The sequence below is a fragment of the Apodemus sylvaticus genome, chromosome 11 (assembly GCF_947179515.1).
Source record: "Apodemus sylvaticus chromosome 11, mApoSyl1.1, whole genome shotgun sequence".
In the NCBI taxonomy this organism is placed as follows: Eukaryota; Metazoa; Chordata; class Mammalia; order Rodentia; family Muridae; genus Apodemus; species Apodemus sylvaticus.
The window spans coordinates 36,990,496-37,047,720 of record NC_067482.1 but is presented as its reverse complement, the minus strand read 5'-3'; the positions used below and the strand labels follow the sequence as shown (position 1 = coordinate 37,047,720).

Here is a 57,225-nt window from a genome sequence, read left to right as displayed (position 1 = left end):
AATACCTTCTTTATCTATTATGCTTCCCAGAGTTCCTCCTTTTCTCTTGGGAAGCCTCGATGCTCTTAAAAAAACATTTTTGAATCCTTAGAGGATTCCCCTGTTCTTTGTCAAGAGGGAAAACAAGACATATTTCAGTTTTCTTTTTAAAATATGTTTAGAGCCAGTAAGCTGCCTCAGAGGGTAAGGCCGTAGAGCCTGACAACCTTCGAGTCCTACAAACCATGTGAAAAAGCCAGGGTGTGGCACAGGTCTGCCATACCACGACTACAAAGGTGAGCAGGGAGGCAGGAAGTGGTGACCGAGAACTGACTGGTGGAAGCCTGCAGGCCTCTCAAGTAAGCAGCAAGGCAGACACAAGAGACTCTGCCTCGGCAAGGTCTCAGGAGAGAGCTCCCGAAGCTGTGGCCCTCTGATCTCCACATGTGTGTGCACATACCTGCACACACACCCCTCTCCCTCTTTCCCTCCCTCCCTCCTTCCCTCCCTCCCTTCCCTTCTTTTCCCTCCTCTCTCTCCCTCTCTCTCCCTCTCCTATTCCTACATATTTCACACACACACAAATGAAGTTTAAATAAATAGCATCTTATACATGGCATATGCATTTCCCTTGAACTTTTAATTACTTAGGTATCCCAATATCTGTCTGTCCTATGTGACATGGTAAAGGTATGATCATACAAACCACACTGAAGCATGCTGGGGTGATATAAGTGCAAATCATTTTGTGATAGCACAAACCAATCAAATATAAGTTCCTCATGGGGGGATAGTTTATAATGGCTAACCACCCTGTAAAGAAAACTCCCAATGCCATGGTAAAGTCTGGGAACATTATATTCTAAACTGGAGTACGTGATGAGTACAGATGAGATGCCCACACACACCCCCCCCCCCAGAAATCACATCTATTAACTGGGCTGCCTTTACCAGTAATATCATAACTTTAAAGTATTTTATGGTTGGTTGTTAATATTTTGTGATTTCCCCTCTTTCCTCATCATAGAAGGAATTACATTCTAAAGACAGCTACTGTGTGAAAACATTAGTAGAAAGAAGAAATACATCACAGATTCTTTATTAGCTTTCTAGCTGACTCTCCATGATGGAATCATCACGTATCTTGGACGTATAATTTAACTTCAAGAAGCAAATGGCATCATAGAAAGGCCACCTAGATCCAGTTCAGTCCCTTTTGTCGACCCTGCCACAAGCGTACCACTGAATCCAGCACCCCAAAGCATAGGTAGTAGGTAATTTTTAATTTTTTAAAATTAATGTATTTGAAAGACTAAATAGTTTGTTCTCCTGTGGCTCATTTTTGTGTTTGTTTGTTTTTCTTTTTGGCGGGACTGATACTCATACTCTCTCATACTCAAGGCAAGAGCCATCCTTCCCACACACCCCACTTTTGGTGGGAACCCAGTTTTCTGTCAGGTTACTCTTGGCCTTGTGGTCCTTCTCCCTCCAGTGCCTGAAGCTGTATGTCCCACACACTTGGTGGGACTGTCACTGTGTCGATGGTTATTAGTATCCACTTAAAAATGAGCTTAAAATCTTGCTAGACTTCAGGGTGTGTTATCAAGTGTCCTGCAAGGTATGAATTTGTACCTTGGAAGAGTTAAAATACTTGGGAGAGAACAGGAGACAATAATCAATATGTTCCCACGGATGGATGAGAGAAGCGTCAATAGAAATACATATAGGCACTGGATTTCAAGAGCGTGCAACCAACTATCAACTTTTTACTTTGAATGGGATTTTGTGGATTATCCAAAGAACTAGGAATTATGCTGGGGGTGGGTGGTGGTGCAGACAATCACATGACCAGATCACTGATCCCATGGGGGGGCGGTATCTGTTGATAGAGAAGAAGCAAAACAAAGGACAAAAGAAACTTCCTTTAATTAATCCTCCCAACTAAGCAAAAACAAATAGAACCCTGTTGCAGGGACAGAAGCCAGGAGTGACAACTGAGCAAAACCACCTGCAAGAGGCTTTGAACCCAAGCTGCCCAGAGACCCCAAACACTCTTGTCTTGCACAGGGACTGACAAATCCTTCTGTGTCAGATCAGAGTGTAGACGTAGGGAGCTTCTCAGGCTTTATGGTCTCTGCTGCAACTCCACTCGGCTGCTGGAGCCCAGAGTGACCAAAAGCAATACAGTAGACCGGAACGGAGGCTCTGTCACAGTGACATTTCATTGATACTAAAATTAAATTTTCATATGAAATTTCATTTTTATGCCATGGGATATTATATTATTATTATTATTATCATTATCATTATTATTATTATTTTGATTCCCCTCCTCCAGCAATACAAATTTTCAAAAAACAATTCCTATGGGCTGGAGAGATGGCTCAGCAGTTAAGAGCACTGACTGCTCTTCTGAAGGTCCCAAGTTCAAATCCCAGCAACCACATGGTAGCTTACAACCATCCATAGTGAGATCTGATGCCCTCTTCTGGTCTGTCTAAAGACACCTACAGTGTACTTACATACAATAATAAACAAATCTTTAAAAAAAAAAAAACAATTCCTATTCTTAACATTTTATCCCTATAAATTTAGGTGATAGAAGTCAAGGCTTCAAAGTCATTGTCGGCCACATAGCAAGCTCAAGGACAGCCTGTGCCGAAGGAAGCCTCAAAACCAACAAGACTATCAAAATTAACCAGTTTGGTGACTGAAAAAGTTTTGGTGGGCCTCAGCTGTGCTTGCTGCACTCCAGAGGACCCAGGTTCAGTTCCCAGCACCAATACTGGGCATCTCACAACCCTGTGTAACTCAGCTCCAGAGAATCCAACATCTTCTGGCCTCCACTGGCTGTGCACGTGTGTATAGACCCACAAACACACATACACATGCATATATGCATTCTAAAAAATAAATCTCTCCTTAGACTTTTTTGTTTTGGTTTATTTGTTTGGTCAGTGCTGCATAAGAATGACCCCAATAATAGGTCACTGTGCGTGAGTGCTTGGTCACCAGGGAGTGACACTACTTGAGAAGGATTAGGGGGTATGGCCATGTTAGTATGGCCTTGTTGGAGGAGGTGTGTCACTGGAAGTAGATCTTGAGTTTTCAAAAGCCCAAGTCAGGCCCAGTGTCTTTCTCATCCTGCTGCCTGTGGCTCTGGATGTAGAGCTCTCAGCTCTTCCTCAGCGTCATGTCTGCCTGCGTGCTGCCATATTCCCTGCCCTGATAAGAATGGACCAAACCTCCAAAACCTTAGCAAGCCCCAATGAAATGCTTCCTTTTATTAGAGTTGCCTTGGTCATAGTGTCTCTTCACAGCAATAGACCAATGGCCAAGACTATAGATCTGGAACTGTCTCACTTAATAAGATACACATGAACCATGTCCAAGTGGAGCTGACGGTATAATGGTCAGACAGATATCTAATTACACACATAATAAATGGCCGTGAAAGAGAAGCAGAGGTCTAAATTCTGAATTGTAATCTAGGCCAGGAGGTCAGGAACAGCCTTTCTGAGGAACGTGTTGTTGACAGACTGAAACCTGAGACTGTAATGATATAGGAAGAAGCAGGGACAGGAAGGAAATAGATGAGAAGTCTAGCACCTGTGGTACCTTGGCGGTCGCAAGAGGCCTGTGCGCCTCAAAAATATGCCGTGAAGGGAAGAGGGGCAAGCAGAGAAGATGTGGCCCTGAGTAAAAGGAACAAATTCAGTGCCCAGCAGATCTTATTCAGAGCTGTAGAAAACCATCGAAAGCTTTAAATCAAAGGTCAGATTTGCAGTCTAGTTCTGGGAATCAGGGGATTGGGGTGGGGGGATCGGATAGGATCAAAATACATTGCACAAAATTTCCAGATATCACACACACACACACACACACGTTTGGATGGATGAAATCATGAGTTAGCATGTGACAAAAGTGATAGCTACAGTGGCCAAATTCTCCCACAGACATCTAGACCCTAGACTCTGCACTGTAGTTTCAAAGTCTAGGGTCTAGTAGAGCAAGGTGTTACCACTATTTTACCTATTCCAGGTATTGTTCTTTTATTGTTTATTTATTTATTTTGTACGCTCATGCACATGTGGGCCATAGTCAAAGGACAACTCGCACACATTAATGAAGTGGAAATTTAAGTGTTCTAAGTCAGTTGTGTTGGATGGTGTTTTGCTGGGTCAGACACATGAAGGAGTATTTTCCTGAGGTGAACACAGGTAAAATGCTAAGGCAGACTTGTGAAGGAATGTTCTATTAAAGCAGGAGAAAGGATGTTCTGCTAAAGCAAGCACATGAAAGGACACATGATGAAGGAATCTTTGCTAAGGACACGCTTATAGAGCTAGCTGTGCAAGGCTTCCTGGTCTCAGCTCTTCAGTTCACTGAGAGAGGCACAGCCGAGAACTTCTGGCGTCCCTTCTGGTCCGTCCTGCTTACTGGAGCCGAGGCTGAGGCCTTGCTGTCTCTGCGCGGTAGTGCCACTGCTGCTGATTCCTGTTTGCTATCCCGACTCTACCGAACTGTACTGCTGGTGTATCTGTAAGGTGTTTGTGAGAAGATCAGACTGCCACTCCTAACCTGTGAACTGAACTGCCGATTTCCAGACAACACAGACGGGAGTTGCTCCAAAGAACCTTTCTAAACAGGTCCACTTCCGCCCCCCCCCCCACCCCGTATCCTTTCTTTTCCACCACCTCTGGCGGGTGATGGGCTAAAAGGGAGGTTAAAGCATTTAAAAACCTTTATTTTAAAAAGGATAGAAAAAAATTGAAGATTCATATCAATTCTCTCCTTTAACCATGTGGATTCTGAGGATCAGGCCATCACCTTAGTGGTAGGTGCTTTTCCTGTCTGAGCATCTTCTGGGCCCTTCCAGTACCATAATGACTTACACATACAAAGTCACTGACATTTCACACAGCTCCACTGAGGGTCATAGGTAGGCACTGCTACCTGTTCTTTAAGGAAGTTAAATTCATATGCCCTGCATGTCAGTTTACAGGGTGATGGTCTGGGGGAGTGGATAATTGGAAAAGAAAGATAAGAGTGTGGTAGAGGGGCTGGAGAGATGGCTCAGTGGTTAAGAGCACTGACTTAACCACTCTGAAGGTCTTGAGTTCAAATCCCAGCAACCACATGGTGGCTCACAACCATCCCTAATGAAATCTGACTCCCTCTTCTGGAGTGTCTGAAGACAGCTACAGTGTACTTACATATAATAAATAAATAAATCTTAAAAAAAAAAAAGGTTAAAAAAAAAAAGAGTGTGGTAGAAAGGGGAGAACAGAGATGCACTCTATAGGGCCTGCAGTTTGGCTGGACCCTGGCAGGAAATCACATTGTTTTCTGGGAATGAAGCCCAGATACAGCCAGGCAGCTGCCTTGGGCATCTGTAGAAGCTCTTATGAGAGAACTCATCACAACATGAATATACCCAATGTAATATTTAGGACATATTTATCTTCTAAAGCACCCTCTGTTTATCTAGATTCAGACATCACTGGGCATCCTGCATTTTATCTGGCAACCTCAAAGAAGCAAACATTCCTTCCCATAAATCTCTAGGTGCCAGCTGGAGACACCTGGCCTCTAGAGAATCAGAACTCAGGGTGAGTAGAGTATACAAGTCTGAAAGGCCTGCTGGGAGGAGCTGGGGACCAAAGGCACAAAAAGGAGGATTTTGTTTCCCACCTTTTCCTTCAGACACACTCTCTCACCTTCAAGACTCACTTCCCAGACTCTGTCTCCTCACAGAAAACTAACAGGCTTAAGGCCTAGGGTGAGTGGGGTGGGTTTCACAGGAGAGCTGGGAGCTTGACCCATCAAGTTCACCCTTCCAAACAGATTAGTGTCTGACACACCTTTGACCTCTCTAGCTGTGACTTAGGCACTGATTTAACCAACTCAAATACTTAGGAAAGAGCTCGAGGTGTAACTCAGTTGGTAGGAGCTCACCTAGCATAGAGAAGATTCTGGCATGGCCTCCGGCACTAAGCTCATGTCTGTGAGCCCAGCACTGGGGACAGTCATTTTTGACTTCCCATGTAGGAGGCCAGCCTAGACCTATGACATCATCTCTCTTTTTTTTTTATTATCTCTTAACACAACTATTTGTATAACATTTCTACTATATCAGATATTAAAATAGTAATCTGGATATGTATGTTACATCATATGCCTATGCTACACTGTTCTAATTTATCCATTTATTTAGTTCTGGGGATTGAACACAGGGTCCCTTGTGTGCTTAGCACATTCAATATAACTGAGTTATAGCACTAATTCGTTCTGCTATTTATATAAGGGACGTGAACACTCTAAGATTGTGGGACCCTGGGCAAGGGTCCTAGAGCTCCCCCTGAGATGAGGGAGGACCATATTTTGTACACTCTCATCCAAGAAGTCCTTTCCCAAGTGGTGGTTTCTTGTGGCACTACGCCATGTCCCCTGGGCTTGGCTCACTCTATTGGCACGGACCTTTCACTCCCCTGTCTCCTCAGCACTCTCTCAGTGGCCAAGAATTTCTCTCCTCTAGAGCAAATTCCCAAGGTCAGCACTTTTGAGTCCTTTTCAGAAGCTTCTCATCAGTTGACATCTAGTTCAATGCTGACTGATGTTGTCTTCCAAACAAACACAACCTGAGAGTCTCCTAAAGAAGACCATAGATGCCAGCAGCTAAGACCAAAAAAAAAAAAAAAAAAAAAAAAAAAAATCGTTAAGCTTGGCAGTGGTAGCATTTTCTTTCGCCAGGATGAAAAAAATTGGAGATCATAGCCAGACTTGGCTGTGAATGCCAGGACTCAGGGGCAGAGACTGATAGAACTATGCAAGTTCAAGGCCAGCCTGGTCTACATAGTTCCAAGATTGCCAGGGCATCTTTTTGGTCGTATCCACCATACCCAGTTTTCCTAGTGACATCATCATATTTCTGTTGCACAACCTCTTTTTTGATTAGTGTATACAATAATTGATTTTCATTATAACATTTTCATGACTATATACATCAGCATACTCCTCTTTTAATACTTTTTATTATAATTTTTAGGTGTATTCATTTTATTATTGTATGTATTGTATATTGTATGTTTTGTACATGCAATAATATGAACAGTTCATATGAATATGAATATGTTTGGTTGTGTGAGCTGCCATGGGGATGCTGGGAATCCACTCGGAATCCTCTGCAAGAGAAACAAGTGCTCTTAATCACTGAGCCAATTCTTCAGACCTAGTTTCATTAGTTTTAGTTATGTATATATATGTATCTGTGTAGGTCTTTGTACTGTAGTCACCTCAACATATCAGAGGCCTTAGATCTCCTGGAGCTGAATTTATAAGTGGTTGTGAACCAGCAGATATGGGTGATAGGGACCTACCTTAGTTCCTCTTAGAAAGCAGGTAAGTTCTCTTAGCTGCAGGAACCATCTCTACAGCTTCCATTAGCATATTCTTTTTGCTTTTGTGTTCATTTTAGGTTTTATCAGGACAGGGCTTCTCTGTGTATCCCCGGCTGTCCTGAAAACTCACTCTATAGGCCAGGCTGACCTCGCACTCAGAGAGTGACTGCCTGCCTCTGCCTCTCAAGTGGTGGGATTAAAGGTGTGCACCATCACACCAGACAGTCCATCCGTTTAGTCTTAAGGGATACTCAGTTTCATCTTCTGAATTAAAGGGGACATTAATAATTCAAGAATAATACTGATAGACATCATTTTTTGGAATCTGGAATAAACCAAATAAATCAGGTTTATTTTTCTGCCTTTAAATCTAGCTAAAAATTAAAGCTGACTGCATTGTACAGTAAGGAAAAAAGGATTTGGTGAATACCACAGCTGCTTATAGAGGCATTGCTGTTCTTTAAAATAGTGATAATAACAAGGGCACAGAATGCTTGCCTAGCATGTGAGAAGTCTTGGGCTTAGTCCCCAGCACCAGAAAGTAATAAACAGAGCCAGGAAGACGGCTCGGTGAGTAAAAGCAATTGCCAAGTGTAGCCTGACGGCCTGAGTGTGGTTCCCAGAACCCATGTGGAAGGCCAGTCGCAGTGGCAGCCATCTCTGATCTCAGTGTTCCTACCTCAGGACAGGAGATAGGGACAGAACCATCAGTTCAACGCTCAGGAGCAAGAGACAAACATAAGAGATACCACGTCAGCAAGGCGGAAGAGGAGACAGATGCTGGGAGACTGTCTTCTGACCTCCAAGCAAGCCCCACAGCATGCCTACGCCCATAGTCACACAAGCTCACACACACTGAATAAATAAATAAACATGGCTCCCACAGCGAGAGTGAAGCCATCAGAGAAGCACAAGAAGCCGGGCTCTGCAGGCCCCAGCCCACGCCCTTTAATTTACCCTACGAATTTACCTCAAATACCTAAACTACATTCAGGATTATTCAACTCTCCAGGTAGTGCTTGCTTGCTGTATTGCCTTTAAGGCTAGCTCAAAACTAAAGCTTATTGCCTTTTTTGAAGGATAGGAGAGAGGCTTAGGTGAGCACACCACAGACTGAAGCACTCTGCAGAGAGCAGTCCTGCCGTCGGACCGCTGGAATAATCACAACACAACAGGACTGGTGAACAACTACCTGTGTGAAGTGAGCTGTGGGAAAGCAGAAAAAGAGAATTTCGCCAGGGATTCTGATGCAGAAACGCTTAAAAACATCTTTGCATACTTATGTCAAAATTCTTAGTAATAGGTTCATTTGCTGACTAGAGAAGCTTCCTCCTCCTCCTTCTCCTCCTGTTCTTGAAATATTCAAGTAAAAACTCTTCATATGTAGGACCAATGAGACTGAGACGTACCTATGTATGAAGTAACATGTCTGCCACCTAGGCCAACAGCCTGAGTTCAGTCCCTGAGACCCACAAGGTAGGAGAGCACTAACTCCTATGAGTTGTCCTCTGACTTCCACATGCATGCTATAGCATGCCTGCAAGTGTACATTCACGTGCGCACACACATGCATGCACAAACAAAAACAATAGAGTGATTAAATTTAATAAAACAAAACTTTTATGTTTTACCCCTTTTCTGCAAGTATAAATTTGAACCATGCATACATGTCCCATATATTAATTATGTCTATGAGAAACATATTAGTAACATAGTAGTAACTCCAGTGATATATTAACAAGACAGAGGCTCAAGTGCAAGTAACACAACCTCACAGAATTAATCTATTGTTTTACAGATGTTTACCACATTAAAAACTGTTTATTTGCTACATGTATTGGAGTCCCAATATAGGAAATATCAACCAACTGAAAAGGTAAAAATCCCCTATTGGTAAACTATCCCTTGACATGGAATAAGGAAAAAAATTCATAACAACTGAACAGTGTTCTAAATTATCCTTCACAGAGACTTCATTGCCTTTAAGGAATTATCTTTCAGTCTATGGATGAAGCAATTAAATGTTTATCTGTAAGTTTTTATGTTTGTTTTTGCTTTATCTGAAAAATTCTTCTCTTTGGGCCTCCCAGTCCAGGTCACATTTTCCATAGACAAACTTTACAACCATATGGAGATACCTAGTGGCTGTTGTGAAGTCCCACTCAACACAATTTGGCATTTTGGATCTATTTTTAGAAGTTCTGCTATGTGAACATTTTTAGCCTGTACAATGTCAGCCTGGTAATTTTCATGCGGGTAAGAAAACAATTTGTTCTAGTCTCCAGAATGGTACCAACATCAGAAGTGTCCTTCACATTAAAGAATCTGTGACTAAAGAGCTTCCAGTAAGAGCCATGAAAATCGTCACAAAGGCCAGTAAGTGCCACCTAAGTGGAAAGCAGTGACTCTTTGTGCCCAGCACAAAGGAGACAGAAGGCATTGCTGAGTTATTCTAAGGGGCTTCACGCTAATCTGCCCTTCCTGCCTCTTCCTATCCCAAAGAATGCATAGTCATGGTTGTTGTATTGTTGTTGTCTGATGCCAATTACAAGTCTGACCCTAGCCTATTTTTCTAGCACAATCTCCCACTATTTTCTGGTATTTTAATCAAATTGTTCCAAATGCTATTTCCCAGAGCTCTCCAATGTCCTTGCCTGCGTCAGGAAGTCTCGGCAGAGTAGGGTCCCAGAAGGTTAATGGAGAATTCAAGAAAGCAAGAGAGTCATATTTAACAGCAGTGGCATTGGGGACATAAAGAGGTCTGGCTGCAACCCTGGGAACAGCCCTGTGAAGCCTGACAATGCAGCCAAGGAAGGTAAGGACGGATCACAGAGCTCTTCCACTCACACTATCAGGAGTGTACGGGACAACTGTAACATAAGCAAGTTAATGCATAAGGCTTATGCTGGGTGTCTTTAAGGTTTATGAGAAGAAGGGAGATTGAAAGATCATCTAAGATTCATTGTAAAGCCACTACAGAAAAATCCAGCCACCACAGAGACAGAATCGCCCACCACCCTAAGTGTCTGAGAAAGTTAAGTGCGTTGCTGTATATCAGAAGACAAGAAAGTCTTGTCTTCTCATATAGGAAGGAAAAGGAAATGATTGGCAGGCAGATTTTTTTTTTTAAGTCACAGAATACTTCTGGTCACCTTCATCTAAATCTGAAGGAGTCCTTAGGATGTCTTGATTGAAGATATCAATCCATCATCACAGCAGCAGAAAGACTAACACCTGTGTTCTCCAGGTGTCTGTCTACTCACTTAAAAATGCCGTATTGGGCTATTGTCCAAGGTTCTTTCTTTGCAGATGGAAGTCACAGAGTGTGGTTAGCTTAAGCAAGAAGGGCCACTTCAAAGGAGACCACTGAAATGTCTCAATGGGAAGTGACACTTAGGAGCCTCTGAAGGGTTGAGGACAGGACAATGAGAGGTGCTGTCCAGGCAGTCTCTCTCAGTCTCTGCTAACCTGGATAATCCTGTTGCATTGACGTCTCCTCTTCTCTGCTGACCCACCCTCAACTAGATGGCAGTTCATGGATGGGTATCGTCAATGTATTCAGGCAAACAGATGAGGTCAAACTGTTCTATCTAAATATCAAGCTCTGGACTGGCAGTGTCACTCAGTGGTTGAGCACTTCTATGATCCTTGAGGCCCAAAACTCAATCCCCAGCACTGAAAAATAAATTTAACTATCTAATTAGTTAAAATGGAATAAACCAATCACAAATTCCTATGAAAGAGAATCTGATTGCTCCTACCTAAATTAGGACTCTAGCTCTCATTCATGAAAGATGGTACAAGGCCCCGATATAAAAACAGGGACACTAGATCCACATTTATAGAAGAGAGAGGAGTGGAGAAGATAGTTATTCTTAGAATCTAACTTGTGTGGCCTCGAAGATGTCCCCAAAGCCATCTGCCACCAGCAGGGACTTCTATTATTCCCACTTTACAGGAAGTCGATGGCAGCCTCAGAATCTGAAGTTCAGGTCTGTCTGTGTCATAACCGCCATGCTGTGGTATGTCTCCAGTCACTACCTAGCAAGCACCCTTATTATTTGATATAGCTTCATATAATGCCTACCTACAGGGAAGGACTAATTATACAGACTTCGCATGTGCTGATTCCTGTGATGATCTGGGCTCTCATTATAAACTGTCATTCTGGTCTATACACCATTATTACAAATTCCAGTTCTTCAGGACAGTCCTGAGAAGTGGATCTTCTGTCATTAGCATGATGACAAATACATTTCAGGCTTGTAAAGTTAAAGCCAAGACCCACAGAGATGGACACAGCAGTGGTAAATTCCACCTTTGGCGTAGTGCTCACTTCTGGGAAGCTTCCTAAGGAAAATTTTTGGCCTTTCTAAATATGACAGCACTCTCTGGCTGTGTCCATCCATTTCTACAAAGACTGGCTTGTTTCTTTAAGTCTTAAGATTCTGAATCGACAACATTGGGAATTTGACTTTCCCTTTATACTCTTAATCTGCATTTATTTTTCAATATCAATTGCTGCCAACAAACGTGCTGGTTTCTGTGAATGCAACCATAACTCCACCCAAAAGTTGTTCAGAATCTAAATTGGATTGGAAACACAGGCACATAGGTTTGGGAGGAGAGAATAAAAAGAGAAGAGAGTTGGGAAAGGATGCATGGGCTATTAGTTTTGTTTGTTTGCTTGTTTGTTTCCACAAAAGAAATAAAGAGAGGGTGTAAAAGAAATAGAGTCCTGAGTTGATTAAGATGGAGCTCATTAATATATTAATTACAAGAGCAATGTCTTCCGCACACAGCCACCTGGAGAAAAGGCAGCAGGTGGTGGCATAAATAACCCAAATCAAAGTAGACTAGATGGAAGATAACCAGAGTCAGCCACAACCAAAGAACTGTACACACAACACTGAGGTTTCTGCTGTGTCCATGGGCACACCTCCTCTCAGCCAATCCACAAACAAATAGACAAGTGCTGGTCATACTAAATTCAGTTTGGTTGCACGGATAGATCCTTTGGATTTCTCAGCATGCTTAATTAGACAGGACACTGTGCTTCTGTTTATCCTAAAAGCACACTCAGATCCTTCTCAAGCCCCATTTCTTCCCACCCCCAACCCCCTCACTGTGACCTTAAGTTTGACATCTTCGCAGAAGAACAGGGACTTCAAGTTTCTAAGTCAGACTGAAGGAGTAAAAGAGGTTATGGCATGAGGTCAGAGAGGTGGGCCAGCTCCTTAGAGCCTTGAAAAGGTAGGCAAAGACTTGTCTTGTATTCTTTTTTTTATTATTATTGATTAATTTTATGCATATGAGTACACCACCATTGCTCTCTTCAGAGACACCAGAAGAGAGCTCCAGACCCCATTACAGATGGTTGTAAGCCACCATGTGGTTACTGGGAATTGAACTCAGGACCTCTGGAAGAGCAGTCAAGGCTCTTAACCACTGAGCCATCTCTCCAGCCCCTGGTCTTGTATTCTTAACACAGTAGGAAACCATTGCAGAGATTTGCTATGGTGGATGAGATGCTACAACTTAGCAATTTAAAAAGCTCATTCTGGATTCTGAGTGAAGTATGGACGATATGAACCTGACAGACCTGTGAGAACAGTAATACAAATGCCTGGAGAAGACATTGGCGTCCTGGAGTTGATTTGTCACAAGGGAGGAGGCGACATTTTAATGGCTTCTGGATACCTTGTGATTACAAACCTAACAGGACATGCAGACAGGTTGAATCTGAGGGAAAGAGAGCAGTGCAGGATACTCTCGGGTCCATAGAGTAGAAGGTGAGGCCAAATCACTGAGAATACATAGAAGGAACGATGTGGAGGTCCCAAGCAGATGTGTCTAGACATGAGTCCAAAGCTTAGAGGAATGGTTCATGCCTGAGATATAATAACCTGGGATGCTTCGATGTATATATGCTATGGTATTGAAAGCTGTGGGGATTAGATGAGAGCATCATGGAGACAAATGTAGCTGGCTCAGATAAAGGAAAGGCTCCAGGCTAGGTAGCGCTCAGTTAGTAGGATTCCTTGTATCAGCAAAGCCCTGGGTTTGATCCTAAGTATCATATAAAATAGGTACAGTGACACACGATAGTGATTCCAGCTCTTGGGAGGAAGAGGCTGGAGGATCAGAACTCAAGGTCATTCTTAAAGCTATGTCAGGGCCAGCTAGGGTACCTGAGACCCTGTCAAAAAAAAGGAGGAGGAAAAGGAGAGGAAGAGGAAAAGGAAGGAGGAGGAGGAAGACAATGAGGAGGAGGAAGAGGAGGAGTGTGGGAACAAGGGAGGGAGGGAAGGAAAGAGGACCAGAGAGTCAGTTGAGGACCTAGACCTACTGTGTTCCACCATTTAAGGGTCTTAGAAAGATTGCTCATGACCTAAGTCATCCCCCCCAAACCCCCACACATGTAGCAGATGTGCAGCTTGGTTTTCATATGGTTCCCAAACAACTGGAGTGGGGCTATCTCAAAAGCTGCTGCCTGGCCATGTTCTCCTTAGCTGGGCCGCCTTGTCTAGCTTTAGTAGGAGAGGATGCACCTAACCCCTTGAGACTTGATGTCCCAGGGTGGTGGTGGGGGTAACCCATGGGGCCTCCACCCTCTCAGAGGAGAAGGGGAGGGAGGGAAAGTGAGAGCAAGAGGTGGTCACAGGGGTGTGAAGAGGAATGACTGGCTACTCACTGCACAGATGGCCAAGGGAGAAGCTGTGGGTGGGGAGGATTAGCTGCTTCAAAGGAGCTGGTCAGGGTGGGGACAGTGCGGCTGGAAAGAGAAGACACGCCCATCAAGAGAATGTGGGATTCTGGAAATCAAGATTTTTTTTTTTTTTTTTTTGGAGGCAATATGGTTACGTGCTAGTAAGTTCTCTAAGGTGTGACCATCAAGGTGTTTGGTTGAAGTCGAATGATCGACAAGAATAATGGAATTAAGACAGAAGAGTTGAGGACTAGGGTGCAAAATTAGGGAAATTTTGTGGACGATGAAGCCACCAAATGGTGCATAAAAAACTTTCTGAGGAGGCACAGCACACATCTACTCCCCACAGATAGGGAGCCCAGGGCATACTAAAGTGTTGATACCACCAAAGTCTGACTCAGTGAACCAATGAGTTGTATTGTAATAACTTGCAGGGATATGGGTGAGGGACCTTACAGAATCAAAAATAACTCAGAGGCCCACTCCAACACAGGAGACAGTTCATAGAATCTGGGAGCCTGGAACACACTGCACAGACTACAGGCAGCTCAACAGATTGGAGTGTGTCCTCTCCAGGTGCCTCAGTTTATCTAAGCTCTTCCAGGTGGCTGTGATGGTTTCTGCTTCTTCCCCACAGCTGATCTGCTCTCAGAATCTTTTTGGCTGCTTTTTCCCTCTGAGAGTCATTGCAGCTCAGCTTGTCTGGTTCTCCATGGGAGCTCTGCTCCCGACTGAGAGTCTTCTTAGCAGCTCAGCTCTCTTTCTCTCAGAGAGGAAGTTTTTATTGTTTACCGTTGCAGGGAGGGGCCTAGTGAATTTGGTCAGTTTTAGGGACTTCCTGATGAAGGGACATCTTGAGTTGTTTACCTTTAATCAAGGTGCTTCACCAGCTGGAATGAATGGAACCCAGCAGGTGTAGGAGGGTGGGAGTGGGGGTGGGGAGAGAGGAAAGGCTCAGAGTGTGCTGAGCCCATGAGTTAGCAGGAGACCGACTGACTCATGGCCTGTAATGAGGAGGAGGAGAGAGCTGGGTGTGATAGTGCTATGCCTGAGATTACAGCGTGTGAGAAGTGGAAACAGAATGATCAGGAGTTCAAAACTAGCCTCACCACACTCAGATAGCAAGTTTGAGACTAGCCTGGGATACACGACAAATAATAAAAACTTAAAGACTAGTGTCTGATACAAGATATGCCTGAAAGAAGTTGAAGGGTTTGTTATTTGCCCTTTTATTTTTTAATAGTTGTCATTGTTTGTTTGTTTGTTTGTTCCTTGGGACAGGATCTTGCTATGTAGCCTAGGCTGGTCTGGAATTTATGATACCCCCGCTGTAGTCTCTCAAGTATTGGGATTGCAGGTGTGTGCCACCACCATACCTGGCTCTCTCTCCCTTCCTTTCTTCCTTCCTTCTTCTCCTTCCTTCCTTCCTTCCTTTCTTTCTCTTTCTCTCTCTTTCTCTTTCTTCTCCTTTCTTTTTTAAAGAAGGAAGAACACACACATTTATAAATGCAGTAAGGAGAAGCAAGGACATCACTTCCAGGGTGGTAAGTAGTGTGTTTGAGACAACATGGCTACAGTTTGAAAGAACCCAGGAAAGGGTATAACCATACATCTCAAAGCATGGAGTGGATGGGATTCTTCAGTCTCTTGGCCTTGTTTGTTCTGAGGTCTATAAAGCTTTGCCCTAATGTGATTCATTGTAGTGCTCACTGAAGAAAAGTTGGGGTTCAGTCTTCCTCATTAGCCTCTGCGTTGTTGGCTCATTTCCTAGCATCCTGGAGAGATGGGCAGGCGGCAGAGTCTCATAGCCTTGCTGGACACCTGGCTTTCCCCCTCTGCTGTGGGTGGTATGACAGAAGAGACAGAACTAACTGCCGAGGCCAGTGACGTCCTCATGGGTGTTTCAGTCCCTCTCAGCCGATAGATAATTGCTTTTATCATTAAGGACTCGTTCCCTGGGGAAAGTTTTCCTCCAGTGTTTGAAGGCTGTGGCTTCCAGGCACATCATCACACAGGGGCTACAACTGCTTCTTCCCCCAGACATCCTCAGTTGAAATGAAAAAGCACCATGCAAGAGATGACATTTCCCCCCCTGCACACCACCAGGACAACGTGATATGATAATGGCTCTGTCCCTAAAGGACCAAAGTTACTACATATAAAAAGGAGTCTCACAATTGATGTTTGTTAAGCTTGTTAAATTCCATGATTTAAAAAAGCAAGTATAAAAATAACCGTATGTACATATTATTTTTTTCTACACAGTTGCCAGCAGAATTCCCAGCCTTGCTGTCAAACACGTAGTAACATTCTTGTTTTGTCCGAATATAGTTTAAAAATACAAAGCAGCCAGTAGAGATGAAATTAGCAACAGCTTAAAAAAAAACCAAACAAACAAACAAAGCAAAACACAAAGGAGAGAAAACTTACAGGCTACTAGGTGATTAGTCAACAGTGCACTGTGCTGGATAAACACTCGGAGAAGGAGAAGGGTTCAAAGAACTGAAACTTGTCCCAACAAGCTTATTGCTATTCCGAGAGACTAAGTAAGAGCTTTGTGCCTCCCTAACCTGTTAACATACGTTCATAACACGGAATGGCATCAGGAACAACGGCTGTTTTATTTCACCCTTTCTGGCTCAAGGTGTGACCGATCTGACTGGAGTTTAGAATTCCCAGTTCCTTCCTATTGAAAACACAAGGTTGGGACAAGAACTCCAGGTTCTGTTCGTGCAGGTGGCAGAAGCAGTCAGTCTCAAACAGTGCTCTTGTCACAGCAGACGTTCGGTAAGCCTTAATGAAGGCTCAATTCCAGGCACAGTGGGAAGACAGCTGCCAAACAGGCTTTGATGAAGAGCACTTGACAGGAAAGGTTTCTGCTAAGTCGAAAACGCTCGTATCTTGCATGCTCCATCTTTTCTGTTCCTGTGACATCACCTAAGCGTGTTGTGTGGACTTGTCTCCCTTGAGAAAAGCTTCTCTTTTCTACATTTTGTCCCCTCCTCAAGTCCTTCCCAAGGCTGCTGCCAAAACCAACTTCCTCTGTTGCCATCCTAACAATGTTACTCCCTTTAGAAAATTCCCTTTAATGGCCTCCGCTGCTCTTTGTGCTGGAGACGGCCTTCTTGCCCTGCCTTGAGGACAAACACAGTTCCTGCCCAGATTTATTTAGAGCTGTCTGTTGCCCATTTTTGCAGATCCACAAGCCATTTCCCTCTCTGTGTAGACCGATTGCCCCACCCCACCCACCCATCCCCCCACCCACCCCAGCTTCGCCACTTCTTTGTGCTATGGATGTTTCAGTAATAAATATTTTATTCAGTTTTGGTCAATAAGAATTCTTTGTATTTTTAATACCTTTTCTTCTTCATTCCTTCTCACCCACACACAATAATAATAATAATTAATAATAATAATAATAAAATAATTCACATGTGACTCTGGAGTTGCTTTATTTATATTTTCCCTGAATTGTGGTTATTTCTAAAGAACTACCCAAATAACCACCACTTATTTAGACTTTCTATCTAGTAAAAGCTGAACAACATCAAAACCAAAATACTCCTAAAGGGCAAAAATAATACGGTGGAATTTCCCTAAGGAAAGGAAAGACTTCAGAATGAGTCACAGGAAAAACATCTAATATTATTATCACAGGCAACTTCTAGGAAAAGGTCCCCCACATTCTGAAGCTAGGGCTCTTTGTCTTGGTTCGGTTCGGTTCAGTATGTTCATCTTGCTTTGTTTTTTTGTTTTGTTTTGTTTTGTTTTGTTTTGTTTTTGATCAGAGTCTTTGTAGCCTCGACTTTGAGCTCATTTTATAGCCCAATGCAGGCCCTTGAACCTGTGCTCCAGCTCTGCTTGATTTACAAGTATTTACCACCACACCCACTTCTCTCTCTGGTTCCTCTTTTCCGTTTTGTTTTTCCGGTACCATAAAGATGCCACAGATCTCTCTGTAGTCTCTTCATTTATATCCGCCCTCACACTTCATTACTTGTTCTCCTCCCCCCACTGCCCACCTAACCCCTCTTTCTGCTCACTTTCCTTGCCCCCAAATAACCCCCTCTTCTCTCACGGTCCGTCCAACACCCCACTTTAAGAGCAAGCTTGGTTATTTGCAGATTTTGTGATTTCTTTTCCCTGTTCTTTAATCTCCTTAAACATGATCTTGTTTGGGAAGAGGCAACAACCAGTAGCATTCATAAAGTTAAACGTGCTATCTGCATACAGGACATTGGCATTTCTTGTTTTAAATGTTCCGTTGGTCTCCGTGCATTCTCGGCCTTTCCCCTGTTCCATGTGTGGTAGTTTTGATTGGAGAATTGGGAATGTCTCTCATAGGCTCAGTTACGTGACCACTTGGCTCCTATTTGGTGAGACTATTTGGGGATGTGGGATAGCCTTGCTAGATAGAGGAAGTATGTCACTGGGAGCACGTTGGCTTTGAGAGTTCATAGCCTCGACCCACTTCTAGCTTGCACTTTCTGTTTCATATTTGAAGTTAAAAGATGTGATCCCCTCACTTCCTGCTTGGCCACCAGCTTTTTGACACTTACGGACTCCCCCTCTGGAGCCATAAGCCAAATGAACTCTTTGTTCCATAAATTGCTTTTGGTCATTGTGTTACTCAGGCTTCTGTAGAGGAAAAGAACTGATAGAATCTACACATGTATTAAAAAGAAGGTTTATCAGATTACAGGCTATGATCCGGCTAGTCCAAAAGTGGCTGTTGACTAACAGAAAGGCCAAGAATACAGTAGATTCCCGTTCATGAAACTTGTCTCAGCTACTCTTCAGTCTGTGTTGAGACCTAAAAGACAGAGGTTCTAACTCCAGTTAAGGGATTCCCCAGTGGCAGGAGAGAGAGAGAGAGAGAGAGAGAGAGAGAGAGAGAGAGAGAGAGAGAGAGAGAGAGAGAGAGAGAGGAGAGAGAGAGAGAACACTTGCTAGCCAGTGTCCTTTTATGTGGGCTGCCACCAGAAGGTCTGGCTCAGATTGAGGGTGGATCTTCGACCTCAAATGATCCAATCAAAAATAATCCCTCCCACCTCCTAAGGTTTTATTGATTCCAGGATGTGGTCAGTTGACAAATTAGTCAATCATCACAGCAACAGAAAGGTAGCTAATGCACCAGGCACTGAAACCGTTTGTTAATTGTGTGGGGTGTTTGGGGGTACATGAGCCGTGGTATGTATGTGGAAATCAGGAACATCTTTTCCCCTTGCTTTTAGGAAGGTCCTCTCTTGTTTCTGCTCCTGAGCTGCGTAGTCCTGGCCAGCTGTCTACAAGGGTCAGGTGATTCTTCTGTCTCTACCTCCCATCTCATTACAGGAGTGCGGGGATCACTAATCATTCTTTGTATGTTCTGGGCATTGTACTCAGGTCAGCAGTCTTACATGACAAGCATTTTACCCACTGAGCCCTCCCTTAGGCTCCCATGCATTCTGTCTGGTGCCAGATCTGGTAGTGTAGGTACACAGTGCCCATTTCAGTGTGAAATGCCTAAGACCCTCAGAGATCTTGAACACTGTGGTGGTTTCAATAGGTTTGACCCCCTATAGCTTCATGGGTGTGAGTGCTTGGCCCATAGGGAATGTCATATTTAGGAAGTGTGGCTTTGTTTGAAGAAGTGTGTCATTGTGGGGGTGGGCTTTGAAGTCTCCTGTGCCTGAGCTCTGCCGGTGTGGCTTCTGGTCCCCTCCTGGCCGTTCTCCTGTAGAACTCTTGGGTGTCCCAGCACCACGCCTGCCTGCCGGCTGTTTGCTTCTCTCCATGACGATCATGGACCAAACCTCTGAAACAGTAAGCCAGCTCCAGTTTCCTCCTTTATAAGAATTGCCTTGGTCATGGTGTCCCTTCACAGCAATGAAACCCTAAGACAAGCATTATTACCAAATTCATCATCGCAGTCATCCCTTGGTATCTGTAAGACCTTGGTTCCAGAATATCTTCCTGGATACCAAAATCCACGTAAGCTCACAGACCCTTATTCATATACTAACACTGTATTTGCACAGGACCGGCGTACTTTTTGCGTACTTAAATATAAATAAGATGCAAAGCTTATACAAGTAGTTGTTATACTGTATTGTTTAGGGGAGGACAATAAAAAAAAACTATGTGTGTATTTAGAGCCTATTTTCTTCTCAATTTTATTTCAACTCATAAAGAACTTCCGGATACGGAGCACAAATTGTCTTCCTCCAGGATTGTTTCTTGCTTTTATCTTTCACCCTAAGGAAGGGAAGAAGGAAGAAAGAGAGGAAGGGAGAGAGAGAAGGGGGGAGGAAGGGAGCTAGGAAGGAAGGAAGAAAGAAAGGAAGGTTGACAAGATGGCTTAGCAGGTAAAGGTACTTGAGAATAGAATTATCTCCCAACTCCCCACAAAATAAAAGTGAACAAAGAAAACTGAAGATATTGCTACCAAAATAAGAAAGCAATGGGGTTGGCAAGTGGGATATCATAATTGTTTGCTATGGCATGGTAGATGATAGCTTTTTTAAAAATTTAGAATAAGTATATTTTGTTTATGATCTATATCATCCATCTATCTATCTAAATTCTAGCATTTTTAGTGCTCAGCTGGTGCCTGATTTGTGAAGTTGCCTCTCATGGCATCATTTTATTATTTTCAATTTTGCATGCTTTCTCATTTATTTGGCAGAGTCTCTCAAGAAAGTAAATATGCTATTTGTTATGAGTTGAACTGAACCCTCCAAAAGCCTCAGAATATGACCATATTTGGAAATGATGTCCTTCCAGAACTATCCAAACTAAAATTAAGTCATTAGTGTGTGTTCTAATCTAATAGGGCTGACATCCTCATCTGAAAAAAAGAAAAAGAAAGAAAGAAAGAAAGAAAGAAAGAAAGAAAGAAAGAAAGAAAAGGAAATTTGGATAAGAGATGGACAGGCAGAGAACAGCTTAAGACAGCCCCAGGCCTGCAGTGGAGTGTGTGGAAGACAGGCAAACATACTCACAAATCCGTTGGTAGTCTTTCCCTCCCAGTAGCAGGCAATTCATGATTACCAATGTCAGCCTAACCCACTACTCATAGTGAAGCCACGGTTCGTAGATGAGAACTCACTACTGTCACTTTCTCTCTGTTCAAATCCCAGCACCCACATGGTGGCTCCAACCATTCCTAAAGAGAACTGACGCACTCTTCTGGTGCGTCTGAAGACAGCTACAGCATCCTTACATATAATAAATAAATAAATCTTAAAAAAAAAAGAAAAAAAAAAGAAAAAAAAAAAGAAGAGAGAAAGGCTTAGCCTTGCCCAGGGATGAGCTCCACGAGTGGCCATCTAATACCAAGTGGTCAGCCCCAAACACCAAATGGACTCAACGTGTTTTGTCTATTTGTAGGCATGTATTAAAATTTGTATTGTTACACATATGCACATAATATATATGTATATATTTATTATTATACATATATGTGTAACAATACTAATTTTTTAAGATTTTTTTATTTTATGTATATGGGTACAGCACCATTGCTCTCTTCAGACACACCAGAAGAGGGCACCAGACCCCATTACAGATGGTTGTGAGCTGCCGTGTGGTTGCTGCCCATTGAACTCAGGACCTCTGGAAGAGCAATCAGTGCTCTTAACCACTGAGCCATCTTTCCAGACCCCCTAATTTTTTTTATTATTATTTTTTTTTTTTTAGCGGAAAAAAAACAGGTCAACATTGGGAGGAATAGGAAGGTACATTTGGGGAGCTTAGGGTGAATATAATCAAAATGCATTATATGAGATTCTCAAATCATTAATGAAAAAAATTTTTTTAAGAAGAAAGTGAGCTTTACCCTCCTCTCCTCCCTTCTGAGTGTGCCTGGACTTGGTTATTGGCTTCTCACAATATGAAGTGCCCTCTGTGAACAGATTGTAAGGGTCATTGATGGCTCCTCCTAGGTCTGTCTGTTTACTCGCTGTCACAAGCAGACCACCGAGCGTCTTTGAGGGGAGCCCAGGGCCTGCAGGAGCCTGTGAGTAGCTGCTCTGGACAAGGACCACACAGCCCAATGGATCCTGTCAGATGTCTGCAACCTCAGCCCAAGTCTTCACACAGCCTCCTCGAAGACCCTGAGCCAGGACTATATACCTAGCCCACTCCCACAGTCCTGACCCTCCAAATAAGATGGAGGGAGGGAGAGAGGGAGGGAGAGAGGGAAGAAGGGAGAAAGGGAGAGAGGAAGAGAGCTAATTGGGAATGTTGTGGGCTTTTGAAACCCTAAAGCATCTACCCCCAGTTACACACCTCCTCTAACAAGTCCACACCTCCTAATCCTTCCCAAAGTGTTCCATCACCTGAGGGAACTGTCTATATCATAAACAACTTTAAACCTTTTCTACATACCTCTTTTGCTTACACTGGATTTGTTTGAAAAAGATGCAGAAAGTTTGCTAGAAACTTTCCTGTTCATTTTTTTATTCGTTTATCATCATTATCATCATCATCATCACCATCATCAGTTTTTGGAGACAGGGTTTCTCTGTGTTAAAGCCCTGGCTATCCTGGAACCAGTTTTGTAAACCAGGCTGGCCTTGAACTCCCAGAGCTTTACCTGCCTCTGCCTCTCAAGTACTGAGAGTAAAGGAGTGCACCACCATGCCAGCCATTTCCTGGCCATGAAAATAATTCCCATATAACAAGGTCAATGTAGTTTTTGAGTCATTTGGAAAAAAATTAATTTTTGAGCCAGTAAGATGGTCCAGCCAGTAAAGGAGACTGCCACCAAGCCTTATGACTCTGGGTGGTTTCCTGTGACTCATATGGTGGGTGGAGAGAACCACCTCACCCAGACTGTCTCCTCTTCTTCACATGTGTGCCATGACACACACATACATACACACACACACACACACACACCAACACACATACACACACCAACACACATACACACAGCGACACATATACACACATACCAACACACATACACACACCAACACACATACCCTCACACACCAACACACATACCCTCACACAAAAAAATTCAAAAGAGCAATTAAAAAACATTTTTCAAATGTCAGGAGAGAGGAAAGGGAGAAAGAAAGTGAAAAGCTATTTTGGAACCATGTGAAGAAAACGTTTAAAGACAGAATGAGCAACCATTTCAGTGCTTTGCCTGGAGTCAAATAACCCACACACACACATGGAAAACTGAGCCAGGACTTGTTGGAGACTTTTTGTTTTTCAAGGGGAAAGCTGGTTTGAAGTAGGCGCAGGAGGACTGGGAGAGGGCGTGTGTACACAAGGTGCACAGTCCTTGTTGCATGAATTTTACCAAAAAAAAAAAAAAAAGAAAGAAAATAAATAGAACTGTAGGAATGCAAAAAGTTTGGAGGTTGTTTCTGGCAAGAGGGCTTGGTGCTGGCAAATATTGCTGTTACAGAGGACCCAGGCTTAGTTCCTAGCACCCATGATGGTTCACAGCGTCCTGGGATTCCAGTTCCAGAAGAGCCAACACCCTCATGCAACGTCCAGAGGCACCAGGCATGCATGTGGTACTCATACACTCATGTAGGTAAGACACACAAAAATAAAATAAATCTTCATTTTCTGAACTGTGTAAATATAGCTCGTGCATCAAGCTGGTGGGAATTTTCCAACACTGAAAGAGATAAGACATTAGAGACAGCGTGGGTAGAATGAGGGTATATGGAAGAAGTTGAGATGGGGCCCTTGCTTGTAGGAAAGCCACACAGAGTTGTAGGAAGAAAGACAATGTGGAGGTCAGGTCGATAGGTGGATGCTGCAGTGAGAGCCAATGGCCTCTGGCTGTATCTAACACAGGCTGTTTAACAGCATACTATGACTTCTCACTTCACTGAACGTCATCTAGGTGTCAGACAACACATGCTGCGATCTGTATAAACATGATGGGGAAAGTCTCTTTGCTTGCAAAAGAGACGTAAATAAATATCTGTGGTTTGGTAAGTGTTATCACGAAGGCACGCAAGAAACGCTACAGAGGCTGAGGCCAAGGAAAATGGAACTTTCGGCCTGTGTAAGCATGCCACCAGGACTAGTGTCTCAGAGTCAATGTTCTGCATCGGTGGCTTTTAAATTCCTCGCAATCAGATGTTAGCAATGTGAGAAACATTGCTCCCCGAGACAGATAAGTGCTATAATTGGCATTTGGTCAGTTCGAGGTTCATAGAAAAACTCGCCTAAAGGTATTAATATTTTAGATCTCTGGTTCCAGTCTGCATGTTGCATCTCGGTAGCAGACATCAGACCTGCTTCCAGACAGAGTTTGGTTCTTATGTTAAAGTTTTACAAATACTTTTTTCCTATGGATTTTAACCCTTCCCTGGCAGTTTCCTACATTTATGTTTATGTAACACATGTGTGCCTAGTACAGTTGTGAGCCAGTTGTGGTTCAGACAGGTGTGTGTGCTGGGAACTGAACCTGGGTCTTTTGGAAAAGCAGCAAGTTCTCTTTAACATTAAGCCATCTCTTAAGCCCTCTTTATCTTCTGAGACAGAGCCTCATGTACCTGGAGCTGGGGTCCGGCTTGCTGCTTTGGCAAGGGAGGCCTTGAACTCCTAATGTCTTGCATCTACTTCCTCAGTCCTGGGGTTATAAACCTACTATGGACTTCTGAAGACAGAATGTCACACTTGCTTAGAAGCACTAGACTCTGACTCCAAGCACCCAAGGTTCTGTATTTTTGGTTAAGTGATTAAAGGACTTGGGATGTAGCTCTTGCATAGAACACATAATACCCTGGGATGAATCTCCAGCACAAACAAACAAAAAAGAAATTAAAAACATGTAAGACAGGTATGATCACACGTGCCTATACATGCCCATAATCTCAGCATATGACAACTGGAAGTTCGAGAACTAGGAGTTTAAGGCTAGCCTTGGTTACATCGAGAGTTGAATGCTAGTAGAGGCTATATGAGACTCTGCCTCAAAAATCAAAATAACAATAATATACAAAATAAAAATGAGGAACTCACGAATGATTACTTAAGTATTTACAGTGGGCTTGAATTTTAAACACTGCTAAGTTTCGTGCATACCTACTACATCTTAGAGTTTCAGGCACAGGAATGTAAGACCCATTCTCTTGCACGTTAGGGTTAGGACACGAACCATTGACTTGGTGGTTCTCTTCTTGTAGTACGTTTTCCACGGACTGAGATGGACCCAGCTGCAAAATTCAAACTCAGCTTCATGCAACTGCACTCTGGTTCTCCTCATTCATTTAAGAGCTTCCAGTAGGTTCTATAAGTGGCAGTAGAAGAGACAGCAGATGTACGCCACACTCCAGAAGTCTACAGAGGGACGAACTGGTCTGTGGTAGATGGACAGCTTAAGGAAGACTGTGGACAGGACCCCCTCTTGGGGATACTCTTTTTTTTCCCCTTCCCTCCCCCAGCTTTTGCCTGATAATCAAACTGTCCTATTAGAAGAAGGAGAGATGGCTGTGGTGGTTGGATATGCTTGGCCCGAGGAGTGGCCCTGTTAGGGGATGTGGCCATGTGGGAGGAAGTGTGTCACTGTTGGACTATGGTTTGAGAGCTTCCTCCTTGCTACTTGGATGCCTTCTTCTCCTGGTGGCCTTCGGTACAAGATGTTGAACTCTCATCTCCCGCTCTACTACGCCTGCGTGGGAGCTGCCATGCTTCTGATGATAATGGACTGACTGAACCTCTGAACCTATAAGCCAACCCCAGTTAAATGTTGTCCTTATAAGAGTTGCCTTGGTCATGGTGTCTACTCACAGCAGTAAAACTGTAACACCATGGCTTCAGAAAATCTTTCTTTTCAAATGCACATCAAAGTGAAGACAATCCTCTGAAATCCAGACTCACTTCGACGTGGAAGCGAGTCTCTTTCCCTAACTCTTGAGTAAGAGCTGACTGTGGCTATAACAAAGTGGACAGATTCCTGTTTGACCACAACACCTGACACACTGAAGATAAGGTAAAAACAGAGAAATATCAACAAACAATATCTATGAAAACTGAGATGCTTTTAACATCAGAAGATTTTACATTGTCTTTTAAAAATGGATTCTTGCTGGGCTGTGTTGGCCCACGCCTTTAATCCCAGCACTCGGGAGGCAGAGGCAGGTGGATTTCTGAGTTCGAGGCCAGCCTGGTGTACAGAGTGAGTTCCAGGACAGCCAGGGCTATACAGAGAAACCCTGTCTTGAAAAACCAGGGGGAAAAAAAAAGAAAAGAAAGGATTCTTTTTAGACCAGGTATGTGTGGTATCTGTGCCCGTGGGCACTTGAGTTCACAAGTGTGAAGTGCCCTCACAACCACAGCCACATGTGGCTCTAGGCGACTCTATATGCCAACAAGTTCAAGCTTCCTGACGAGTTCTATTTAAGGCCAGCTCATTCCTCAGTGGCTCTCTCCGACAGAAATGTTGAATGCTAGGACTGTCTAATATTTACAGTGGCAACTTGCCAACGTTTTTAAGCTCAAAAGTGTTTCTCCTTATCAGCAGGCAAAAGTATCATGAAAACCCAAAGGAATTATGAATTTATATGAACTTTATATTTCAAGAATGGCACAATAATGAGTCTGTCCACCGCATTGCTAGAGCAACCCACCCCACCTCCGACCCCAGCTACATCGAGCCAGAGATGGACTCAATGTGAAGCCTGAGTTTTCGGTTCTCTTGAATATTTTTACAGCTGCTGCAGCACCTTCCATGAAATCCTCTCTTCCTTCCACAAGTTAGCATTTTGTCTAAGCTCTGCCCCACAGTTACCTGGCAACAGCCATGTATGCTCCGCCCCACTGTTACCTGGCAATAGCCAGGTATGCCTGACTCACTATAAAAGGGACTGCTTGTCCCCTCCTCCCTCTCTTGCTCTTGCCTTCCTGTTCTTGTTCTCTCCCTTCTCCCCTCTCTCTCCATGAGTTCATGGCCGGCCTCTACTTTTCTATTCTCTCTCTCTCTCTCTCTCTCTCTCTCTCTTTCTCTGCCTCTACGACCCTCTTTCCCTCCCCATGCCCTGAATAAACTCTAAACTGTGGCTGGTCCCTCAGGGGGAAGGGATGCCTCGGCATGGGCTCACCGAGGGAACCCCCTTCCCCCCACACCTCACCACACATCTACCAAAACATATCCCCTCTCTCTTTATCTTTTTGTAAACACATCAGCGTCTGTGCTGTGTAACCAGGGCATCTAGAACAGGGCACACTCTTCTCTAGCTGCCTCATAGGCTCTGTTCCCAAGGTGGCAGCCATGTGCTCTTTGACTGCGCTCTCTGCGGAAAAAGTTCTGGAACTTTTCTTTTAGGCTGAGAAGGAAAATACGATCTCCCCCAACATCTCCCGGAGAGTACGGCATGCAGGAACTTGCCTTAAGTCTTTTTCCCTTCTAGTTACTCTCAAAAAAGTTGCAAATGCAGACACAGGGTCTGTCCGAAGGCTGGATGAGAGCGCAGAACCTGCAGGGTGACTGGGACAGGGTCATGCAGCACCTGTCTACCATCTATTTCCTCCCCGTTCTCGGCCCCACACCCCCATATTCAGTTCTTCTTTTTGCATGCTGTTTACATTTGTGAACAAAGCCAAGTCTGTATAGACTTTTAAAGCAAAACCTACCCTTCACTGAGTTCTTGTATTTTCCCTCAGCTACCATTAAGGTCTGCCTTCTCCAACCAGCTAAACTTCTGGAAAGACTAATCAATACTTTCCCACACATGGACACCGGCCTTTCTTTTCCCAGGACATTATAGTGTACATTATGATCTGGATTTTTTTGGCCCTACTCTATAATCTAGATTTGAATGAAATACTACTTGTAAAAGTTATAAATAACTTTACTGATGCAGTTAGTGAGTGATTTGCAGTTCTTATCAACATTAGGTAGGTTTGACCTTGTCCTTTTTGGAATATTCTTTGACTCTGGCTTCTATGACATTGCATTTTTTTTTTTTTTGAACAATGCAGACCTCCTAGACTCTCATTAGTAGGCAAACAAAAACCAGATTTTGCATTAGCATAGAGCTTACTCTTTTTTTCAAACTCAGAAGGACTTCTAATTCTCTTCTCTCTTTTTTTTCCAGAAAAAGAACACAAAACTTATTATACACCAAAAAACATTTAAATATTAGATTTCTGTCTTGTAATTGCTCACTATATAGTCTATGAACTACAGTGATTTCTTTATAGTGATTTCTTTATAATGATTTCTATAAACTAATAAGGCAAAATACCTACCCTCATAGAACACAAATGCAAATACATTGAGTAATTGTTACTTTTATATGATGAAGTATATAGAGAAAAATACCCCAAATCAAGCTCTGGCCTCTAAACATGCATGTTCAGGCAAGTGTGCCCATCCACATACGTATGCAGGACACACACAAGCCACATACACACACACACAAATGCAAAATGCAACAATAATAATTGCAATTTTAAATTCTAAAAGTCTGTCCCGCACTGGTGAGATGACTCAGCAAGTCACATAAGTCTAACTGACCTCCACAGAGTACTGTAACACACACACACACACACACACACACACACAAATTATGTCACTGAAGTCAAGAAATTCATTAGGTCGCTTGAATGTATATGAATTAAATACTCTGAGATGTTCCTTTATAATAACATCTCAGTATTATAACAGTAGGCTCATAGGCTAATAGGGCTAGCGTGATGGCTCGGAGACTAAGGACACTTACTGTCCTTCAGAATACCTGGGTTCAATTTCCTACACTGCCACCAGGTAGCTTACATCTGCCTGTATCTCAGCTCCTGTCCCTGTGGGTACACAAGGTACACATAAACCATGCAGCCACACATATAAATAAAAATAAATACTTAAAAACAAATAAAGTGAAGTCTGAAAACCGAAAGTGATGTCTACCAGGTAAAAATGGGGTGATACCTCATTGGTATTTGCTCAATGAAGATATTTGAAAGAATATTTGTAAAGGACTCTTCCAGGGATGTCTCTATTCCTTTCAGAGAACAATAGCAAATGGAAGAAATAATCCCATCAAGTCGCTAATGAGATTAATTAAAGTCACTTTCAAAGTCCCAGGCAGCCTGCCAGCTATACCTCTTAATCATACATTTTTGTCCCAAGCATATATACTCTACTTTGTATCTTTGAGGAAAGGATGTGCCTCTGAGCTCTTGACACTTTGGGAGGGGCATGTTCGTGGAAGCAATCTTGTGAGGGTCTCCAATGGGTACAACACAGCTGCTCTGGTCTCACGGATGGAACCCAAGGCTTTCATGCCCGAGCACAAAGTTCCACATTGGTATTGCTTCAACTTACCCAAGAAGCATGATTTCTGGTGATCTCTACATTCATGGTGTCATACAAAGGCTCTAAGATGGTTAACGAATCCTACAGCCTTTCTCCATTAGATGGGCATCAGCTTCCGGGAAAACTTTGGAGCTCACCCAAGTTATGTTTGAATTATTTTGTTGTTTCATTTAGCTCCTTAAATCTTTAGGCAAACCAAAGTAAACAAAACAAAGCAAAACAAAACAACAAAAACAGAAACATAAAACAATACTGATTGCCTAATTGCTGGAAAATAGGTAGACAATAGAATATATTCTTAACAGTATACAGTGGTCATACATTAGCTCTTCTTGAGAAAATATAAAAAATAGAATAAATCTGGATTCTGGGATTTACTAGTCTCATTCATAGGGCAAATAAAAATAGATTTTTGATTATCATAAAGCTTACTCAGAATGACTGCTGAGTCCTTTCCTTCTTGTCTCCCTCTGCAGGAAAAAGAATATTCAAATTTTACTATATGCTGAAGGCACGGAAATATTAGACTTCTGTCTTCTAAGCTTCTTATATATGTTTTTTATATTATAAAAATATACCCAATATATTTATAAAAGAATTTAATATTGTTGACTTTATACTATCTGATAATCAATTTGATGCTACAAAAGTATGGTTCTTTTCTTTCATGGACCTTTTATTTCTGTGAGGGGGTGGGGAAAGATAGAGACAGGACACACAATTATTTTAGGTCATGGACAATTCTATGAGAAGAAAAAGCAAGATAACACATGAGGTGACTAGAGTTTCACTTTAATTGGTAAGTGAGGAAAGCATCTTTGATGTGGTAACATCAACAACATAACTTGAGAAAAAAACTGCAAAGATCCTAAAGTCAGAATAACTTACCACAAGGAAAATGGACATTTATATCAACTATCTTAGAACATGTGCAAGTATAAATACTTGTAAAGCTGTTCAAAATGATCTCAGTGAGAGAAAGACACAGCAAAGATAAAATACCACAGAGCTGGAGCTACTGTGGGGGGGCTAGAAGTTCATACAGTGAGAACACTAAGGACTCTCTGGGGCGTTTTAGGTTTCACAAAGGAGGTGGTATAAACACAGGGTTTTGAAATAGTGCAATGTACAAGCCAGGGAGTGTCTCTGTGCATGGTCTTGGTGGAGACAGTATAGCAAACCATTGAATGCAAAGAAAACAGTGTGTTGGTCATTAGTGTGGGGTTCAGGAGGTATAGAGGCCTGGCCACGACTCATGCTTTACTTACATGACTTTACTTTACTTTCATGCTTTACTTACATGACTTTATCAAATAAGCGCACAGACAAGTTTGTGGACCCTGTAGAGCCAGTGAAAAGCATATGAAATGAGGAAAGGTGAAAAATGTGACAATTAAAGGAATTCATAACTGGGTGGGCTGGAGCTAGCTGTTCAGAGGTATCAACGACAAACTTTCAGAGATTGGTTCAGAATATGCACTCAGTAAGCTTGCCTAGGATTAGTGTAAGAAAATGAAAAGTTGGCAGTTAGGAGTGGCAGCCTGATCTCTGATGAAAAGTGGTCTCCTAGCATTAAAATATAGTCTCCTGATAATGCAGTCCAAGAGCCGAAACTCCTTTCCAGTCTTGTGTTAATCCGAAACTATGAAATACACTTTATTTCTGTTATTCAGATGAGTAAATTCTGAGTCTCTGAGTTGGACTGTATCCTGACTCCTGTTTTAAAATCGGTGGGACACTAACTAGGCTGGAGGTTCTGACAGTTAACTAGGTGTTCACGCTTAAAATTCACTACCTAGCCTGGAGGCTTAAAGCATAAGATAATTTATGTAAAGCTTAAAATTAGGGAAGTCCAAGGAAAGTCATGGGATAAGGAGGGGACTTGAAGATGGAGGGGTTCCAAAAAGTCCCTACCGGCCCGTCACTGAACAGTCAATGTGGTATGTCACAAGAACTTCGAACCTAGGGGAGGAGCTGAGCTGCAGGTCATAACTCGCGCAGCCGCAGTGCAGCTCTGGTGCGCCGCGGCCTGAGGTGGGGGGGGGCATGAAAGGAGGCGGGACTAATTGGAGGGGCGTGGCCGACACCCTAGAGTATTAAGAGACTGCCCCGCGGCAGTTCCCCAGAGCTCTCTCTTACGTCATTTCCTGTCGCGGGTACTGCTTCCGGGTCGGTCCGCAGGCGCTTGTGTCTGGGTGACATCTTGGCGATCGCTTAGAAGCTGCCCTCTTTCCCCTCCCCGCTTCCCGCGTTGTCCGCCGTGCGTGTTTCTGGGGTTCTTTCCTGGCCTCTATCCCGGGTCTTGCTCCCCGCGTTGCCGCCTCCAGCGTGAGGTGGGTGTGGCGGCGCAGCCAGTCCCAACTTTCTGCCAGTCTCCCGCCCGCAGCCGCCATTTTCCTGCCTGGAGGTGTCCGGTCGCACTGCGGGCCTCGGCTGGGCTGCAACGCCGGTGACTCGGGCACCGGGGGCCTGCATGGAGGGGTGGGGAAAGCCGCGGTGGCCGAGGTGGGGTGGCAGGTGCGGGACAGGAGCGCTGGGGTCTGCGGCCACAGCTTCGCTTGAGCCTTATTCTTTCTTTGAGCTGTAGTGTTCAGACAGGTCGCACTGCCCTCCAGCCTCCTTGGGGACGATGTGATTTAATTTTCTTTTTTCTAGTAGGGCTTTGCAGTTTGAGAAGCTTCCTCTGAATGCTTCATCTACCCAAGAGTTCAGTTTACCTTTTATGAAACCTTTTCCTTTAAGGATATAGGTATGCAGTAGGTGATGATCTTAGTCACTAAACGAATTACAGAAAGGTGCTTTGCTGTCGGCATCCTGTAAATCATACGGCGATGCGTTTGTTTCAACGAAGAAATACTCCTTGTCTTGTCTGAAATGCTGAGGTCTAAGTTTAAAGGAAGATAAAAGAATATCAATATATGTTCTTGGATTGCTCTTGGATTTTAAAATTCCATTTATTTAAGTTATTTAAGTTATTTGAAGATTATTTAGGCTGGTAGAGAAAGTTTGGAAGATTAGTACTTTGCCATTAGAGTAGTTACCTGCAGAAACTGTGACGTCATTTTTTTTTTTTTGACTGCTGACTTATGGGAGACAATGCAGTTTTGTTTTAATTGGAAATCTAGAAGTGACTTGAGGGTTTTTCCCCAATCATCTGGACATAGTTGTGGCTTTTTGTTTTGTTTTTGAATCAAGGTACAGAAAAATAATATGAAATAACCTGTCCTTAGAGGGGAAATTTTGTCCGTTGTTTTTATATACCCGATGTTCTATTAAAGGGTCGAATGAGAATAATTAGTTCAAATAATATGTTTATGACCTTTTTTTTGTTCAGTTATTTTCTTAAGTCAAGTAGCTGAAATATAAAGGTCAGGGTCATCAGTTAAGAGCATGGCCCTTCCGGAGTACCCAGCTTCTGTTCCCAGTACCCACATGTCCTATCACAGTATCTCATCCATCTGCAACTCCGGTTCCTGGGGACCCAGTGCCATCTGATCTCCTCTAGCACTGAGCATATTAGTGGCATGCAAGCAAAACACCATGCATGTAAAATAAAATTAACTTAAAAATGTTTAATGTTCAGTAAATATTTGTTGGTTTACAGGTAGACTGGTTATGGGTATTTATCGTGATTCTTTGTAATATTTGGCTATGAATGTTTCTGATGCAGGAACTATGAATGGGAGGGCTGATTTTCGAGAGCCGAATGCACAAGTGTCAAGACCAATTCCCGGTAACTGTCATAGCAAGTATTTATAATTACTAACACTTTCTGGGTAAGGAAATTTTAATTGCTTGAGTAACAGAATTGGTTTTATGGGTGTGACATACTTGTCGTCATATACACAGCTTAAATGTTCCCTTGTTACTGTCTCTAAATTTCTTATTATCTGAATGGGGCAGGGAAGGGGGTTCTGTTTTACATATTTTTATTTAGCATGGTGTCCAGCCTGTCTTACTAGCAGGTAGTAAGAAAACATTCTGTAGGAAGTCAAAATTGATTTCTTATTTTAAGAGACAAGCCATTTGTAAAAAAATAATTTTATTTTTTTAAAATGTTCTTGTTATTAGTAGACAAAACTAACTTTTTATTCTTTTAAGAAAATGACTTCCAATTTTTCTTTAAAAGACATAGGGGGCGGTTATATTCCGACAGAGGAAGAGTGGAGACTCTTTGCAGAATGCCATGAAGAGTGCTTCTGGTTCAGATGTGAGTAATCTTTGTTTAAGACTGTTTTTAAAGGATGTGCTTGGGTGTTTTTGTGGTATCTGTATATGTGCACATGTGTTGAGGCAAGAAGGCCATGAGAAATGGTCTCTGTGTAGCCTTGGCTGTCCTGGTACTCAATCTGTAGACCAGGCTGACCTCAACTCACAGAGATCCTCCTGCCTCTGCCTCTCGAGTGCTGGGATTAAAGGTATGAGTCACCACCAACACCTGGCTCCATCTTATTTTTTGAGGCAGGTTTTCTCACTGAACCTTGAGTTCCACCATTTGGCTAAATTGGCCAGCCAGTGAGCCTCAGGGTTTTCTTTCCTGTCTCTGCCTCTCAGTACTGGGGTGCCCATGCCTGGCTCCTTATATGAATATTGGGGATCAGAACTCAGATCCTGGTGTTTGCAGGTATCTAATTTGCATAATTCCATCCAAAACTTTCACTTACAAACTTGACTTAAATTCATAATTTGTATATAGACTATATTGGGATACTTTTGGGATAGCGTGGTTATTACTAATAGAGATTAAGGAAGTTAAATAGCAATTTTATTAGTAGCAATAGCATGAATATAGTTTAGTAAAGTTGATAACTACCCTCACTTTAGAGATGAAGGAACTAAGGTTTAGAGGTGTTAAATGTGTCTACTTGTGTTACACAATAGTTGGTAAATCATTGTGCCTTGAAGTCAGGTGTGTCTGAACCACAGACTTGCTTGGGGTTTTAACTCTTACATTTAATGACTGCTATAACAACTGTTGTCTTTGTTGCCTTATAGTGAGGAGTTACTATACTATCAACTCTCTTCTGACTACAGATCTTAAAATCAGGATTTTGTTGTTGTTTTTGTTTGTCTATTGCAGACCTGGCTGGCCTGGAACTTGCTATGTAGACCAGATTGGGTGTTGGACATTATCCAGTGATAGAGTTCATGAGGCCCTGGGCTTGGTACCTAGTACTAAGACGGTGGTAGAGGAATTACAAAAAGATCAAAAAAAAAAAAAATCAAGCAAATAACCAATCTCTCAAGGGAACCAGACCAGGCAAGCTTTGAATGTGATTATTTTGCCTGTGTGTGCTAGAAGTCTATGTGTGGACCACCGTGCCCTTTATACTTTCACACTTGTGTAGGTAATTCCAACAAAGAGGAAGGATGGAATTTAGGGATATATTTTTTTAAATCTTTATTTTTATTTTATATATGTGGGTGTTTTGCCTATATTGCATGTCTGTGGACTACGTGTATTCAGGGCCCGAGGAAGCCGGAACATGGTGTCACTTGATTTGCTACTGGAGTTACAAACCGTTTTGAGCTGCCACGTGTATGCTGGAAGCCAGTACTCGGGAAGAGCAGTCAGTCTTAACTGCTGAGCCGTCCCTCTAGCCCTGCAGGATATAATTTTAAAAGGGGGAAGAAACAAAGAAGGAAGGGGCTGGAAGACGGCTTGGCTGGAAAGCCTGCCAAGCTTGGAGTCCAGTGTATAGAACCCACACAAGGCGGGGAGAGAAGCCACTCCCGAAAGTTCCCTCTGACCTCCATAGGAATGCCGTAGTAGCATTATAGTTTTTATAATGCTAGAATGTAAAATGGCAGTTTTCTGAAAGGTTAATAACAGGGAATAAATAAAAATAAAGGTCAGATAACATCAAAATGCCTAGTTTATAAGAGTACTCATTAAAGGTATACTATTTGTATGGGGAAATAGATTTACTATGGCTGTTTTGCATTTATGGTACAACAAATGATTTTCAAGTCTTGATGACATAGAATTAAGAAAAAGAGAGACTCCTGTAATCCTAGTCTTTAGGAGGCAGAGACAGGAGGATCTTGAATTTGAGTCTGGCCCTGAGCTCCATAATTAGTTGATCTGGGAGTCAGTTAATCTGAGATTCTACATGAAAAAAGACTAAACTTGGTACATGGGTATGTTAAGAGAACAGGTACTCTTGTGTCCAGATTTATTTCTGGCTGGTAAATTTATGCTTTTGTGTGTGTTATTTAAAATAGCTGTAACATTATGCTTAAATTGTATTGAAGGGCAGTGATCTATGTATAGGCAGGATTTCATATATAGTAAAGTGATAAATAAACAATAAGATACTTTCTTTTTGGATTTGGTTTTTCCAGACAAGGTTTCTCTGTATAGCCCTGGCTGTCCTGGAACTCATTCTGTAGACCAGGCTAGCCTCAAACTCAGAAATCCGCCTGCCTCTGCCTCCCAGAGTGCTGGGATTACAGGCATGCACCACCACTGCCCAGCTAAGATACTTTTGAAAAATAGCTATTGTATTTCTATCTGGGCTACTAACGATTAAAAAGCATTGGACTTTTTTGTTTGTTTTTTGCTGTTTTGTGAGTTAGAGCCCTAGGTGTTCTGGAACTCACTATATAGACTGGGCTGCCCTTGGGCTCACAGAGATATCTGCCTCTGCCTCCCCTATAGGACTGCTTTAGACTCTTAAAACAGAGATGAATTAAGTGTTCTCTATTGTAACAGCACCAAACTTTGGGAATATATAACCAGATGATTAGAATTTAAATAGATACAATTTCCAGGAAAATTTAATAGTCATGTAATAGAAAATTTCATAACATTTGTTTCTCAGATAAGGGATGCTGTATATGAAATACATATTTATGCAAATGAGTAATGGAATTTATTAAGGAGAATATTGGCTTGTGAGTATTGATCAGAACAGAATAGTAAAATAACTATAAGTCCCAGGAAATGTACTGATTGTAATTTTTATACCCTTTTGACATCTGAAAACTATTCCTTCTGGGATAAAATTTGAAAGCAGAATCATTATTCTAAAGAAGGTGGCACCCATGTTAGTCTCACCAACATTACAGTAGCAACCACATCTTGTTTGGCATGGCCACCATGGCTGTTGGCCATAGTTCTTCCCCCTCCTCCTGCCATAAAGCTGCCTGGTCACAATGTTAGCCACTAGGGAGGACATTGCTTGCTTGGTTTCTTTGTCCTGCAACCAGAGCCTTCCGTGTTAATGTTTATTTGTGGCGTGGAGCCAACTCCATGGCCATAGCCTGGGTAATGGAAAGGGGTTTTGTTTGGTTTTGTTTTTTCCCCAATAAAATAGCTATTTAAAAGTTGTTGAGGGGAGTCATCACTGATGCAGCTTCTTGTGAGTTGCCACACTGCTGTGCCTCCATGCCACAGCCAGCCATAAATTGCTCAAGGGCTTCTGAAATCTTCCTTTGATGTATGAATGCTCGCTCTATCTGGGGCAAATGGACTCTTTTTACTTCTCTTTATGAAAAGTGATGTTAAAACTCTTGTTTTCAAATCAGACAGTATTATCAATGATAAAAACATAGGTTCTTGGGCCTACCTTACTATCTGGATTCAAGTTCCAACTATATACACTTTAAGAGCTGTGAGATATAGGTAAGTTTCTATTTATGTCCCTGTTGATCTTCAAAATGGGGATGATAGCTACACATCTCATGTAATTGCTGTGAGAATTAATTCTAATTTTACAAATGGTGGGTATCTATTAAATATGTGTATATTCTGACTAATACAGTGAAGTTTATATGCAAATTTAGAATAGTATTTTATAGTTGTGAGGAGAAAAGACCTCAAGAAACTGGGAATGCTTGTATTGGATATAGTGTGGACAGTGGTCATCACTGCTATAGATTTACCTCAAGAAACAGATTATTTACAGAGGGAATAGTAATTACATAGTACAGTGGTACCGACCTGGGAGCCAGAGAACTTGGGTTTTGACCCTAGGTGAGCCACACAAATCGCCTGTGTAGTTTGGAGTATACAAGTTGTCCATTTTGGGTATTATTTTACTTTAATAAGGACAAAAACTAGATAACTGCGGAAGGCCCCTTCAGTTAACTGCTCTATTTTTGTGTGACATAAAATAGATCATGTCAATTGGATAGAACTTAGGTCTAATCCGTCATCCGTTGTCCATTGTGGGGTGGCTAACTAATGCATCACCTCTTAGCCTTCTATAATTCTTCACTACTATGTGTTACAGTCCTTGAACCAATGAACTGATATTGTAATTAAAAACGATTTTTTCTTTGAAAATCCTTAAATGATACTTGAAAGCATTCAAACCAACCAGCATTAAAGAAAGCATTTTTCCAACAAAGGCAAAATCTGTTAATAAGTAAAGTTGGAAGCAGCCAAACCTTAGGGTGGCTGCAAATTATGTCTGATGGCAAAGCTAATGTCCAATTATAGAGTTAGAAATCTTGATCATAAAATTTCTCTAATAGTTAGGATGTTTAATTATTAGTTTTTAGATTGCCACATAGTTCAGACAAGAGTTGATCAAACTACAGCCACAGACCAAATGTGGTTTTGTATTTAATATGCTAAAAATAATTTTTACATATTTAAAATGGTTGGAAGAAAAGGGCTGATTTGGGTGCATTGTATGCAAATTACTAGAATTAATATTTTGTGTCCATAAGTAACATTTTATTAGAAAAGGCTAAGTTCTTTTTTTCATGTTTTGTCTTGAGGTGCTTTTTGTCTTAAAACAGCAGTTGTATAGTTGGCACGAAGACTACTATGGTGCTTTATAAAGCGTGCCAATTCATCAGGTACACATAGTTATTTGAATCAAAAACAATTTATGATTAAAATACAAAAAGCAAAATTATTTAAAGGAGCATTGGAGTTCAAAGGAAGCTGGACACTTGGATCTCAGAGTCTTTCTATCATGTATGTTCCTTAGAGACCCAGAATCAGGGTTTTTATTGGAGATCACTTGGGCGCCCTTAGCTTATCTGGTACTGAAATTCTAGACTCCCAGATGAAAAGTAGGTTTTCAGTATAGACTCTGCAAATAGGTAAGACATTTTATTTATGTAAATTTATTTTCAGTCTAGGGAACTGTCTCCTGGTCAGTTAGCAGATCTAGGTGCTTGCCAAACTAGTGAGCCACGGATCAACTCCCAGCATATTTACATATTTTCATATGGTTTTAAGGAATATTTAAAATGATATTCTAATCATATGGTCAAATATATTTTATATTTTGGTTTACATAGTGTATTATGGAGCCTAAAATCTTAGGATCTGATATTAGGCACATTTCAGTAGGTTGTGAGACTTAATGCTGATTTAAGTATATGGATTTAAGTGAGTAAGGGTCTTAATATCTGTAACCTGTAACTTTTGTAAATGCTAGTACTGTGAGCTTCCTGATAAGGATGTGATGATAAGAGGTACGTGAGAGAATAACCACTCGAGGCGTGCAGACTCTGGGATGTGGTTATCTTAGTACTGAGTGGCTCTCCCTGTGCTGGGCTTCTCCCGCATTCCTCCTTTCCCTGTCACTTCAGGAGTGACTTCAGTTTGCTTTAAGTTGATTTTTTTTGGGTGGGGGTGGATTTGGTTTTTTCGAGACAGGGTTTCTCTGTGTAGCTCCGGCTGTCCTGGAACTCAATCTGTAGACCAGGCTGGCCTCAAACTCAGAAATCCGCCTGCCTCTGCCTCCCAGAGTGCTGGGATCATAGGCGTGCGCCACCACTGCCCAGTTTAAGTTGATTATTTTAATGAATTGCTATTGGAACCTAAATATCAATGGTTTCTTGAATTACATTAATATTTTGAAATGGTTTCTGTACAGTGCAGCTATAGAGATCTTGGTTGTTGAATCTTCATCTTGCTGGTTTTCCTGTTCCTGAGACCGACTTATCTCCTAGTATACTCACATAGTATTTTCCTCTTGTTGATACTGACAAGTTCTTTCTCTGCCACAGCTGTGCCATTGGCTGCCACAAGCATGCTGATCACTCAAGGGTTAATTAGTAAAGGTAAGTGTTTACATCATATGTACTTAGCATTTTGGATACTTTCCTTTATCTTATTTTCTTGACTTTTAGATAAGAAAATCTGATCTTACTAAATAACCATGATTACTGATGCATTTATACAGTGTGAGAATAACTTTGTCTCTCTAGACCCACTCAGTGGATTATATTGACTTGACATGTTGATGTCATTGGGCATGTGTTTTAATTGTTACAGTGCCTGCCTACGTGCAGGAAGCCCTCAGTTTGAACCCTGACACTGTGTAAAAAAACTGAGTGTACTTGCACATGTCTGTAATCCCAGCACTTGGGAAGTAGAAGCAGGTGGATCAGAAGTTCAAGGCAATCCTGGGCTACTTGAGACCCTGCCTCAGAAACAAAAACCCCAACCAACCAAATAGAGAATTTGGTATCAATAACAATCTATTAGAGCAGAAAAGTATCTTAACATTTGTTGCTAGGTCTGGAGGGATAGTTCAGTGCTTAAGAGCACTTGATACTCTTTCAGAGGACCTGAGTTTAGTTCCTGTACCCACTTCAACTTCTCACACAGGCATACATTAAAAACCAACCAACCAACCAACCAACCCTTGTGGCTGGCTAGTTTGCAAGGAGAACAGCAAACCTGGGCTATCTGAACAGTGGAGCATCTTCGAGATTGTTAGAAATGCAGTTTCTGGGTCCATACCAAGCATACTGAGTCAGTATTGCAGTCTACATGCAATATTGTTAGAAACGTAAGGTGATTCACATGCCCTGGCTTAAAGACCTTAGTTCCTGATACTGCCTCAGGAGTATCTCATTTTGGGCCACAGGTAAGGATGAGTTGGCATTCAAAAAATATCTAGAGGGCCTGGATAGATGGCTTAGCAGTTAAGAGTGCTCATGTTATTGCAGAGGATTCAGGTTCGAGTCCAAGTACCCATCTTAGGTCCAGTTAGAAGAAAACATTTTACTGGGGCTTCCTTCATTGTCGTGGCAGGAAGCATGGCAGCATGCAGGCAGACAAGGTGCTGGAGAAGGGGCTGAGAGTTCCAGTCTTCATTTGTAGGCAGCAGCAGGAAGAAGACATTAGGCCTAGCTTGAGCACATAAAACCTCTAAGCCCATCTCCACAGTAACACACTTCCATACAAGGTCACACCTCCTAATAGTGCCACTACCTATGGGCTAAGCATTCAAACACAGGAGGCTATGGGGGCCATTCTTTATTCAAACCAACTCAGTGGTTGACATTTATTTGTAACTACAGTACCAGAAGATTTTACACAGAGAACCCAATCTTACACAAGAACCTAATCTTTAAAATCATTTAGAAACTCAGGAGCCTGGCTAGTAATACAGTTTTCCGTGTGTTTGTGTGTGTGTGCAGGTGCAGCCTTGTCTGTCGTTACTCAAACACCTCCTCAGGTTATCTTCCTGTCCCAGAATTCAAGTAGACAGACTGGGCAGGCCTGCAAGCTCCAGTTCCAGGATTACAAATGTACACTTTTCGAACTGAGCTATGTCCCATAGTAATCTTTTTAATATTTCTCAGAGGGACTAAACTTTGTTAGCTTAAGTAGTACAGTGTACATCTCTGAGATTTAGTTTGGGTTAAGTATTAATACCTTAGTGGTACAGCCAGCAGAGTTGCTTGTTAAATTTACTTTGTGAATTACTAGACTTTTGTAGCCTCTACCTACAAAGTCTGGTATTCTTTGGAGGCCATTTTTGGCTTTTCGTTTGTTTCCTATGCATATTTTTTCATAAGAGGAGCTGAAAATTGAAGGTCTTGCTCTGTCACTCCTACACACGCCCTAGTCCAAGTCTTTATACTCTTAAGCTATCAATGACATGGAGTTTAGAGACAGTGGTTGCAGCTACATCCCCATGATTGGCTCAGTGAGATGATTTGAAAGTACAGATGCTTACTGTTAAGTCTCATAGCTTAACAGGGTTCTGTCCCCTGAGCCCACTTGTGATAGCAAAGAACCACCTCTTAAAAGTTGTCCTCTGTACCTGGGGTGCTGGCCAACCACACGCACACACTAGACCAGCATTGATGGACTTTTTGATTTTTAATTAGAGTCCAGTATATCCAGTCTGTGTGGTCTCTATAAAACCTTAGGAAAAGGTCGTCTCTTACACTTTTTTTAACATATGCTTTTTCTTTAAAATTAAAAGCCACCTGGACTCAAGGTACATGTCACTGCCCCTACACTGTTTTGAAAGGAGTATTTTTGTTTACTGCGCTGATGTTTTTTTCCTTAAAAGACAGTTAATGTGTGAGTTCTTACTTTGTTCCGCTTACTCTTACATTTATGACTGTCGTCATTTCTATTACTTTATCAGTAGGTATTGGTAGTTTATTATTCTTCAATGGTGCCTTGGCTTTTGTATCTACATATGGTTTTTGGAATAAGCAAAATGGTTTTATTCTAAGTCTAACCTTGAGTTTGTAGGTGAGTTTTTGGAAAATTGTCTTCACGGTATACAACATTTCACCTATTGAGTGTGGTATATTTCATCATACTCAGTTTCCTTATTTTTAATGTGGAGCTGTTGTATATGTATGACTGGAGTGCTTCCTGGTTCTTGGATGATTTTAGTCCTATAATTAATCAACTCTTTTAAGATTTTTTTGTTGATCTTCGTAGATAAAAACATTGACTTAGTTTCTTGACTGTGTCAAGTGGTCATTACTTATTCACCTACTCCAGTAGTCCATAGTGTTTGATATTTAGAAAAATTTCTCTTGACACTGAATTCACAAAAAGGAGTTAATGCTGGCACTTGCTGTTTTATAGTTATTGAAACTGACTTTTCCTTCTCTAACAACATTACTCAGAAATACTTAATTCTTCTTTAGGAATCCTGTCAAGCCATCCAAAATATGGTTCCATTCCTAAACTTATATGTAAGTATGTACAATTCTGTGCTTTTCCTACAAATGATTAAATTTAGATCAGATATTTTGAGTAATTCATGTTACATGTTTATATGCTGTCACAAATCAAATAAAAATTTCCGTTAAATATACTGCTCGATAGTTTTAATGTCAGCATAAAAAGTTAGTTCAAGGGTTCCCCTTTTGCAATATAAAATAACTTCATTTGACATTACTTTAAACACAGTACTTGAAAATAGATTCTTGGTCTATTTATGGTAAAAGAAGGCTGCTTAAATAGTCATCTAGTCAAGTAATTATGTCTAGAATTGGCATTTCTCATTAATTTTATATTTTATTGTGTGGGTAACAAAGAAGCTCACCTGTCTTTTGAAGATACACATGAAGCTCGCGGTGAATCTGGGGTGTAGCTTCCTTCTTGTATGGGAGCTGTGATGTGATGAGGCGGGATTTAGGTCAGACTTTGTAGTTCATTATGTTAACAAACTTGCTGTATAGAGTTTTGTTTGTAAAGGCAATTTTATGGGATTGTTGGGGCTTGTAGCACAATTCCATTTTATAATAAAAGAAACTGCCCAAATCCCCCAAGGCTAGAACCAGTTTTGGGTGCTCACCCGTCTCTCTCTGCCCTGTTCTTGTCTATACAGAAGTATATTAGGATTGGTGCATGTCACCACTGCTTTACTTGGATTGACTGACTTTGGAGAAAGTGGGTCGTATCCATAGACTTTCTCTGTGAATTTGAGGTAAAACATGTTTATAATCATTTTATTTGTTTATGTTTTACAAATAAGTTGCTTGCATCATGGGATACTTTGCTGGAAAGCTTTCTTACGTGAAAACTTGCCAAGAAAAGTTCAAGAAGCTTGAGAACTCCCCGCTTGGGGAAGCTCTGCGCTCAGGCGAGCTGCGGCGCGCCTCGCCATCCGGGTAAGTCACTTTACACCTTCACGCACCGCACTCTGCTTTTAAAGAAACAACCCTATGTCAAAACCCAAGGCTTGAAATTCTGCCTATCGCCATTTCCTCTAGTGTGGAAGTGTTAAAAAGTGGAACAAGATTCGGCTGCTTTTAGGACCTGTACAAGAATAAAGGATTTTTGTTTTGATCAGTTTGGCAAGCACTTTTGGTTTATCACATTTTGGACTTCTTTCAGGTTAGCACATTTTGTCAGTCTAGCTCAGTTGACAGCCACGTTTCTCTCTCATTGCTTATTAGAGACATAAGCTTAGCAGACAACTTTTGTCTGTTTGATTTTCATGAACCTCACAGTACGTTTATGTTTTGATTGTCTCATACCAAGAACCATAGTTAATTCTTAAGTTTATATTTCAAAAGTGAGCTGGTGCTGATAAAGGTATTTTGGAGTTTTTGTTTATTTTGTTATTTACAAAGCTATAAATCGGGGGGGGGGGGGGGGAAGGAAAAGCAAAACCTGAAGGTTCAAGGTTATTTACAACTTTAAATAGAGGAAAAACTGGAGTCAGTGTCATATCCACTGGAGGGGGATAGATGGTCACGTGTGCTAGTGGGCACCGTGAGCTACCTTATGCCGTGACTGTGAAGCATCTAAAGCATCTGGGTGACATTTTGATTAACCGAAGAGATACACTATAAAATTAAGTATTTATAAAATTGTTTCTAAAGAAAAGTTTACACCAGTAAAATAGTATTAAGTGCTTAGTAATACTAGTTGCCTTATGTCATATTTTACCCTCTTACCCAAACTTCCTACAATGTGATTTTGCTATTTAAAGTTAATTCTTCAAAACAAAACAATAAGAAAACTCTGTGAAAAGGTAACATGGTGGGAGGGCGTATGTAACCCGCCCACACTTGGAAAGTTAAAGCAGAGGTCAGTCTACTATAGCTCGTGCCCCACCTCTGTCCTGCGGCAAAAACTAAACACTTTGATATGTTAAGGATTTCAGAGTTCCAAATGGCACATGCTTACTCTCAGCACTTTATAGGCAGAAGCAAGTTGATCTATGTGAGTTCATGGCCAGCCTAGGGCTACAAAGGGAGTTCCAGGACAGCCAGGGCTACATAGTGAGACCCTGTCCCAAATAATAAATAAATAAGCAAGCAAACAATAAACAATTTTTTTTTCAGAATTCTAAATTTAATAACGCAAACAAAACAAACAACATATTTTAATAACAATAAACAAAAAATTCTTTTTCAGAATTCTAAATTTAGTAAAGCAATATATAGCCCATTTCTGACTTTCTTAAGATTATGGTCTAGATTTTATATATAAATATAAAATTTTATATATAAAATATAATCTGTAGGTTGGTAAGATCATTAAGCTGACTAATGAATTATTTTATAATGGGAACAAAATTTTATGAGAAACAGTAATACCTGTGTCTGCATCAGCAAGGCATAGAGTGTGTGGACTATAGCTGTGGACATAACCTCCTTATTAGTGGGCAGCATGGACATGTTGATGAAACCTGATCTGAAGGAGGTTCTTCTTTGTGAGAACTTTTAATACATACATTGACACTTAACTCCAAAGCTAAAGATTTAGAAGATTGAATATATGTTTTTCTATTTCCCTTTATGGAATGACTGTTAACTTCTGAGGCAGGTTACACTAGAGCCCAATCTGGTCTCCAACCCAGGAGCTTCCTAAGTGAGCCTCCCCAGGGCTGAGATTACCATAGACATCATCATGTTTACTTAGTGACCATGTTTAAGGTGCCTAAGTAGGTCAGGACAGAGCTTGACTGCGTTTATAAATAATAGAAACAAACTTTGTTCAGATACTTATAAATAACTTTGTGAGTATTTTAGAAATTCATAGCTTATTATTATTCCTTAATAAAGGCAATGACCCTTTGTTCTTATGTGTTATGATATTTTTCAGGCACTTTGCTCAAAAGCCTAAATATGATTCAAATGTGAGTGGTCAGTCTTCTTTTGAGACATCTCCAGCTGCAGACAACATAGAAAAGGAGACGCTTCCTCGCTATGAGCCAATTCCATTTAGTGCTTCTATGAATGAATCCACTCCCACTGGTATTACTGACCATGTTGCCCAAGGTAGAAACTTCTCTTGAAATGAATTTCAGCATTTTATGGTCCAACGTATGTATACACTTTATTTGATGCTCTTTTCTGCTGGATCTCACCTCTGCTACTGTCTGCTGTCAGCCTAACTTCATCCACCAGCCTGACTCAGCATGTTTGTTCTTTTCGTTGGTTTTTTTCATTTATCCAACATACTCTTGCTAGGTGTGAAGAACAAAGATGGGCAAGGCCTGCTTCCTGTCTGTGAGAAACTTGGTATGTCTTAGGCTCCAGCAGTAGATGGGATCGTTAGATTACCCCAGTGGCTGAGAACGTCCGAAATCGCAGAGGTTCAGCAGAGAAGGGATGGCTGCCTCTGGGCAGCAGATGCTGCAGGAAATGTAGGTTATATATTTGACTTTCAGTTTCCTGTCTAAAATTGTAAGGAAAATTATATCTGCTTTGCAGAATTGTTGTCATTTGAGGAAATCCACTTAAGAATCCATTGTAAAGCTGGGCAGTGGTGCACATGCTTTTAATCCCAGCACTTGGGAGGCAGAGGCAGGTGGATTTCTGAGTTCGAGGCCAGCAGGGCTATACAGAGAAACCCTGTCTCAAAAAACCAAAAGAAAAAAGAAAAAACAAATCCATTGCAAAGTTTGTGTAAACACTAAGTTCATAGTGCAAACGTGAGGTAAAAAGTTTAGATTAAGGCCAGGATTTTTAAATTGTTTAAAATTTGCTCTGATCTTATAATTAGTCATCAGATAATGAATTTATATTCGCATCTTCAATGGCGATGGTAGTGCTTCTCACAGAACTGTTGGAATTTGATGAACATGACACAATGCTAGTGACAATTAGCAAATATTAGATTCCTTCCTTTGATTCTACTCTACAGTGAAAAGTAGGGAGTTGTTTATCTACAAACCTAACACACCAAGAGCTGTGGAAACCAGAAGTTAGGACTGGGGCATACGATGCGGCCTTTATTTATTTTACTTAAAATGATTTTTTCCTATATTTTGTTATAAAACTTGCTATGTTTACTTACTTTCCTATCCCGATCTTCTGTGTGGGGATATTATATATGATAATATTTTTCTAAAGTTTATGAAATCTTAACTCAGACGGCTTAGATAAGATATTGTACAACTTTGTAGAGTACAAATTGAAAATAATTTTGGCCGGACAGTGGTGGCGCACGCCTGTAATCCCAGCACTCTGGGAGGCAGAGGCAGGCGGATTTTTAAGTTCGAGGCCAGCCTGGTCTACAGAGTAAGTTCCAGGACAGACAGGGCTACACAGAGAAACCTTGTCTCCAAAATACCAAATCCAAAAAAAAAATAATAATAATAATTTTGAAGGCTAACTTAGCAACAGTTATGGTTTGGACTTTGTTTTTGTCTTTTTGAATCTACATACAGGTTAAGAGGGAAGAGGGTGCAGCAGAAAAAGAGAAGCTGATGATAAATGGGCTAAGGAGTGTTTAAGATGGTGCCGAAAGGGACCTGGGTATCTCCAAACATGAAGTATCCACAAGAATGGCTCTCAGTTAATGAGAACTAAGTGAGATATGACGTCATCTTCTGTTGCCTTGGCAGCTTCAGTTGCTCATTAGCCATAGCCATGCATGCTTGTGACACGTGACTTTGATGTGGCAATGCAGAATACTGTCACTGAAGATCTCCTGGGCACAGTGTTTGGGTGGTGGGGACTGTTGCGGAAAAGATGAAAGGCTTGATCTTGGGAGAATTTTGTTGAAGACCTCAGTCCTAAGATGACCTCCACGTTCTCCTGGTCGGGACCAAAGATACTAAGTGTGTTCTAGGAGCAGGTGGAGTTGAGACACCATCTTTGTATGAAGGCAGCTCTTCCTGGTCTTGGCCCATGCTTCATTTTCAGTCCAGTTCAGACCTATTCTCCCATGTCTTAGGTGTGCACCAGCTCTCCCTACCATCTCCATCAGCATAGTCTTGTGCTCTGTGTTTTCCATGGAAAAGCAGATGAAAGTCTCTGGTCTCTACCCACAAGTGAGAAAGATCCAGACTCACTCTGACTAGTGCCCTCCACAGCAGCCATCCCTCTGTCCAGTTGTGGGGTTGTTTGTGTGTTGTCACCTCCCTCCAGATCACACTTAGCACTCACCACTGTTGCCCACGTGGATCCATCCATCCCTGTGGCCCCATGCTCTGCCCACCTGCTGTCCCTTCCAGGACACCGTCTACTTTTGCTGGAGACTTGTGTGCCCCCTTGTTAGCTCTTTTTCAAGGATCCAAAGACTTAGTGATCTTTTCAGGGAGAATGCATTCTGCTGTACCTGTTACAAGAATTGCCACAGGTGTTCAGTTAGTTTCAGCTATTGCTGTTACACACTTCCTTTTTCCTTCCAGGTCTGAGTAACTTGTACAGAGTTTTAAAGTCTATTCTCAGTTCACTGCCAGAGTGTTTTCAGTCAGCTTTACACATGGAGAAAATGTGTAAAGCTCTGCCAATCTTGTGTGTGGTTTATGTTTTCATTTATCACAAAACATCAGAATAATATGTTTTTCTTTTTTGCATAAGAAAAAGTTAGATCTGGAAGGAATTCTAGAGGTCATGTATTCAAATTATTTTACAGTTGGAGAAAACGGGATTCAGAGAAACTTAGTGATTTGCCCAAGGACTTGTGCCAATGGCTAGTAAAGTGAGGGTGCAGACCCAGCAGTCCTGAAAATCCCCATAACTCCTTAGGACTTTAAAGATACCTGTTGGGAGGGGAAATGAGTTCACTGATTGCTGATCACTAATGCAATTCAGATGTTTAAAATGGATGTAAGATCATTTTCTAAATTAATGTAAGATTATTTTTCTTCTGATCTAGTAAATATTAATGTCTAATCATGGTATATTAGAGCAAATTACTAATTAAAATCATGTTTTGTATTCATACAGTATACGTTATCAAAATAAAAGATTAGAGTTGAAAATGCTACTTAATTTTTGTTGCTTGAAAGATTCTGATTATTCTCTGGAGTTTTAAATTAATACCTTATATAAGAATTGATTCAAAATTTAGATTGCATATTACTAAAATAACATGACTAGTTTGTGTATCTTGCTGGAAAGTACTTTGTGTGTGGTGTATGAACTTGAGTAGGACAGTCACTGGACGGTTTCATCAGTTATGCTTTGAAATGTTTGTATGGCCCTTTTGCTATGTGTACACGTAAACATTGTTGCATCTTTGACCTGTCAGTGATTGCAGCGTCTGCTTTGTTTCTGATGCTGCTCATATATTAGCTTTCTTTGGGACGAGGACAAGTGGCTGAAGTTGGCCTTTTTTCCACCTCAGTGTTGTGAGTCAGACCGGTGGGACCAGGCCTGCTCGGTTGAAAGGCTGTTTCATACCATTAAGTAGTTATTTTAAGTATTTTTGTTCAAAACCATAAATATCCACAAGGAGTTTTTTAACTTGTATGTGTCCATAGATTTATTAATATGATTTACTATCAATCTTTATTCAGTTGTGACCAGTAGACTCTCTAACTCTATACGTAGTATAATTACTGCAGCATTTAGTAAGTTAAAGCCATACTATTAGATCATTTAAATACTATTCTTTTTCTGGCCATGGCTAGCTAAGTTTATAAAAATTTTGATATTAATCTTAAATTTTAAAAGTACAAGGGAGAAGGGATCATACTCTGTAGTTCTCTTGGAAGAAGCTTCTAGTACCTTTGGAATGGTAGTAATAGTTTGGCCTTATGTTTTAACTTTCTGTTTCAGTGTTAGGTAAAAGGCATTTGCAAAATGTAGTCACTTTAGATTTATCCACTTCTTATGACCACGTATTAATTGTTTGTTGTTTTAGGACCTGATCCCAACCTTGAAGAAAGTCCCAAAAGAAAAAGTGTTACCTATGAGGAATTAAGGAGTAAGAACAGAGAGTCATATGGAGTAACTTTACCCCACAAGACCGACCCCTCAGTCAGGCCTGTGCAGGAAAGAGTGCCCAAAAAAGAAGGTACGACAGTTGAGTCTACTCAAGACTCTTTAGATTGGAAGCTGAAGTTTTAGCTTAAAATGTTATGTTATTATGTTAATATGTCTAGCTCTTTAAGATATTTACCAAAATAAAATATTTCTAAAAGAATAGTCACTTAAAGTGGGTGAGATGACTCAGCAGGTCGGGGCACTTGCCACCAAGCCGGATGACCTGCCTTTAGTCCCTGGGGATCTGATGGATGGTGGAGACAGAGAACCAACTTCAGAAAGTTGAACTCTGAGACGATGCAGCACACACATTTAACATAAATAATAACAAACATTTTAAGTTTTTCCCTGTAGCCGTGACTATCTAGAACTCACCCAGTAGACCAGGCTGACCTCAAACTCACAAGTCCCTCAAGTACTGCAATTAAATGCATGTGCCACCATTGCCAACTAATACTTTTTGTTTTTGTTTTTTCGAGACAGGGTTTCTCTGTGTAGCCCTGGCTGTCCTGGAACTCACTCTGTAGACCAGGCTGGCCTGGAACTCAGAAATCTGCCTACCTTTGCCTCCCAAGTGCTGGGATTCTAGGCAAGCGCTGCCCCCACCACCACGCCCAGCAACTAATACTTTTTAAAGTTACTTATTTCATAGTTCCACTTCTCCCACTTTGAGAAAACAAATCCTAGACAGTAAGACACAAAACAAGGCAGGCAGCTCTCTAGTGCAGTGGTTTTTCCTTCCAAAGGATCACCTTGGGAACTCACCCCTTCCCCTAACAAGCGAGAGGCTGATGACTGGCCACTAATGGGATGTGAGCAAAATTACAGACTCATAATTGAGCAATAAGACGCTTTTCTTCTACGTTTGTGTAATTGAAAGGGTTATACATCTTACAGGCAAGCTTTTATGGCATTTCTAGAGGAGGAATTTTACTTTTTCTCTATAACTAATAAACTTTAAGTTATAATTTAATTTTTGGGGGCGGCAGTATGTTAACAAAGTAAAACATTGGGCACATTTTTTTTTAGCTAAAGGAAGAAGATTTTATAACCAGGTTTTATAACCATTTTTGTTTAGAATTTTATGACTTCTAAAGAATGACAAGGGCTGGGCCATGTTTTTCTATGTGCTTATTTAAAAGTTGAGGGAGGTGGTTAGAAGTGCACAAGGCCCTGGTTTCTATATACAGCACAACAAAGTAATAAGTACGTAATGGGTAAATAAGCTATCAATGACAGGAACAAGTCTAATGTCTCCTGGACATTAAAGTGTACTGTGAAGTGCAAAAATGCATAGCAGTCCTTAGTAATTTAGAACAAGTCAGTTTCTAGTTCTGACAGTTGCCTCATCTTATAGCTGCCGCTACAGCCTCGGTGTCATAATGTTGTTGTAAAATTTTGTTCCTTTGGAGTAGATCTGAGACCTGGAGCTCTGCTGTGGCCTCACTGTAGGCGCAGCCTTTGTGCTGGCTGACAGAGGCTGCTGTGAGCCTGGCTCTGTGCTGGCTGACAGAGGGTGAGCCTGGCTCATACTCGAGGGCAGGGAGCTTTCTTCCCCTTTGTGCTTCTTTACCCTGAGTCCACAGTGTACGCTTGCACTCAGGAGTTGCACAAGGACTATTGTATTTTTTTTTTTTTTTAATTTTCATTTTTTACTTTAACAGACTAAGGGAAAGCCTTGGTGTACTTTTTTGGCATTTGCTCCATTTGGCATGTGGAACTTGAACTGGCCATTGCTGCACTGCTGTTCCATGACACAGGACTAAGACACAGGAAAATATAGCTCTTTTCTTTCTAGAAGAAAACTGAGGTTTTTCTTGTGATTTATATTACAATTTAGAGAAAAGACCTGTTATGAAATTGTGATTTTTATTTTTCTAAAATGTTCTTAAATCTAGATAGAAATTGGACATTGGTACAGTGTAGACTCAGAATCATTGAAAGTATTACTACTTTAAGCTTTAATCTGGGCAGTGGTGGCTCAGCACTGGGGAGGCTGAGGCTGAGGCTGAGGCAGAGAGAGATAGAGCTCTGGTGTTCGAGACCAGCCTGGTTTATAGAGTGAGTTCCAGGATAGCCAGGGCTCTTACAGAGAGAAGAAACTCTGTTGTCTCGATAAACAAGAACTGAGCTTTCTTTGCATTATTTATATTAGTATTTATCTCACTGGAAATGAAGTTAGAGAGGACATATTAACAGCAGTTCACCACGCATCACAGGTATGGTTCTAGAAAAACACCCTATGGTTATAAAGAACAAAGCAGTCTGTGAGAACTGCTTGGACTCAACAGGGGCAGTGGACTCTCAGAAGAGCCTACAGCGCAGTCGCTGCATCTCTGCATCCTTAGAATTACTGAGGTTTGCCATAGGTGTTAACTCAGGATGGAAGCTCTGGAGAAGAGAAACTAAAGAGTGCAGGGGACGGGCTGGCTGTAGCTCGGGTGCTTTCCCAGCTGCCCAGGCTTCCATCAGTACTGCCAAGAGAAGACAGGGGTGAGTTTGAGATGCCAGAACATGGGAAATAGTTTCTCCTTGTCATTTGACAGTTGTTAGGCAAGATTCATTACCCTTCTATTATTCTACTTTTTATGAAAAGCAAAATTCTAGCTTATTAGTTGCTTTGTTATGTTTTGTTTTGTTTTAAATAACCTCTTGGTGACTGTGTTTTGGTATGTACCACATGCTCATTTAGGTAAATTTGTAAAGGCAAACACTCAGGCCTTGGACATCAAGCCTCACTTCTTGTTAAGGCTTACACCTTGGGCAAGTTACTAATCGGCTTTCTCACTGTAAAATGGGGGTTGCGCTGCTATGTAGTTTGTTAACAGGGCATTTGTAGTCAGCCCCCTTACAGTTGACTCTCAGACGCTTATTCACCCAGTGCAAACACAGCATCTCGTCATCATAACAGAGTTAACGTGGTGTCTTTGACGTTTGGAATCATCGCTTATTTGTGCTTTTTTCCTAGTCAAAGTAAACAAATATGGAGATACTTGGGATGAGTGAAAGACTCCCATCAGTGGACCTACTGAAGGCCTTCCATGTCCAGCTTCGTCCAGGCGGTTGTTTGTACCTACATGCTTGGACTCAGCAGCAGATACCATAAATGCATTGAAAACAAAATCCTGGTTTGTGTGATTTAACATACAATGCTTTACAGACTCAGATTTGAAGTTTGCTGTTGTATAAATGCCCCGGCCTGGGCAATGAGAATGGTGGCTTTACTTTATGCCGTAGTTGTGTGCACTTGTGAAACTGTGACTCTGACAGCCTGTGTGAGGATAACTGATAGTGCATGCCGAGGGGGGAGGGAGGGGGAGCGCACACGCCTCAGGTTCAGCTTCGCATCAGTTAGTAGAAGGCCTTTCTTCAGCATTTACTCAGCATCTAAATGTTTGTGGTGAATAAACTGTAAAAACATGAAGCAGCTGTCATTCACATTCTTACGGCTTTGTCTGAAATTTGCTAATGTGTTTTCGTGTAGAGGTCTTAACTGGTGTTTGAAAATAGTGTTATTGCGATGCAAATAGATTCCAATATACAGTAATAGCTAACTGTCTTTAAGAAGCACATGATTTTTGTGTTAGTGTTTTGTGTTACTAGAACAAAGTTTCTGAGACAACAAAGAGGAATAGTCTTATTTGGCTGGCTCGGGCCTGGAAGCAAAGGCAGGTCAAAGCCACTAAAATCACCATCAAGTGAACCAGAAGCTGTTGTCCCACAGCTGCCTTCCAGGGCCTGCTATCAGAGCTCTGAGTGTTATATGAGGCCTCACCTCTTAAAGGTCCTACTACAACCCACTAGTGCCACTCTGGGGACCAAGTCTTTAACACATCCCCTTTAGCTTCTTCAGGGGACATTTGAGATCCTATCTAGCATAGATAGCTTCCACATTATGACTTAATTTTATTATTAACCTAAAGTTTATTTCTGGTTTGGATGAATTGAAAATGTGGTCTTAGACCAGAAACGTTTTAACTGTTACTATAAAGTAGCCCCCAAATTGGTGTCTTACAGAGTCATGGCTGAGATTGGTGGTTTGGCTAATTCCAGTCTTTGTGAGGCTGAGGCAGTTTGAGGCCAGGTTGGAACTACAGTAATGATTACTTCTTGATTACCCTGTGGTTCATAATCAGGATTCTGTCTCAAAAAAACAGAACAAACAAAAACATCACCTCTTTTCTAGGAGTCCCATTACCCAGCTCATAAAAAGTGCAAGAGTCCATATAGTCCGGCCTGGGTAGATGACTCTGCGTAAAGCTCCTCTCATCTTGGAGACCTGTGAACTCAAGTTACCTGCTTTGTAAACCTTCAATGTACTAATCTACTAGGCATAATGTCACTGTTTAGCTCTTGCTGTTGATGAACTGGAAGCCAAACACCAGTCTTTTGTCCTAGCAATTCTGAGGTCCAGCCAGTTTCATTTAGTTTCTTATGAATGGGACTTAGGTATCTTCCCTCTGGTTACTGTCACAGGCTCCTCACCCTCCACCCTGAATCCCCCTTTCCCATAAAGGCCTCTCGTGTTTGCTTCTATGGAATTTTCTCAGCCTATCCTGTTCACAGGGAGTTGAAGAGCCAAAGGCCTCATGCCATCCTGCTGGAGCCAACTTAATCTTCTCTTTTCATGGATCAGTGTGTGAGTCATTTTATTACACAAAGCTTCCCATGCCTGTTGGACTCCGTATGAGACACCTTGGACTAGCACCAAGGCATGTCCAGGAAACCATGCACAGAGCCATTTTTATGTTTGAAATGTGTCTTAGTCAGGGTTTCCATTCCTGCACAGACATCATGACCAAGAAGCAAGTTGGGGAGGAAAGGGTTTATTCCGCTTACACTTCCACATTGCAGTTCATCACCAAAGAAAGTCAGGACTGGAACTCAAGCAGGTCAGGAAGCAGGAGCTGACGCAGAGGCCATGGAGGGATGTTCCTTACTGGCTTGCTTCCCCTGGCTTGCTCAGCTTGCTCTCTTATAGAATCCAAGACCACCAGCCCTGGGATGGCACCACCCACCTGGGGCCCTCCCCCTTGATCACTAATTTAGAAAATGCCCCACAGCTGGATCTCATGGAGGAGGCATTTCTTCAAGGGAGAGTCCTTTCTCTGTGACAACTCCAGTTTGTGTCAAGTTGACACAAAACCAACCAGTACAAAATGTCTTTAAAAACATTTTTTTTTAGGATTTGTATGTATGAGTGTTTTGCTTGGATGCATGTGCACCACATGCATGCATGGTGCCATGGAGATGAGAAGAAGGCATCCCGTGGGACTGGAATGTGGGTGGTTGTGAAAACCCCGTGTATGGCAGGAACAGAATCTCTCTTCTGGAAGAGCAGAAATGCTCTTATCTGCTGAGCCGTTTCAGCCTCTCTGTCCCCTCTTTGAAATGTCTTAAGCACTGTGATCTTTCTGAGACCACAGTTTTCCCTTCTGGCGCAACAGAGTGAACCCAGAGCTTTGCATAGTCTAGGCAAATGCTTTATCATTGTATTTCCTGCCTTTTTGAATAAAAAATCATTTGAGTTTCATTGTTACCTGGTCACCATTTCTGAGCACAAGAACATTGAGCCAGTTAGAAAGCACTGTTCTGAGATTTTTAATTTCCCCCAGTTTTCATTTAGAGAGGGAGTAATTTGGTTATGTCTCCGTGTGGCATCAGATAGAGCCACAGAAAGGCCAGGCAGCTCCTGTTTCATGCTTCCCTAGGAGCTTCCCAAGACTCGAATGTTTGTCGAATGTTCGAGTCTTTAAGGGTCTCTCTGGTTTCAGCTTCTGAGAACTCTGCTTTCGTCCTTCCTGGATCACCGCAGTCACCCTCCCTGTTGCTTGTCCTGACAGCATGTACTTGTGTCTCAATCCCAAAGCTACCAATTCTACAGTAAGGGTTTGATACCAAAGCAGCTCTGTTGTGAGTGGTGCAGAGTAAGGTTGGCATGGGAACGAGAGCTCGCACGGCTGGGAAGCTGCAGTAACAGTCTGCAGGCTAACTCTGACCATGGTCCTCTTGTGACATGCAGAAGACCTGTTACTTTGACAAGATAGGTATGCCCCGATCCCAGTAGGAAGGAAAAGGCTAAATGACCGAGAAAAGGCAGCAGAGCAGGGGGGAAGGGAAGAAATAATCACTATCAGAGGCTGCGGAAGGTAAGCACTGCCTAGGCCAACCGATGGTCACATATTATTATACCCTCCGTTTGTGTCTTCTATTTCCTCCTTGAAGGAAGGATTATGTTATCAGGTTGGTTTTTTGTTTGTTTGTTTGTTTGTTTGTTTGTTTGTTTTAAAGATTTGTTTAATGTATGATTGCTCTATCTGCATATGCACCTGCATGCCTGAGAGGGTATCAGATCCCATTAATAGGTGGTTATGAACCACCTGGGAATTGAACTCAGGACCTATATGGAAGAGCTACCAGTTCTCTTAACTGAGAGATATCTCTCCAGCTCCTGTTATCAGATATTTTTGATGGTGCTTTGTTTTGTTTTTATGAAATGGGTCTCACATAGCTGAGCTTGGCTTGAAAGTCACTGTTAGCAGAGAATGGCTTTGAACTCCCGCTCCTCCCCACGGGAGATGCTAGGTTGATGCTCATAGCGATCTTGATGACCCTCACTGAGTCTCACCGTCCAGGCTCACTGTTTTTGCCATGTGTTCCTTTTTTTTTTTTTTTTTTTTTTTTTGGTTTTTCGAGACAGGGTTTCTCTGTGTAGTCCTGGCTGTCCTGGAACTCACTTTGTAGACCAGCCTGGCCTCGAACTCAGAAATCCACCTGCCTCTGCCTCCCAAGTGCTGGGATTACAGGCTTGCGCCACCACTGCCCGGCTGCCATGTGTTCCTAACCCCTTTTCCCTTTCCCACCCATGTTTAGAAGTGAGATAATCTCTTTAAAAACTAAGTCACTGTTTGAGGTTTTTATTTAGAAAGAACTCCAGACAGAGCCCACCCAAAAGGTTATTTGTTCAAAGGGCTAGAGAAGTACCTTAGCCCTTGTAAAACATCCTCCCGATAAAAGTTAAGCAGTTACCAGGAACATCACATATTGGGATGTGGAAGTGGAAACAATGGGGCTAGAGAGATGGCTCAGCTGTTGAGAGCACTTGCTACTCTTCCAGAAGATTGGGGTTCAACTCCAGGGACCCACATGATGGTTCATAACCATTCATAACTCCAGTTCCTGGGCATCTGACACCAAAGCCAAATATCCTGTCCTGAAGGAGTTTCTGACCTGGTGTATCGAGGCGCAAAGCAGAACTCTACAGAGGGCGGTCTCTTCTGCAGAATGGAGTTGCTGGGCTATGGGCTGGACTGAAGCAAGGGGCAGCAGGTGTTCTTCCTTAGGAAGGTCATGTGGAGGTCCTGGAGTCTCGCCTACCAGCTGAGTGCAGAAGTGACCTCCTCCTCATGGAGTGGGGTAGTTATACTCAGTGCCTGAGAACTGGCAGGCAACAAGAGTGTAAAACCACCAGGAAGTTGGAGTGTTGTTGGTTGATCTCACCATTCCACTCTCACGCCCTAGGCAGGGCCACCGGAGTGCACACTCTCAATGTTTTAGGTATAAGATTGACTCGGTGCAATCCAGTGTACTACCCAGCTGATCTCCAGTAAAGTCTTGAAACAATTCAAAAACCTTTTTGCATAAAAACTTGGGAAATAGAAGATTTGGGCTAGGATATAGCTCAGGAGTGTGCTTTCCTGGAATACACAGGCCCAGGGTTCAGTCCCCAGCACCACTGCAGGGTATGGTGGCACACACCTGTAATCCCACTACTCAGGAGATGGAAGCAAGAGGATCAGAGATCAAGGTCACCCTGAACCTGCAGCAACTGAGACCCACCGCAAACCTGCCACAAGGGTGCCGGTGGAGGAAAGGCTGAGAGGAAGGGGAGAGAAATTAAAGATTGAAGTATTTAGCCAGGCGGTGGTGGCACACACCTTTAATCCCAGCAC

The 57,225-nt window shown here is 41.9% G+C and overlaps 1 protein-coding gene across 5 annotated transcripts; it reads left to right on the top strand.

The window, feature by feature from the left end:
* Nucleotides 1-31,512: 31,512 nt before the first annotated feature.
* Ociad1 (OCIA domain containing 1) lies at nucleotides 31,513-52,697 on the top strand. 5 transcript variants are annotated; one of them, XM_052198179.1, is made up of 9 exons: nucleotides 31,513-31,625; nucleotides 33,036-33,098; nucleotides 33,495-33,575; nucleotides 39,341-39,394; nucleotides 42,242-42,289; nucleotides 43,075-43,210; nucleotides 45,156-45,331; nucleotides 49,152-49,304; nucleotides 52,242-52,697. In XM_052198179.1, the coding sequence occupies exons 2-9, from the start codon at nucleotides 33,041-33,043 to the stop codon at nucleotides 52,277-52,279; spliced, it is 744 nt and encodes a 247-aa protein (XP_052054139.1). In that variant the 5' UTR covers nucleotides 31,513-31,625; nucleotides 33,036-33,040; the 3' UTR covers nucleotides 52,280-52,697. The 5 variants fall into 5 exon arrangements, with proteins under 5 accessions (XP_052054139.1, XP_052054138.1, XP_052054142.1 ...); XM_052198178.1 differs by having other exon boundaries at nucleotides 31,513-31,698; XM_052198181.1 differs by lacking the exon at nucleotides 31,513-31,625 and adding an exon at nucleotides 31,793-31,814.
* The last annotated feature ends 4,528 nt before the right edge of the window (nucleotides 52,698-57,225 follow it).

Excerpts from the sequence above, each read along its gene's own strand:
- Ociad1 (XM_052198179.1), top strand. The coding sequence starts at position 33,041 with ATGAATGGGAGGGCTGATTTTCGAGAGCCGAATGCACAAGTGTCAAGA. Across the intron at positions 33,576-39,340 it reads AGAGTGCTTCTGGTTCAGAT|CTGTGCCATTGGCTGCCACA; the intron begins GTGAGTAATCTT and ends TCTCTGCCACAG. Across the intron at positions 39,395-42,241 it reads TCAAGGGTTAATTAGTAAAG|GAATCCTGTCAAGCCATCCA; the intron begins GTAAGTGTTTAC and ends ATTCTTCTTTAG.